This window comes from Helobdella robusta, assembly GCF_000326865.2.
Source record: "Helobdella robusta unplaced genomic scaffold HELROscaffold_149, whole genome shotgun sequence".
NCBI lineage: Eukaryota > Metazoa > Annelida > Clitellata > Rhynchobdellida > Glossiphoniidae > Helobdella > Helobdella robusta.
Genome location: NW_008703835.1, coordinates 14,831 through 67,214, shown reverse-complemented (window position 1 = coordinate 67,214; position 52,384 = coordinate 14,831). Strand labels below are relative to the sequence as shown.

The following is a 52,384-nucleotide window of genomic DNA, read 5'->3' as shown; positions in this document are numbered from 1 at the left end:
ACGAACATCGACCGTGACGTCAGCCTCTTCTGCATCCACACCAACAACAACAANCAATTTTCTCAACAACAATACCATCATCGTCAGAAACTACGTCTACAGCAACCACAGAAACATCGACCGTGACGTCAGCCTCTTCTGCATCCACACCAACAACAACAACAATTTTCTCAACAACAATACCATCATCGTCAGAAACTACGTCTACAGCAACCACAGAAACATCGACCGTGACGTCAGCCTCTTCTGCATCCACACCAACAACAACAACAATTTTCTCAACAACAATACCATCATCGTCAGAAACTACGTCTACAGCAACCACTGAAACCTCGACCGTGACGTCAGCCTCTTCTGCTTCAACACCAACAACAACAAAAATTTTCTCAACAACAATACCATCATCGTCAGAAACTACGTCTACAGCAACCACTGAAACCTCGACCGTGACGTCAGCCTCTTCTGCATCCACACCAACAACAACAACAATTTTCTCAACAACAATACCATCATCGTCAGAAACTACGTCTACAGCAACCACTGAAACCTCGACCGTGACTGCTTCCACACTAACAACAACAACAATTTTCTCAACAACAACACCATCATCGTCAGAAACTACGTCTACAGCAACCACTGAAACATCGACCGTGACGTCAGCCTCTTCTGCTTCCACAACAACAACAATTTTCTCATCAACAACAAAACCATTCTCGCCATAATCCTCTGTAACTACGTCAATAGCAACAACAACATCTGAAACATCGACCGTGTGTTCAGCATCTTCTACAACTTCCACATCCACTACCACCCCATATTAAAATTATCCACTACCGGTCACCCATTCACCTTTTTCTATGTTAACTGCTTTGATATTATTATTCAGACTAGATGTGTTGTTACTTGTTTTGCCATTTTATGTAGAGTGTTTTTTATTACGTTTGGACGCCAGTTCGCTATCGTGTTATTGCATTTGACACCGTCTCTACATAGATACAGGGAACGAGCCGATCACTTATTTGATGCTCTGATTAAACTCGATTATTGTTAGATCAGATGCAAAGTGGTGACGAATTAAATTTGTTTGTTTTTAGGTTAGTTACGATTATTAGAAATATTATGTTAAAATAAATTAAACACAAGTTCACCCATTTAGGTTTGATTGTTCTTTGTTCTTAGTTAAACAATAAAACGTGAAACGTTAGACTTCAGCTGCAAGATGAATGAATCGAGTGAATAGAACCAATAGACCCAATAGACTGGATAGACCCAATAGAACCCCTCCTATAGAACCAATAGACCTCTGTCTTATAGAACCAATAGACCTCACTTTCACTCTGTTGTTTGACGCTGCATCTCCTTATATAGGAGTGAGTGTTTAGGCATTGGCATCTTAATAGTTGTACATTGGTCTAATTGCCTGTACATTCGTGGAAAATTATTTGCATTCCATTAGTGATGGATTACTACTGTCAATTTCGTTTTTTTCTTGTTTGTTGGGTATTATTTTGTATGTGTCTTTGTCTGTGTATGTGTCTGTGTGCATTGGCGTCTTATTTGCACGCCAGTCGCGATGAATTACAGTTCATAATCAGATTGTGTGTGTCTGCGTGTTTCTATGTGTGTTAGTCTTGGTATGCGTGTGTGTGTGTGTGTGTGTGTGTGTGTGTGTTTATTGAATGACATGATAATATTTTTCCTTTTTGGTCTCTAGCTTTTTTAGACCATAAGAATTTTTAAATTGAAATAAATTTTAAAGTTATTGTATATTTCAAAGTAATTTCAATCAATGCAAATCGCATTAACATCCTCCCGGATAACATTAACAGCCTTCCTTACATCAACATTGCTGACTCTGTATTTACTGTCATTCCTTCATTCTTAAAATTGCATCAACAAATTTGTAGCTTTACTCCTCTGTTTGAAACCATTCATTATTTTCGTCTTATTTATTTTTGTTTTTAAGTTAACTCATTGCAACTTTTTTTTGTATATTATTTTTTTTCACTTAATCAATGTTTAGGTACTTGATTTTAGTTTAGGAACTTTCGAATCTTGAATCAGATAAGACTGATTAATTTAGACTAAACTTCCGACCAACTTATTTACTAATTGTTAATTTATTTATTCATAGAATAATTAATTTTTAGATTTATTTAAAAAATGCTTCATAACGAAAACTTCTAAATAAATAATATATGATGTTTTAGAATTTATTAATTCATTAAATAGTTTTATTAATATTTTTATTTTTAAAGTAGAATGGTCAGTTTTAATAAAAATTACAATGTAGTTTTATACCGATATAATTGGCTAGGATTGTTTGTGAATAAAATAAAACTAAAAAGTACTGAAATTTTTAAAAAAACCTATTTATTAAAAAATGTTTTCATTTAGAAAATAAAAACATGTATGAAAACCAAATATGTAACAATATCGCAAAGTTGAATAGATCTGCTTGCGATGTATGGAAGAAACAACTAAGATCCGGGCAAAAAATTCTGTGAAACTTTAGTATAAAATTTAAACACATTCTTCGTCTGACAATATGTTGAACTCTCTTGTTAAAATTCACACAAAACGAGTGCCATTTCACACTAAAAACAAATAAATAAAAACGATCCTTGTATAAAAATGTATTAGTTTGTCTCTATTTTGCTTCAGTAAACTTGACAAATAATATTCATATACTTATGGCATATAGTCATGTACGAATTACTAATACAGACAACTGAATCATAAAATTAAGGTAAAATTTATCAGTAAATGATATAAAAAGAGAGTTTAAATAAATATATAAACTAGAACAATGTACTAATTAATTTTAGTATGTGACTAATTTAATTTTGGAACAAAATTCTGAAGAATCTTAGAGTAGGATAATGATTATCAGTAGTAAATTAACTAAGACATAGTATTCTAATTTTGCTACTGACTAACTTAAATTTCAATATTAAAGATAAAAATGATTAAATTTATCAAATCATTATCAAATGATATCATTCAAGTAGCTATCATCAACATCATCATGCAAATGTCTCAGCGTCAAAAAATTGCAATTAGCTCTGTTATTACGGGACAGAGTGAACATATGATAACATTTACGTTAGCATGATCAATAAAAATATGAAGGTAAGTGTGTGAACGAGACCATTTTGAGTGGGTATGGCTGATGTGGACTTCGCGGGATCCAGCATTTTGTAGGTGTAGAGTTCATGCTCGTATAAGAGGGCTCCTAGTGTCCAGTCTGACGTAGTTCGTTAAACACGTGCATTTTTTAAAAACAACATTTGAAAAATTATGTGCATTTTTATTATTTAGAGAAATATTTTAATAATTAAGCAAAGTTAAATCTACCATATTAAACACACAACGTTTGATAGTGTTTGAAATTAAATAAAGATTAGATAAACGTGTCCCAGCCCGACTGTACCTAATAATTATAGTTACGTTATTAATAATTATAAGCGTTAACCTATCTCTTTCTCAATTTTGATCAGCTTTGTATCCATCGGGAATTTGAAAGCTTTGTTGAACAATTTAGTGAAGTACATTCCCAGAAGACAGGGCGAGGTTAGGTATTTATGATCGGGCGAGGGATACTTTAACTTTACTTCTTCGACATCCTTAACGATTTAATTTTTTAGTTCAATCTCTTCCTAAATAATATATAGACAAAAATATTTGTATTAATAAGTTAATAAATATTTGTATAAAAAAGGCGTTGAAAACTGTGTTAAACAATTTCAAAACTCACCATGGCACAAAATTGCCTGACAATTTTGTCAGCTTTATCGAGGTCGAAATGATTGCCGACAGACAACAAGTCAAACCTCTCGTACGTGTACCTGAAAGCTCCGACGCCATAGAAATCCATGCTGGCTGGTAGAGACGGCTGATACACGCTTCCTATAAAATTATTAAAACTGACAAATTTTTATTATTAATAATAACTGTTATTATATTAAATTATTGTACTATTGAATTTAGTAATTGAAATATAACAGTGTCAGGCACACCACTCGTTAAAACATTTTGAATTTTAAAACTAACAAATAATTTCATTTTGCTTTTTCGCAAAAGCGTTTGTTAAGACAGCTGCAACAACATTTTTGGCATGCAGCATGTTTCTTTACGACCGTATTGCGCGTCATCCAGTCAGAAGTACGTCTTTTATGAATGCAATTGAAACAGGTGCTAGATGTATTTGAACTAAATCAGTGTGCAGTTCTCTTCTAACCACTTTGTAAGAGGTGGCATTTTATCATTAGAAGTCTTGCAATTCAAACATATTTGATTCTTGGAAACACTTTCGTCAACAGAATCAGTGTAGGAAAAGTTTTTTCCAATTTTAACATTTTATGACTGACGCACTGAAGGTTTTGTCTTTGAAGTTGTCAGCTGTGAGTCAACTTGACTGACTAAATAATTATGATGCCAGCAAAAAAAAATATAACAATTTTAAAAATTAAATAAAATTAAAAGCGAGGTAAGAAAAAAAACCAGTTGAAGGCAAGCAATTGTACATTTATCGGCAAAACAGAATAAACAACAGAATTGCACTCATCATCAGATCTAAAACAAACCGATGCTACAGGGCTTAGGTGAGCACCTCCAGTCACGATCCTGATACGTATATACGAATAGGTCGAGTAATTTTTCACAAGAACCAGCATCACCCGAGCCAACGAAATGAACATCGTTAACATCAATTTTGATTGTCACATTGAAATCTAAGAAATGTGGCCAAATAAATTCTTAAGCAATTATATGTAGTGAAACGAATGAATGAGACATTTTTCAACGAACCTCTGATGTAACACGGGTTGGAACATTCGTTGGTTTTGTTTTGATCGCACGTCTCTTTTGACTCCTTGATGTGCTCGTTCACCCAGCGTTCTGCATACTCCTGTCCGTAATGTAAGAAGCTGTGAACGTACAATCGGTAAGTGATGCCTGCGTTGATGTCAGTGATAGCAATTAAATGAGCGATTCTCAGTATAAATACTAATATAAGTGTGTCCTTCCCAATAGTACAGATGAGGCTTTATGTCAATTATTAACCATAAAATAAATCCAGCAATTATAATAATAATTACCAATATAATTAATTATATTATTTAAAAAAATATCATGAATTGCAATTGTTCAGTAATAGAATCATTTCTCAGTTCACTCCAGAAAGTGATTATTATTCTACAAAGACTCCGACATTTTAGACTTCCAGTAAGTTATTTATTTGACAACCCTTCCTGCAAATACTATACATCAGTTCTTCCTATATCATCTTCCAGGTTTTCCTGCCGCCATTCAAGTTGGAAAGCTCTTTAACCCTGCCGTTGACATCTGAACTTTCTGTTAAGGAATTGGTTTCCATCCATCTTACGATCAGACCTGTCCATTGGATTCTTTTTTTGTTGGCGGTGCCATATATTGTCAGTTTGTATGCTTTTTGTTTGATCTCCTGGTTTTTCACATGGTTTGAGTATCTGATTTCAATTCCATTATTCTACCAGTCCACTTGCTTTACGCTGCGTTTAGTTCTTTCAAAACTGCTTTTGTAACTTCTCAACTCTCACATTCACAGGATAGCGTATGTATGACGAGAAGAGTTAAAATCTCCCAAATTCTATTATGTTTTTGTTATTTCTTTAAAATATTTCACCAATCAATTTTATTACATGTTAATTTTGCTTGTTCGATTATTCTATCGATTTTTTCCCGAACTGTTACGGAAATATTAAATTTTATTTCTCGTAAATATTCTGTTAAATTTCACTTCTTTTTAAAACTTGCAAAACATTTTGCCGATGTTACATCAGTTTTTGTTTTATGTAATAAAAATTGCAGTTATAATAATAATTAACCTATCATTTTGATGATTCTCAATTGAAACCCTGAAAACTATGTAAGTACAGCACTTCAATTTGAATAAATTAAAAAAAATTGAAAAGGCACTCAAGACTGGGTAAATAGCATGCTGTATGAAAATAAAATATTCCAAAACACGAAACAAGCGTTTAATCAAGTGTCTGCCAAAGCTGTGCTGTCGCCGGAACATCAACTTCAATCAATTTTGTGTTCTTAGTTAAAGAAGAAACGACGCCAACCGTCTTACCTCCGTCTCTTCAGGCTCACTTGAAAAGTCTCCTAACTTCAATTAATAATGAATCTAGATCAATCATCCAATGCATGCAGCCTTTATAAAATGATAATTTATTTGTTAGTTTTGTGATCACTGCTTGAAAACAATGTGCGCGCGGTTTCCTACCTTAGTCTTGGCACCAATCTGAGTATTGTTTACGTTAAGCTACGACTACACATGGCAAATGAGTTTAGTTGAATATTAACACGCATTATTATCAAATGTTTATAATACGAAAATGTAACCAGCAACCAGCAACATTGATTGGAAACATTCCTTCAAGGATGTCGCCATCAGGGATGAAAGCGATTTGCGCTGAGGCCCCTCCCATCTCTATGATGCCATGGGTCTTGAGGACTTTCACGTCTGACGTTTTTCATTTCAACAAATTACAACGTATGAGTGTATATGCATGCATACATTCATAAATAAAAGGATTATTGAATTGAATTGAATTGAATTCATTATTTATTGCTGGTTTAGACAGGCAAAAATATAAATGTTGTCCGTATGTTTTTAAGTTTCGATCATCTTACATGTTACAGAAAGTAATACATACCTTTTTCGAAAAAAATCTTTTTGTTGTAGTTGACCGATAGCCAAGCAAAGGCGCCTTCCTCTTCACCTTTAAATATAATTGCTTCACTATGACCAATGCAATTTGGAATAAGAAATATAAAATCTAATATAAAAATCAAATATTATACAAGAAATATGAAATCTAGCTTATTTTTATCGATGATTTTATTAATTGGATGGTGCAATGATAGAGTGCTTGGCATTGGTATTGAAGTGACCGGATTGAAGAGGCCCAACCACGTGCGATGCTTGTGTGGCGTTGTTCCACGTGTGTTTATAGGAACTGTGTGTTTGTTGCCGATGCAAGTGAGAATTTTTGATGAGAGATTCCTAATAATAATAGTAATGATAATAAAAATAATAATATATTGGTATAATTTACATTTTTTTATAATTTAATACAATTTAATGTTATTGTTCTACATATGCTACCATAAAAACACATAATTTTTTGAGAAACTATAATTTTTTGATGGTAAGAGACGAATTCATCGCATTTTTTATTCAAAGTAAATAATTATTTTATCCCCTTGTTTTACACTAACCTGATAATATCCTGACGTTTCTCTCCTTGTGCACAAATGGACTAAATGATTTGTTGGCCAGAATGTTGCTGATCATTTTTATGTGTCTGTTGGCCTTCTCTTCCAACAAGAATCTCATGCCTATTCGTTTCATAATTTAACTTTTTACAACCCAATATAAACCACACATTAACCAAACAGGTTGAATAACTCATCAAAATTATTTTTTTGGATTATTTTTATTAAAAAAACGAACGACAGATGAGAGGTAGAAAATCTAACCAACCGGCTGTTGACATGAAATAGAGATTTGTGACGTTGTGTTGTTTCTGTGGAATTGTACGCTTGCCTAGGTCAATGAACGGTCGCAAGTAGCCACTCAACTTCTCCACGTCGCTCTCCACAAGCGAGACACCACCTTCGATTTTTTTATTTTGGATTACTTGAAACGTTGGCAGGGGTTCCTTTTTTGATAAGTAATCAGTTCTCCACCTGTAGACGTAGAGTCTGCTGCCGCTACTGCCAGCGTCGACGACAGCGCCGTACATGTACTCGTGCTTCAAATAATCCCCGTCTACTGATCTCTTCTGCCTCTCCGATCTATGAATGTTCCCCGGGCTATTCGTTCCATCATTATCTTCCCGATCCCTTATATCCTGCTCCATCTGCATCGATCCGAATGGCTTTACACGGAATGTAAAAAGGAAGAAAATAACAGAAATAAGTTTTACCGCTGTTGGAGTCATGTCTGTGTGAGCTGCAGAGATGATAATGTTGCAAATAGTAATTCTTGATTGTTTTGCGAGAAAATTTAATTAAAGAAACGTTATAAAACTCTGTTAAAGTGCAAACATTTGAAATCTTCTGTCACCGTTATATAGGTACGCACGCACTTGTGGCGATGTTTGTGAATATTTATCAATCAATACGACAGTATAAACTTCAAGTACATTGAAGTACATTCTAAGATAAACATACCTATATATATATATATATATATATATATATATATATATATATATATATATATATATTATACATATTGTGTGTGGCGTGTGTGTGTGTGTGTGGTGTGTGTGTGTGGCGCGTGTATGTGTGAGTGTGCGTGTGTGTGTCTGTATGTGTTTCTGACATAGAAATAGAAATATACACATTGTGAAGGCTATTTGTTGTGGACTGTTTTTTTTTCATGGCCAGTTGTTTGTTTGTTGCGTTTCAATTGTGTTATAGTGTATTCATTTAGTTTTCATCTGATGATTTAATTTTTTTTCTCTTCACCAATTTGTTAGTTGTCTTTCATTTTATTTTCTTAATTTATTGGTATTGTTTGTTGCTTTCGTTGTTGTTCTGGAAATGTTTGTTTATATTTCTTAAAATTTTTAGACATGAAGTCGGCGTCAATAAGTGTAATTGGATATTTATTATTGACGGGTAACTCCAAATAAAGTAGCGCAACCTACCAGCCATCACCAGAACAATCCCCAACAATCCATTAATGTGGGGGGGGAGACAGTGTCACTGATGGCCCGCAGTTTTAAACATGCTTGTTATATTCAACCATCATCTAGAAACAAATTTTAAAATTATTGATTAAACCTTTGTCGTCGTTCGTTTCATCAGTGACAGAATTCCAACTGGTATATTTTATTCGCTTGGTGCTTTGCAGCGATATTATTTTTAATGTTTTCTTATTTTTTTTTCTTTACAACTGTACTAGATTTATGATTCATAAGAATGGTGTTCAAAGTGATTTTTGCAAAAATTGGCTTGTCAATATTTGAAACCAAATTAATAAGAAAAATAAACAATTTTCAAATTTTATGAATCTGGTTTAGATAGTTTTGTTGAAGATAATTTTAACATGTTCCATAGAATGACACAGTGAAACCAGCTGCGTCGGATATGATTGGACAACACCAGCGCTAAGACTTATCTCGAATTTGACTTACATACGTAAGTGTGGCAAACGTTTCAATCAGTCAGTCATAACGAATGGATGAGCTAAACGAGACAACAATGGAATTAGTTCAGTCGGCAGAAGTGTCATGTCTTAATCTGATGTTACGGGAGGGCACGGTTTAAATACTGTCTAATAATATTTTTAGGTATAAATATAATAGCATATATGCAGCTCCGCTTTTTACAGGGCTTTTTTAAGAGAATAAAAAAAACTTCATAGGCCAGGCCACATCACATAAGTTCTAAAACCAAGTTTCCTTTTTTATATAATAGTTTTGTGCTTAGCAGAGATGAGTCACAGATAATATATATCTAAATATCAGACAGTTGGTACGAGTTTGTATTTTTATTACGTTAATATTTATTATTTATCTATTTATTGACAAACTGACCAGAGAGCCATGAATATTATCTTAATATTATAATGAGGTCCAGTGCCCATTCAGTCAGCCACACCTTCAATTGGTGGGAGGAAATGCCAATCATTCATTCGTGCAATTTCATTGGTTCGCGGACAGGCTGGGCGCATGCCTTATCATGAATTTGTTCTTTCTGTTTGAAACAAAACCATTTGTTGTTGATGATAAGTGGTATAAATTTTTCGTCCGGTTGATTTGGTGAGAAAAATATTTATTGGACTGGATGAAAGTAAAGAAAAGTTGGTTGCAGGTAAGTCAGCAAACACGTTTAACGCGATTTCTCTAGTCTGTTTACATTTTATTGCTCTTTAATTGGATTGAAATGTCACTTGCTAGAGTATCCATTAAAAATAATCAATTCTTTTTTTTCTATTTTTAAATTTTTTATGTGTGCATTCTCATAAACTAATAAACGTTAATCGTTCATTTTGAACTGTTGAGTTTGTTAATAGAACTAAACTTATTCATCGTTGATAATAATACGCTCCTTCTCATTGCGTTTTTGCAATATGGATACAACAAGCTGAATTAAAATTATTAAATAAGAAAAAGAACTATAATAGTTTAGTTACAACTGATAACAAACAACCTCATACCCAGATATTCTACTGGAGCAAGGAGCATTCGTTTTTCTTTTTGAGATAAAATTTGCTGTTAACAATTAACGAAGCTAGGACACAATTAAAAGTTAACGTAGGTGCGCCGTGGGAATATCTATTTAAAAAAATCGCTAAGAAAACCTGGAAATAAAACTTTTCAAGGTTGTAACGTTTAAAAAGATTTAAATGATCTAATCTTTCAAGGTCTTTAATTTTCAAAAGAGGTCATCCCCTAACAAGAAATTTCAATTTGCTCACTTCCTTTCGTGGTGAAACTATACGTTTAAAGTTCTTCTCTCTGTTGAGATGTCTTTCAAAATTTTAAGTGTCGGTTGGGTTAAAAAGCTCGAGCGATGAAAAGTTGTTCATCCTTATAAATGTTATAACTTTGAAATATTTTAGTTCCATGTTTCGCTAGAGATATTTTCTAAATCGAAGTTATTTATATATTGATTAATTTATTAATTAATTACACGTTAATAATCGTATATATAATAAATTATATTGCTACTATATGCTCCTAATGTTTATACGCATTCATTTACCTGTACGTGTATAGGCTAAAAGAAGTTATCAGTAGTAAATTAAGTTAGTTTGTTAAGTTTATTGTTAGTTTTTTTTATCGTTTTTGTTATTATTATTACTATTATGACAGGTTCGTGCTAACGACATTGTTGACCGTTTTCCCATAAGTTCTACTCACACAACATCGTCAACAAAATCACATCAGCTAAATCACAACGACTAGATCCAAAAAACTAAATAACAGCAACAAAATCGCAGCAACAAAATCGCAACAATAAAAATCGCACAACTAAATCACAACAATTCAATCACAACAACCAAATCACAACAAATAAATTGCATAAAAATAACCATAGCAACAAAATTACAACAACACTAGAAATATGAGTGGCCTCAGATTTAGCATTGATGTCATCTTGAAGAAGCATGAGGAAAATGATGGTAACAATAATATTGTTAACAATTACAGTAAAGAAGTCAATGGTAGTGGTAACACAAACAACAACACAGACAACAACACAGACAACAACACAGACAACAACACAGACAACAACACAGACAACAACACGGACAACAACACAAACAACAACCTCAAAATCAACAACACAAACACTTACACATTCAAAGACAACTGCTCACATGAAACAAACAACAACAGCTTAACTACCAAGCAAATAAACCCAGACAAAAAATACAAACAGACGTTACGGCAACAACTACAGTGGCAACAAAAATATCAAAAACTTCTGACACATCAACAGCAGCAGCAGTGGCAGCTGCAACATCAGCCACTACATCTCCATCATCAACATGCAGTTTCCCACAAAAGAATTTCCGAACGCCAGTGGAAACTCCACTTGCAACAACAAACTCTTCCGACAACTTGCCCTCATTATCAACATTACCATCCAGCTCATCACCATCATCATCATCTTTTCTTCCATCGTCATCTTCATCATCGTCATCACCCTCCTAACCTCTATCGATGGTTCAACTTTCATAATTTTAGAAACAACACCGGCGGAAAAAATTCCAACAGGAGCGATAACGATGCTGGCAACGTTAATGCAGTTAACGTCTTCTCAGCCAAAGATACTGGTTCGAAATCTGCAGAAGATGCTTCGGAAAATATTTGGGGTAATTTCTTATTGATCTCTAGAATATAATAATTTGTGTGTGTGTGTAAGTATGTGGTTTTTATGTGTGTTTGTATGTTTGTGTCTGTATGTGTGCGTGTTATAAACTTGAGCACCTGAAAGTAGTTGCCGCCCAGTCAGCAAGAAATTCATTACGAGATCAAACAAGTTGTCCAAACGAGGCGAACATAACAAACGAACATAGCAAGCCAGACCGAACTTTTGAAACAGGTAACTTGTAGATACATTCCCGCACAATATTTGTACATAAGAGACTAGCCAGCAGTGGTCAGTCAGTGTGCTGCACTTCTTTTCCATTTGTCTACCATTTGTGAACAACTTCGCGAGAAACACATGCCACGTAGAATCAAAGAATTTAAAAAAGATGTGAGAAAAAGAAATGGTGAAGAACTTGTGGACAAGGGAACATTAATATACAAACAAAAACACAGACATATTAACACACACGCACATAACCACACACGCACGCACATAAACAAACGCACACTTGAAGACAAACCTATCAGACAATTGGATGAACACATGTGTTGCACCTCCCATCACGGTCAAATCACGCAACTACAAAAAATTCTAAATTGAATGTTCTTGTCTTAATAATAGGTGGTCTTTGATTTTGGTCTTTCTATCTTTCAAACATATTTAAGTGTGCGTGTGCGCGCGCGTGTGTGTATATGTGCATGTATTTGTGTGCGCGCGTGTGTGTGTATGTGTGCATGTATTTCTGTACGTAAGTTTGTGTATGTATTTTTTGTTATGATGTGATCGTCCTTTGTCACTATTCTTGTTTCTGTTGATATTTATTTACTCGAACTGATGACAAAAATTTTCCGAAATTTTCAACCGAACATCCAGTGACGAGAAGCTTCTCCATGAAAGTTCATGAAAATAATTTCAAATGTGCGTTTTCACCTCACGAAACTTTGCAGTCGCAACATCTTCCACAACTACCTCAACAAGAACCACAAAATGAGCAGGATGGCAAAACAAAACAAACTGAACAACACCATGACCCGGCTAAACAAACTTTTCAAAAATATTTTTTTCACCGAAATCAAGGCGACATCAAACTCGAACAAAATTCCTTTGAAAAAAATAAACAACACAAGTATCAACAACACAAGTATCAACAACAGCACAACCAGCTACGACTCCCAGACAGCAAACAACAACAAAGGGCATCGACATCGGAGTCATCGCCAACCAGAGACAGGAAACGCCTGCGTTCATCATTCACTCACCTCCAGGTGTTGAATTTGGAGGAAACCTTCAAGAGGAAGAAGTACTTGACAGCCGATGAGAGGGTCTTGGTTGCTACCTACCTCGGTCTGACAGGTTAGTTGGTGTCACGTGAGAAGAGGTGACGTCACTTAATGATATTTTGTTGACGTCATAAGAGCTTATGCTCGCCATTTCATATGTCGTGTCATCATTTACGTAGTTAGTAAATCAAGTTGAGAAGACATGAAGCGATATTCAGCTAATTGCTGAAAATAGCTATGTCACTTTATCATTCCACACTTCTCAATTTAATCATAGGCACTTAAGTTAAATCTAAATCGCTTGTGATATGGTAGTATCAATTAAACCATCGCTGAAATCTCTTATGAATAACAAATTGATTGCACTGAACATCTCCCAACCAGAAACGCAGATCAAGATATGGTTCCAGAACCGACGGTACAAAACGAAACGAAAACAAGTACTTGCGGACATCATGGCATCCATTCAATCCATCCCCGCCGTCCACCAGATGTGACTTCATCGGGAAAAGACTTCGTCCAGACGAGAACGCACTTAAAAATTCAAAAAACATTTTCTTAAAATGACCTAAACGTCACATGGAAGTTTAATCGGATAAACCTGTCAGCCTCATGACAGAATTAGTAACAAATCTATCTGAAAAAAACCACCTAGCGTTTTAAATGATCCCAAGCCGAGTCATTTAATCAAACGTAAGTAAGCCTATAAATTTAAATAACTCTCCAGTGGAGATAAGTCCCGGACAACCGCGTGACGACCGATGAAAGATATTTTCATTTTTTTTATTTCAACAACATTTTAATTTTTAAACAAATTAAATAGCTATACAATAAAATGTTTATAAATACTAATATATATTAATATATATATATATATATATATATATATATATATATATATATATAATATATATATATATATATATATACGTAACACACGCACACACACTTGTATGTATAAAACACGTAATAATAACTTTGGTAAAAATGTAACATTACGATGTTAATTATTGAAAGTACAAACAACGAACTAAGCTAATTATAAAAACCGTAGAAATATATCAACAGGCAACGAACGAAAATGTTGAGGTAGTCTGGTAACTTATTTAGCAAGATCAAAACAAATAAACAAACAAACAAACTGAAGGATGGTAATTAATAGTAATAGTAGCATTAAAGGTAGTAGTATTAGTAGTAATAGTTGTGGTAGTAGTAAAAGTAATAGTGGTGGTGGTAGTAGCAGTAGTAGTCGTAGTAGTAGCCGTAGTAGTAGTAGTAGTAGTAGTAGTACTAGTAGTAGTAGTAGTAGTAGTAGTAGTAGTAGTAGTAGTAGTAGTAGTAGTAGTAAGAGTCGCAACAGAAATAGTAAGAACAGTAGTAGGAGTAGCAGTAGTAGTAGTAGTAGTAGTAGTAGTAGTAGTAGTAGTAGTAGTAGTAGTAGTAGTAGTAGTAATAGTAGTAGTAGTAGTAGTAGTAGTAGTAGTAATAATAATTACAATGGAAGTGGCTTACATTAATCAGTTGTCGGTGATTTTAATTTAAAGTGGAGCATGTATAGATGAGTGTTGGCTGAACCTAATAGGAAGAAAAACTTTCGGGAAAGCATGTACGATGAAAAAAAAATCATAAAAATAATATTTTTATTTATTTCTATTAAAATGACGAATCATAACAACGGACCACAATACTGAGTTGTACTAATAAAACTGCTGACTGTTCGGATTCGTATTCTCTGAGCTACGGTGAAATTACAACAACAACAACATTAACAACAACAACATCAACAACAACAACATCAACAACAACATCATCAACAACAACATCAACAACAACATCACCAACAACATCATCAACAACAACATCATCAACAACAACATCACCAACAACAACATCATCAACAACAACATCAACAACAACATCAACAACAACAACATCACCAACAACATCATCAACAACAACATCAACAACAACATCACCAACAACAACATCATCAACAACAACATCAACAACAACATCATCATCAACAACAACAACAACAACATCATCAACAACAACAACAACATCATCAACAACAACATTAACAACAACAACATCATCAACAACAACAACATCAACAACAACATTAACAACAACAACATCATCAACAACAACAACATCACCAACAACATCAACATCAACAACAATAATTATTATTATATTATTGTTATTACTAATAAAAAATAATAAACAATCAATAATAAAAACGAACAATTGTGTAGGTGTGTGTTTGTAGTTATGTATGTGTGTGTATGTGTGTGTTTATGTGTTTGTATGTCCGTGAAAGTAACAAAAATGAAATTTTGAAATATGTTCAACGGTGATAACAAGAAACAAATAGGCAAACGTATTTCTAAAAAAAAACAACAAACAAACAAAAGAATTCGGTTTTTAAGAGCAACAATTAAACACATGAATATATGCAACAAAGTCACCATCATCATCGTCATCATCATATGTTAGTTTTTTCTTTCTTTATAAAATTCTATCCATTAAAAAGTTCGTCCGGAGTTTAAATGTTCATTTAGTAGTATTTGAATGTCACAGAAATATTAATTTAATATTATAAAATGAATGTCTTGGTTCGAAAAATTAACGCTGGGTAGGAAGGGTTTTAGCAATTCGTTATTCAACTTATTCAATATATACAACACACACACACACACACACACACACAAATATAAATATATATACACAAACACAAACGCGAGAACACACACACACACATACGCACACACATACATACACACACATATATAAACACACACTCACAGACATACATGCACATAATTTGTATGTATGCCTGTACGTATTTATTATATCATAACACGCCCCGTAATTAAAATTAATAAATTATAATTGTAATAAATACATTAATCATTTTGGACATGAGCGTATGGCAAATCTAAGCGAATGTAACTAACGGCCAACTGGTAACAAGGAAGCTGTAGTAACTAAAGCAACAACAATAACGATAATATATATACATAACTTCTAGAACTGAATAAAGCAGCTGCTACATAATGACAATAATAATAATAATAATAATAATAATAATAATAATATGAATAATAATATGAATAATAATAACATGAATAACAACATCATTGTTAACAGGAAATTAAAATTATTATTAATAATATTATTAAATAATAAATAGATAATTAAATAGAAATCAGGTCATGATAAAATAAAATGAAACGGTAAACAAAAGCTCCACTCGGAGGAAAAGATGAAATTTCATCATTCCCACCACAAAATTCCGCCATGTTAATTCGAGTCATCACCACTTACAACAACATCACCATGGCGAACAGCATCACCATGGCGAACAGCATCACCTTGGCGAACAACATCACCATGATGAAGAACATCAGGACGAACAACGACACGTTCGTCATCATCGTCCTCAGGAGTGTATAGTATTTGGCCAGCAGGTTTGTTGATGAGCCTGTTGTCGATGAGGACAGGGAAAACGTTCTGCCTCCTGCAGCCGGTGTACGCGTCGTCGACGTCTTCGGCCACTCTCCTGCCGCTCTTAATCGTGTTGCCAGCCATTTTGATGACGCCACCACCAGCGTCATCATCACTATCATCGTCAATACCGTCAAGATCATCATCATCTTCTTCTTCATCATCATCATCATCTTCTTCTTCTTCTTCATCATCATCTTCTTCTTCATCATCATCATTGGAGCCGCTATAGTTAAACGGCAGAGATGTTAAAACATTCGAAAATGCTGTTAATGATGATGATGTTTGAATTGGTATTGATGATGATGATGTGGATGATGATGATGATGATACTGCTGGAACCGCCACTGATGATGATGATAAGGATGCTGACAATGACGTTGGAACCGGTAATGATAATGATGTCGGTGCTGGTAAGGATGACAAGAATGGTAAGATGGATGACTTGAATGGAGATGATGAGGCTGCTGGCGGTGGTGTCTTTGGAAGTAGCTTCGGAGACAACGACGACGATAACGATGGAGTCGGCGGGGTAATTAATGATAGCAACAGTGGTCCTGCTGCTGCTGAAGTTGTGGCTGCTGTCGGTACTGCTATTGGAAGTGGCGATGATGAAGGTGTGAAAAAAGATGATGACGATGATGTAGTCATTGGTGGCGATGATGATGATGACTGACTTGGACTCTGAACCGGCAATGCTAAAAAACATAGTGATGGTGATGATGACGACGACGTTATCAGTGGCGACTTTTTGTTGATCACATTCACCTGAACGCTTCCATAACAGTCAAATTCATTCCTACTTTTTAGACCGTTGTCATCACTGCTGTTACATTTACTGTTGTCGTTAATGTCATCACCAATGTCGTCAGTGAGGTTGCAGCTGACATTAATGACGTTGTTTCTGCTGCTGTTGTGGTTGTCGACATCAACCTTACTGCCGGCAAGAGATGAGAACGCCAACGACGCGTCGGAGCTGTTCCCCGAGCGAGACAAACTAATGAAGGAGACACTCGAGCTGTTTGTCGCAGGTGTGATCACAGTGGCAGCTACAGTAGCGACAACGACGGGGGTACCAAAGACTCTGGATGGCATGACGGGAGTTTTCACGGAGGAGTAAATATCCAATAGTGGGAACATGGAAGATGAGTTGGTTTTGTGGAGAAGATCTTGCTGTCGTTTTGCTTGCTCTTCATCCCTTTCGTTCAGTTGTTTTCCAAGCTGTTGTTTAAGGATTTGTTGCTGCTGATGTTGTTGCCAACGTTTCGAGCCGGGCTGTTGCCCAGTTGAGGTCATGAGAGGCGGTAGGATGGTGGTGACCTGCAGTGGAACACCACATCCAACTTTTGAATCGTGCTGGAATGATGTTTCCTCGGTGTCCTTGCTTTTCTTTTCTATATTTTCGTACATGAGATTCAGAAAGGTTCGGCCATCTCTAGCCTTCCTAACAGCTGAACTGTGTCCGTTGTTGCCCGTGCTACTTTCACTCAAGTGGTAGCTGGTTAACTGGTTGTTGCTGATGACGTCACTCTTTAGGTTGTCATTGTTTCTGCCAATGTTACCTGGCAATAAGTTGTTGACGCTACTGGAGACCTCTGTTGCATCATCATCCCTCCTCTTCTTCGTCTTTTTATTTTTACTCTCTTTCTTCTTCCTGCTACTTTTGTTACTTTTCTTACTACTCAAACTTCCGAGGAATGCCGCATTAATGTTATCCTCATCGTCGTCATCACCATCATCATCATCATCATCATCGTCGGCAACACATTTCAATCTTCTACAAACACCACCAGCAAGGTCAGCATGGTTCTTAATGCTGTCATCATCATCATCTTCAGGTTTCTTATCAGTATTATAATTTTTGCTGGCAGTTTTGTTATAACCAGGAACTGGAATGATGACCTGATGCTTTCCACTTTCAATGTCACCCTGGGGCTGCTGTTGACGATGGGGGTGATGGTGACGATGGGGGTGGTGGTGAATCGAAGAGGCCTTCGTTCCATGCCGAACACTTCTCTTGACAGCCCCATCACAATTCTTTACGTCATCATTACCACCACCACCGTCAATAATGTTATTACCATTACGATGGCCACTTTCACCATCACTATCTTCTTCACTACTACTTCTTCCATCATCATCGTCGTCCTCATTGCTTGGGGGGCGTTGAAGGCTGAATTGATTGTTCATTGTCTTGAATTCTATGGAAGAAATTAAAAGGGTACATTGGCTAGCTAATTTGAATTGTCAACTGATATGATTGTCATCATGATTATAAATTATGATTATTATGATAATAAATTATGACTATTATGATAGTAAATTATGAATATTATGAATATAAAATTATGATTATTATTATGGCGAAACTCTCTCTTTAATATATTTCAGAGGTGCCAAACGACAAACACACAGTGCATATGAACACGGGTAAACCAATTATGTACATTGCATGTGATAGGTACTTTCACCATTATTACACCATTAAGTCAATTCACTCTCAAATAACAATAATAATAATAATAAAATGAATAGATTCAAACAAGGCCAACAAGCAAATATAGGAACGAATGAACATTGAACACATTGCGATCAGGCAAACCAAATCGATCGTTCACCAAACAACTACGTAGTCATAATGTAATCGTAATCATAATCAATAACATCATCTTCATCATTGCCACATCACCACCTCGTCTTTATAATTATCAAGCAAAAATTTAAAAAAAAAATAAATCATGGGAATAATAATAACAAACTAACTCCAATCAGTAGACATGTGATCATTGTTACTATTATTATTATTATTACCATTATTTATTTTATTATTATTATCATTGTTATTATTATTATTTTTATTATTTTTGCCGCTATCAATTTCGATCACCTTACCATTACTGCTATTGGTATTAATGTCATTACTATTGTTCATATCAATATTATTATTATTGTTGTTGTTGTTGTTGTAGTTGTTGTTGTTGTTGTAGTTGTTGTTGTTGTGGGAGATGACGTTGATGGTATCGCTGTTGTTGCTGGTAGTGTCCTCGTTTTTCAGCAGGGGTAGTATATTCTGCGGCATCTGAATAATGTAAAAATAACAACATTTATTATTATTATCATTATTATTGTTATTGTTGCTGTTGTTGCTGTTGTTATTGTCGATAATATTATTATCGATTTATAACAATAACAACACTAACCAACAACAAAACAGACCTTCAAAAAGTATTACATTCAACAACAGTGCACAAACAGTAGAACAACATCCTAACAATATCCCGACAACACTAGTTGCAATAAAAACAGCCACAAGAAGCAACAGCAGCTGCAACAACAACCTCGTCAGGCTCTTCGTAATTGTTGAACGCCAACTTGATGTTCATCGCTGGACTGTCTTGGCGGGCGGTGTGCGGTTTCTGATGGGAATTATAATTTACTGTGTAACTGAATTATATACTTAAATAATAAATATAAATTTACTACGAATAGATAAAGCTTTGTATGAGTAGAACTGTTACATAATCACGTAATCAAAACCTTTCATTAGAAATGATGATGGGAAATGGTGATGATAAGTAATGAGGATGGCGACGATGAGAAACTCACTTGATCAGGTGTGGTGATGTTCACATTCTTCCACCTTTGGAACTTGGTGATCCAGGAATGCCTGTAAACTCTGTTGTATGTGGTAACATCAGTATCGTCACAATTGTCATGTTTGTCATAACCCCCATCATCATCATCATCGTCATATTATCATCATCATCAAACTAACTCCTATCATCCTGGTGATCATCATATGCATCATAACTGCCGTAACAGCTATGGGTGAGTGGAGCGTCAATAACATCATTCATTCATCCTCACCAGCAGCCCACTTAGCACAAAAACGTGACAGCTCTCAACGTCGCTACTAATTATCATTAGCCTCGCACCGACTGCAACAACATTCGGTCGGCTGTTCTTTATTGCTATGAAACTCAGCCATCAGTCAATAAACAAACTGCAACTTTTACAGATTCAAATTCAAAATCCATTTATTTAATAAAGACAAAAACCAACCAGCAAACAAAGAGATAAATGAATAACAAACGACTGACAACACCAGCGAAGAGTAGCTCGAACACACACAACACCAACGAAACGACCACACCAGGCAATTCTAACTTGAACACGATGACGAATCCAATGATGATGGCAACCAGCAGGCAGGAGAGGATGATGATGGCGTACTTTTCTGGCTGTGACCTGCGATGTTGCACGCTGGCATCCTGCAGTGCCGTCCTGAAGTACAAACTTTTCTGAGATTTCACTCCCTTCCCTGACAGACCATCTTGCCACGCGGCACTCTTCAGACCATTGTATGGAAGTTGTCGTTTAACAAAGGACCTGTGCAATCTCCTTTGCTCGGACTCCTGCTTAAAACACAGTACAATAACATTGTTGAGGGCTTGCAGCTGTGCAGAGATGAATGAGAACTTGAACGGCTTCTGCTGATTGCGTGTTCTAGTGCTCAACTGCTCTTTATAATTCACAAATCGAGAACAATCTAAGGCAGTCATTTTCCTTTCTAGAAATTTCTTTTTGTTTCTATAGACCCCCACGATGAAGTTTATGTCGGCCGGTGAGAGAGGCTCCAGATCCATCATGTACACCTGGTTCTTCTGCAGGTTGTCCATCTCTACAAAGTACTCATCGTGTTTGAAGAGGATCGTCTCGTGCTGGCCTGTTTTGTAGTTGGCGGCGCAAATGATGACTATGTTCGTTATTGATATTTGTTTTAGTGTAAAGTTGAAATTATTAAATGTGATACCCAATGAATACCGTCATATCTTTTTCAATTCTATTTGCAACTCAATAGTATCTTCATTCCTCCAAAAAACATCTCATAAATTTTTTGTTGATCATCATCACCACCATCATCATCGCCATCATCATCAATAACAACACCTTCATCATCATTCATCATCATCAGTAACCACATAGCCATCCTCTTCATCCACATCCTCACCATCACAACTAACCAATACATTTCTTATCATTGAACTCAGCAACGGGACAGTAAGTGAACTTGTAGAGGAAGTTGAGCTCTCTGTTGAATCTGGCTGACCTCTCGAGACTGATCCCAGCCGATTGTGACGTGATGTTGTACAGCGTCATTTTCAGGTTTAATGGAGCTGCGAACGTTTTAATTCATTGACCATTAAACATAGGCTTCCGTAACATCGTATCTATCTAAGAAATAATTTTCCACGTGCACATCACGTGCAGACAGTTACTGAAATGAATCAAACTTTCCTACAATGTTAAAACAATTTCGTTTCACTTTACAAACTTTACAACCAAATTCTTTCATTACGTTGGAAAATTTAAAAAAGGACAATGATAATAAATGATTGTAATGATTGTAAATTGTAAAACAATGGTAATTGTAATTGTAAAACACAATCAAGTATGACCACCCAACCTATCGACCAATCATAAGTCTGTACCTGCCAGACAATGCCTCGACTCAAATTCTTATTGGTCGATGCTGATATGCCAAAAATGATCGAGGACATATTGAAATTATCAGGGTAGGTGACTGTCTGCTTGTGGTACTTGAACTTTGATAACAACGATGATGATGATGATGGTGATGGAGATGATGATGATGGTGACGACTGCGATTCTTTCTCAACAGTGAACCAGTCAATTTCATTCTAGAATCAAAAAATTATTATTATTTTATTATTATTACTATAATAGCAAAGAATGCTGGCGTTAGTTGGCAATGACGAAAGTATAAAGAGCAATAATAACAGTGGCACTGATTACAAGGATAAAAAAAAACATAAAACAACTGCAATCAAAACAACAACACTAGAATTAATTGCCAAATACAACAACAGCCATCAAATTTACGACAACAACGACGACCACAAGAGCTTCAAAAATCGCAATAAAACATAATGATCTATTTCCAGTACAGCAACACTTCAGCAACAACAACAGAAACGACAACAACAACAACAACAGAAACGACAACAACAACAACAAATGCATCCAAGAAACACTTGACATAACGTAAACGAAATAACAACGATTACATAATCATTAACAACGACGATATTGTCAATAATTAAAATAAGCCTAACAACTGCTGGCAGCAATAATGCTAACACAGCAATGCAAGTGCACACTTTTCAATTTCAAACTTCCTTGTGGCATGTGCACTCTTTGACAAATCAATGACAAAATGAAGAATATAAGCAGCGTGAGTCGGATAAGTTAGAAAGTTCCAACTCCCAGAAAAACATTCAACTTTTGCTTCGTAAATTTTACTTGAATATCACAACTAAATAAAAGATACTTTTAAAAACACTTAAAATCAGTCGTTATAATGGTTCTCCATAGTAAAGATGACCTCATATTTACATATCTTTAAAACATACTTAAAGATAATTATGGTATTGTTGTAGTTGTTGAGAAAATTGTAGTTGTTATTGGTGTTGAAGCAGAAGAGGCTGACGTCACGGTCGATTGTTCAGTGGTTGCGGTAGACGTAGTTTCTGACGATGATGGTATTGTTGTTGTTGAGAAAATTGTTGTTGTTGTTGGTGTTGAAGCAGAAGATAATTACGTGATTTTATTCACACTTTTACCAACTATTTTCAATACTAAAGATGACTGCATTTCGCGACACACACGTACATCCTCTAAAAAAACACGACATTAAAAAATTATCAATTGAAAAAAATTCCGGAGTCAAATGAAAAATATCAGACTTTAGTTAGCCAAAAAATTTCGACTTAGACAAAAATCTCCAACTCCGACACTGATTAAGACACTGATTAAGGCTGATTAAATATACGAAGGCACCCCAACTATTAGATAGAAAACATGAGCATGTCACTTGAGACAGCAAGCAGATCACAATATCTAATTATCACTATTATTATATATTATTATTATTATTATTATTATATATTATTATTATTATTATTATTACTATTATTATTATTATTGTGAAGTTGTGACGATTGTGATGATAATGATTGCGCGATTGAAATATGCCGCCTGTATATTTTGTGAAATTGTGACGATTGTGATGATAATGATTGCGTCTTTGAGGCGTGCCGCCTGTATATATCTTATACAGCCTATATATTTTAATAGACATTCTATGCATGTATATTTTGTTATTTGATATGCTATATATGCGACGCTGCTGTGCTGTTTTGTATATAGGGAGTATAGCAATATATGGGACGCGTGCTACGCGCTGTTCTGAGTATAGGAAAAGAGTATAGATGTGAGTATAGAATTTTCTATGATATAGAAAGCGTTATGTAGATAGGGCGGTAAAAACATATAAAAGGCCGCGAGTTGAGATATATGAGAGGTTGGTCGTTTGTTATTTTTATTTTAGGTTTTGTTTCTTGCTTGGTAGTTGTATTATTAATAGATTAATTTTGGATTTATCGTTTTTTTTAATAAAGACAGAGGTTTGACTTGTATTATTTTGTTTGTTATTTTGTTTCTTTTATTGAATAAAAGAAGTGTACACTTGAAGTTTGGCTCGGCTTAATTATTCTACCTAAAATAATGGATGTTGAAGAAGACTTGCTGATAGTTGACGAGGTCGGCGTCTCTAGTCAACAAGCAGGACGCGAACAAACTTCCGCCCGGCCCGTGTTTTCAGACCCTGAGAGTGTCTATTGTAGAGTGGCGGATCCCGGCCAGGAAAGACTCTGCCGAAGCGAAGGCTCGGGTGGATATTCGTATGCGGACGCGGTTCGGGACCGCGTGGTGCGGAATTCGAATGTCGCCCGGCAAAAATCTACATTATTATTAATCAAATTCACCAGAACAAAACAATAAGCACTGCATTCTAATAATTTAAAATGAATCTGATCGAATGATTAACAGTTCTTGTGCAAGCTAGAGGCAAGTCAGCCAGAGCTACGGCGCACCAGTATCTTCTTATCAAACTTCAGTATTGTACTGTATTTGGAAAGATGCCCTTCCTTTCAAATAGTCCACGAAGGCAGGAGTTAGAAACATTGATACGAAGTTAGAAACATTGATACGCATTAAGTTCTCAGACATTAAAACAAACAACATGAACGTTAAGTGGAAGATAGCCAATCTGATCTGATATCTCTTACTCACTCAATTGCATGCAAGTACCTTGTTAGTGGGGTATCATAAAAAAAAAGACTTCTAAGAAAGAAATGTGCTATTAGCTGTGTTGTAAGTATTGATAGGAGGTGATGGTCGTAAAAATGTTCAACCTGGTGCAATGCGATAGTGGGGAATATGCTATAAAATAGATTGATCGGCTAGTAAAGATGTTTGTTTGCTTGTTCGTTCGTTTGTTCATTTGCTTATTTGTTGTTTGTTTGTTTTTTTGTTTGATTGTTTGTTAGCAAACTAAGCGTAACAAACAATCTGACGACATCAATAGCGCAATGAAACAACATCAACCACAAAATAAATATCACGAAGAAAATAACAAAATTTAAACATTCATGCCAGCCAGCAACGTCAAGCCCTTCCTTAATGAAGCTGCACTGGTGAAAACAATGTCGACAATAATGTAAAAACACCATTTTGAACGGTGTTAACATATACAACGACAACGAAAACAGCAACAAAAACAACAACAACAACAAAAACAACATCGACAACAACAACGACGACGACAACAACAACGACAACAACATCATCAACATCAAACAAGACGGCAATTTAACCCACCGAGCACGTATAGAGTCGCCAGTCAAAGTACATTCTAGGGCAGGTGAATATCGTGAATGTTAAGCCATCATCGCCACCACCATCCTCATCACCATCATTATCATCATCATAGTGAACTTTACCATCACCATCGTCAGCGATACTATTACCAAAATCTTTACCATGGGTGCCGTGTCTATGAAGCTTCCATAGCAAGACAGACGAGTTAGGCAGATGGATTACCGTGAAATTTTTTATGGCGGGAAGTTCTGCGGAGAAAGAACAGTGCCGACGATGATAGCATGATACATGATTTGATTATATCACGATGATAATTATAATGATATCAATGACTGTATTCAAATGATGATGATAAAAATATCGACGATGATGATGATGATATATACCAATGATCATTGACGACGATGATAATAATAACGGTAAGAATGATAGGATACCAATGATAATGATGGTGATGATAACAATGGCGACTAAGATGATACTGGTGATGATGACGATGATGATAACAACATGATATAACTGATCATGATAACGTTATCTGACGTCAAAGATAACGATGATACAGATAATGTGATGATACATAAGATGTGATGATACAGATGATGTGCTGATACATATGATGTGATGATAACTACAAAGAAGATGAACAAACTTTAAAACTAAACTCAGAGGAAAAACATTTTATGTTAAATCAACTTTTATCTTTAATATATGGAGTATAAATTCTATTTATATTCTGACATGAATCCTATAACAAGGATGTAGATAGGTAATAAAAAGCACAAAAATCATCAACAAGGCACTCGCTTTAATCATCTTAAACATCGCCATCAAAGAGACATTATCATCATTCTCTAGGCACCTTTTAACCATCAAGATATCCAAGCATCATTTCTAATCTTCATCATTAACATCACCACAATAATCGCCATAGTTTGATGTAATAACCATCATTATAACCAGCAACATTCACATACATGTTAATATCGTTAAGTATAAATCAATTACTATCAATAAACCTACACTCACAATTGCACATGTTGAATAATAATTGCCATCTGCTGGACATAAGCACACACACACGCGCACACATATATATACACACGCACACATATATATACACGTAAACACACACTCAATCACACACACACACACACATATATATACACGTACACACACACTCAATCACACAAACACACACATACTAGCATATACACACGCACAAACACACACACAAACACACACACGCACGCAAACATATATACATACGTACACACACTCACAAGCACAAACACACACACAAACGCACACACACACACACACACATATATGGATATATACTCGTACACACACACTCACACACCAAACACATACACACACATACTCACAAACACACACATATACCCGTACACACACACACACGCACACAGATACCGCCGGTAAACATCAACAAACGAAAAAAAATAGCAACCACAATGTTATTTGTTTGATTTTTATATCAAGTTAGAGATGAAATAAATGTTGGTCAAATAATTAGGTCAAAATGAAGATTAACCAATTCATCTAACATTGAGGTGGTTCTTCTCACGTTAATATAATAATACAAACACACACGTTGTGAATTGCATGCACTTAAACATCCAACCTTTTCTAACATGAATCCTTAAACTAGATAAATAAATAAACATCAAACGAACAAAAATCCAAAAGCCAAACTTCAAAAAAAGTTCAAAATATGTATAACGGTGACTATTTATACCAATTAGAATTACTGAACAATGCTATGCACACACAAACCACACGCACACACACGCATACACACACAAACACACACACGCACACAAACATCTCCTCATCCTCACATAGCCATAATTGATAGCTAGGCAAGCAAACAGGCAAAACAAACAATAAGATACAACAGAGACAAACAAACCATCCAACAAAGAGACAAATAGACAAACAGACAGACAAACCTAAGTATTCTTTGTAGCTAGGTAAATTGATGAGATCCAGACGCTGCGATTCATTGTAGCCAACAGAACTGGCGACATCGATGGCTACCTTATGTGGGACGCCTGATTTCAAATCAAGCGAGAAGCAGCTGTTCATCCTGATGTCATGCCAGACGTTCATTGGCTTTGCTGAGTTGCTCTGAGAATCTGCTGCCGCTTGATTGCCGCTGGACGCGAGGGTGGTGGAAAGTGGTGGTGGAATCGAGGTTGTAACGATATTTCTACTGTTGTCGCCTTCACCGATCCCCTTATGTAGATGTGGTGTTCCGTTATGCTTTGGAGGTTTCGGAAGTTTTTGCTTGCTGTTTGAAGCATTGAAGCCAACTTGATGCAGGAGGTAGTGCGGGCTGAGGTCGGCGTCGGATACGTTAGCTAGATCTCCACCATCAGCGTCGCCATCATCCCCGTCATCATCGTCAATACCCTTGCTGTAGTCGGTCTTGTTGTCGCCATCCTTGATGGGGTTGACGGCTTCGATGACGGCATCGCCAGCGAGCTGAGACTTATCCTCCAGCTCCCTCTTCACAGCATCATCATCAACATCACTCTCGTAATCATTACCGCCCTCGACCCCGGCAGAATCATCACTCCTTTCAGCGTTGCCATCTTCAGCCACGTTACTTTCGATGTCGTCATTGGCGACACCTGTCTGATCGACAGCTGATTCGAAAACACTTTCACCCTCGTCTGTACTTTCCGGCGAATGTTTATTTTGAAACTTGTGCAAACTTCGATCCTCCTCTATAACAAAAGCTCTGTAAGATCTGAAGAAGCCATTCAGCTTGCTAGGTGGGACAGCCTTGAAAACGTTTGACGATCATCATCATCATAAATTATTTTCAATTTATTTTTAATTGGAATTTTGTTTTTTATATATTAGCAGTATGTTTATTTGGTTGATTTATTTTTGATTCGTTGAACGGGAACAATGTTTAATCGTTGGTCTTCGTTTTCAGTTATTGACTATTCTATGATATTTATTCAACAATATTTCTATTACAATCATCATTACCATCACTAACATCATCACCATCACCAACATCATCACCAACACCATCACCATAATTATCATCATCAATGACTTAGCTTAGTTACTGACTTACATAACTTACTAACATAAATTTATTACGTTGAACATTACATTTCATCAGAGCTAGCAAGAACATCAGCATCATCACCATCGTTTCAGCCCCTCCTTAACCAAAAACATCATCACCACCTTTCTAACTTGCAATTCATTCACCAAACAAACTTGGATTATAAATTCACCCAGACTGCAGAATGTTCACGTTTTAAAACGACTCAGCACATTTGTTTGACACTTAAGCCTATTGTAACAGCAAGGATTGACATCATGGAATTTGTGCTTGGGAATTGAACTATACCACCAGAAGATAATTAGGACTTTTATAATCTATATATAATCTATATGTCTTAGATAATCTAATTGAGTCACTATATAATCGCCTACAATCAACATCCGCATTCTATTTAGAGGGAGCAAGATGTATGCAAAATGTCAAGGTCATTTTGCTTCTAAAAAAGTGTAGCATGAGAAGAAAAAGATAGGGAAATACCAATCCATCCAAATCTATCCAACCAATCCATCCAAACCTATCCAATCATTACAATCCATCCAACCAATTTATTCAAACCAAAAAATGATTAGCCTACAAACCTTGAAATTGATGACGACCGTCATGTGAGTCGAATTGATCGACCTGATTGAGAATCCTCCAGTATGGCAGAGCGTGGGAGCAGAAGAGGGTACTGTTTGTTTAGGTGGGGTGGTGAGGGTGGGGACAAATAATTATATTAATTATTTCATAATTAATATAATTATTTTCAATTTTATTTATTTCTTTTCAATTGTAATAAATTCACCAAAGAACATAATATCAAAGAAGTGGTTTGCTGTAAAGTAAATAAAAGAAATGATAGAAAGACTAACAAAAATAATGAATATTAATTTATATATAATTTAATTTACGATAATTTATTAATTTATATAACATAAATAATGTATCAAACTACACTACTTAATGATCCTTGCCAACATTTTCAACAAAAGATACCATAGTTGTTATAAAAATATTTAAAGAGAAAATATAAAAAAATATTCATAAAAATTAAAGCTATAATTAATATTTTCAAAACTATACATAGAAAAGGAACCTGTGTGTTGAGTGACAAATACAACGTAGTATTCATACTTCAAGCCATCCACTCCAGTAACAGGAGATTTTAGGACAGAATCATTCCGACCAGCAGTATCAATTTTAACGTTAACAACACCAGTACCATTGCCAGCACTGGCATAACTTTTGCTAGCGATACTACCACTACCAACACCACCACCACCACTACTACCAATACTTCCAATACCACCATCGCTGTTGCTAGAGGTGTTGATTGTGATGGATATGTTCATGGAGCAGACAGAGTAATAGGGCATGTTGTGCATGGGGGCAAAATAACCGACACACTGACGAATCGTGAAGGATTTAGATTTCTGCATAGAATTTGTGTAGAAAAAAAATTGAATTTATGAATAATAAATTTATTACTGAGTAACTAATTTAAGTGCACTTTTCATTTAGTTACAGTGGTACATTAATACTGTATAAAATGCCTAAACTATTTGAAGCTCTATTTCTCTAAACATTTCATAAATCTAAGAGAAACAATTTCTATCACATAATTAAATTAATAAACCAACAACAAAAAACGAAACATGGCAAGACATAGAAGAAATCTACTAACATCAGTGAGGTTTTTGTCAGGGCATGTCACGGTGAAGTTCAAATGCATTCCTTGACTGACAACACTTTTGAATACGAGGGTTGGGTAGCGGTGATTTTTTATTATATCCGCATTTCGAACTATGGCATGTGGTGTGACCAAATAAATTATTCATTAAAAAATTAATATTATATTATAATTATATTATAATTGTATTATTAAATATAAATTACAATAAAATAAGAAAGTGAAATTTTACTAATTGAGTAAAATATGTAATACTTAATTATAATTAATTAATTATTTTGTTTTGGACATTCAACTGACCAGGTAGCAACAGTGAGTGGCCGTCATCGCACTTACTTCCTCCTCCGTACGCGCCTGTTCGTCTGTCAACTGCGCGATTAGGCAAGGATGACAGTGGTAACGGCGGAGTTTTAGAGGAGGAATGCCCAGACACAAAATAAGTTAGGAACAAGAATAGTAACAAAAAAATAATTCTTGAAATCATGTTAGTGTCATGAATAAATTGTAAAAAGAAACGTTGAAGTTGTTGGTTTCAAATTCTAATCTTCGTGAGACTCATACTTTCAGCACTTCAGTTCAACCGAAGACATTTACATTATGAATTAGACCAAGTGTTCTGTATAAAGGCACACTTCTATTCATAAGGTATAAAAATACATAAATTATGAGCGAAATAAAAGAAATTTTATTTTTTAAAATAAAACATACTATAAAATTTTTTAAGTAAAGTTACGTTTGTATTTTATATTATATTTTATTTCAAAAAGTAATTTTTAGACAGAAATTAACTTTTAAATTATTACAAAGAAAAGAAACAACCATTTCTCTTTCTCTTTTCCGCTTGATTGTAAACAGGTTGCAGCTCCGTCGTGAACGTTTTTTTCAATCCGTTTAATCTGCATTTTTCGTTTTTTATTTCAACGCTGTAAAATATATTTTGTTTTTTGTTTAATATAAAATAAAAAGCTGCAGATTATTTGACGTTATTTAAGGTGCTTTCATTCATTCAAATTTGTATAAAATTTTGTCAGGTTTGGCTGATAGCCGCCATGAAGTTCAACAAGAGTGTGTCTGGTTCACGTCGCAAGAATCGTCGGCGACATTTCAATGCTCCTTCGCATATTAGAAGGAAGATCATGAGCTCGCCATTGTGCAAAGAGCTTAGACAAAAATACAACGTACGCAGTATCCCCATCCGCAAAGATGACGAAGTTCAAGTGTGTCATTTGTTTTTTCACAATTCTTAGATATTAGTTGTATGCCATACGCAAGGGTGCAAAAATTGTACACACATCTATAGCAAGATCATAGGCCGGTACTGGGTAGTCCAAAAAATGGTAAACAAAGAGTTGAAAATTTAAAAATAGATTTTGGTAAATTTTACGTCATTTAGTGGTTTATCGCCTGCTCTTGTCTTGTTGAAAAAAATGATGTTTAAAAGCGCAATTTTTAATTTTCCTTGCCTTGTAAAATGTTAAATGATTGCCATACCTTCTTGAAATAATAAATAAATTTAACTTGTGTTAAAATATTTTTTTACAATAACTATTGCATTTAGTTCTGTAAATAGTGCATCTTAATTTTTATTTGTTATTGATATTGGTTGTTAAAAGTTACTATCCTATGAAATCATTGAAGGTTGTCAGGGGGCACCACAAAGGAGCTCAAGTTGGCAAGGTTGTCCAAGTATACAGAAAGAAGTACATCATACACATTGAAAGAATCCAAAGGGAAAAAGTCAACGGTGCGACTGTCCATGTCGGCATTCACCCATCAAAAGTTTGTTGTAATTTAGTTTTCTTTTTGTTTTATTTTAGTTCATAGAATAATTTTATATTTTATTGTTCAATTTTAATGTATCATAGTCCAGTTTTGCAATGTTAAGCTTTTTCTTAAACTTTATAAATATTAATAGGTTGTCATTGTCAAACTCAAAATGGACAAAGATCGTAAGTTAATTTTGGAACGCAAGGCCAGATCCAAACAATTAGACAAGGGCAAGCACTCCGAAGAGTCAGTCATGGAAACTGCCTAGTTGATTGATTGATTTAAAGTGATATGATTGATTAATTAATTTGGATGGTTTTTCCATAACTAGACTGTTGTTGAAATGTTTGGTTTGCAATGAAATGCATATAAAACATCATTTGAAATGTTTTCCCATATTTTAAACTGAGCATTCTAACAAGTAGAAGATAATGAAATTTTAAAAATTTTCAATTGAGAATGTATAAATCAGTATGGAACACGTGACTAAGAATTACATGCCAATATGGGAACTGAGCAGATTAAAAATAAAAATAACTGGCTTTGCTAAATAATGCAGATTTCCTCCGTTTAACACATTTCTGTAGTTAAAGTTAGGTATATTTTTTATTTCAAATGAAATTATTTCTGTGGAAATGCATTGAAAAAAGTAAGAAATGAATGAGATAATTAGCGTAAGATAGACATGGCTAATTCTCTGTGCAGATGTTAAGATATTTGTGTATTGGTTTAGTGGGCGATACCACTTTAGTATTGGTGTGTGGGTGGCGAGTTTGCGTGATAATTGAGAAGGATATAAGAATCGAGGTAATTAATTCGGTGACGTGACGACGATAGTACTACTACACCTGGAGCTGCGTATGATCCGGTGCGATGTGTGTGCAGTGGAATTCGGAGATAAATAGTTTGATAAATAAATCAGGTGAACTTGGGCAACTTTTAAAAAAATGTGTATAAAACGTTAAATCTAAAAAGGCGAGTGAATAAATAAATGATTTGTGATCACAAATTGTATGAAAAATAGTTGTAAAAATGTTACTAAATATAATAAGAACATAACTACGCGAAAAAAAGTTTGGAAGGCGGATGTGATAATCCGTGGCGGTTTTAAAAAATAAATATTTGATAGAAACGTTCGACTGATAGAGTAAAATAATAAAAAAATTAATATGTTTAATAATAATTAATAAGTTTAAAATTTAAGAACACTTGAATGCATAGCGTTAAGAATGAGGAGTCTTGGCATAGAGTCATTGTTTATGTATGACATTATTAACACGAGGTAAAGCGAGCTTACTTGAAATTATAGGTAATTGTAATAAACATTAGGCCACCCTGATAGTATCACTGTTCACAAAAAAAATGTATTAATGAGATCGGCGCTAGAAAAAAATACAGCTATGCAGACCAGTACAATTGTAATGTCCTCACCAAGTCGATAATTACGCTTTTTGATTGATTGTCATTACAACTGAGCTAAATACTGGCCTAACAGTTACCAAATAATAAAATTGTTGCTCACTGCACTAAAAATGCAACTACGTTTATTACAAGTGGGTATAGAGTTGAGTTGCTTCTATTTCAATTTGTCCTCGTTCTGTTACGATAGAGTTGATATAATGTAATTTAATATTACATTATTTAATATAATGGTCATAGTGGTTGCACAAGCTCTGACAGCTTACAATTATAAAATAAGAATGTACAAAAGATAAACACATTTGACAACCATCACTAAGGTCTTAATGTGACGATTGAGATGAGTGGAATAATATATGATATAGATCTTCCTGATGTAGTCATACATATAAATACACAAAAAATTAAATACATATATATCAGCAGCTACTCAGAGCTTGAAAGAAATTGTTCTTTATATTTAAGTTAAAAATGTATTTTCACTCATTTCGCTATCAATACGGCTGAAAAAACGTACTAGATGCAGTACGTGCTTGTAAAAGATGATTTGAAGATAAGGTTAATAAGAATAAATAAAGAATAAGCAACACTCGTAACTGGCTAGTTAGTTGTTGAGTTGTCGCTGTTGTCAACGCCGGTTGTTGCTGCTGTTGGCAATGATGTTGTTGTTGTTGTTGTTGTTGATGTTGTTCCTGACGTTGTTGTCGGCATTTCAGTTGACCCTTCAAGGCCAAACATGGACTTCCGACAGAGTGGACAATCTCTTTTGAACTACAGTTGAAAAATTATCAAGTCACAGCCAACATAATTTATAGTTAATTTATTAAATTAATTATTACTAATAGTTTCAACAGACTTTAATTCAGATTATTCAAAATATTAAAAAAAACGTCGTTAAAAATCAGAATTCAAAATATTTTCGAGGTCCAACAGAAACGCAAAAAAAATATGGAACCACCAGTACAATAAAAGTATTTACACAATTTAAAATATGTGGCCGCCCAAGTGATAATGGACATAATGATGAACTGTGTCTCTACTTTCATTTAGAAATTAAAAATTATTATTGCATGAAAATAAGATGCAACTAAAAACTGCTTAAAATCGGAAGTGGAGCAATCAATAAAACGCTTATAATCATATAAAAATTATTTTCTGGATAAAATTTCCACCTGCCTATTGTAAAAAAAATCAGAACTGCTAATGTGGAAGCGTCAAAACAGCAGGTTGAATAATCACAAGCAAAAAGCATGTTTCGAAAAAAGACCAAAAATATGACAAACCTTAAGCCACTCATCACAACATGTTTTATGGAATACATGGCCACAAGGTAATTGTCTGTAAACCTGAGAGGGTTTGAATTTTGATAAGCATATTGTGCATTTAATAAATGTATTAGTGCGTTGTTGTGCAGCTGCTGCTGTAGGCTTAATTGTGGTGGTGCTGGTTCTCGTCACTGAATTAATACTGGTCTGTACGGTTTGTATCACCTCAGACTTGTTGGAATGTTTATTACCATTAGCTGATAACTTGCACTTTTCATAAATGTTGCCTTCCTCAACGTCCCGAGAAGAATGCAGAATGTCGATGTTACAGCAAACAGTTTCCGTCTCCACGTCTGTGACAACGGCGTCATCGTCGCGATTGGTGTCCTTGCTAACTCGGAATATGGTGGCTTGGTCTGTGAAAACTTGTGCAGGGAGGTATCTGTCGATTTCATCTGGATTCATCTCAATCTCGCCCTCTTCTCCAAGTTCAGGTTCTTCCCGAAAGTTGCCCAAAGGGTCCACCGGGATGTATGTCATGTTCTGCAAAAAATGAAGTTGTTCATCAACCAAAAAAAAATTTTTAAATCACACGGATGCGTGTAGCCATTGAAAACATAGTATTGAAATAAGAGAATCGCAATCACAGTTAATAATTAAGAGGAAGTTATTGATTTATTGATTGGTACTTTAAATATTGAAAATATTAAACAGAAACTTCGTCTGCTAGGTAGCCATCTGCCATCAGTTCTAACAAATATTTGTGTACCTCACCTCTGTTTTATATTTGATATATGTATGTATGAGTATTAGTTTAACATACATTTTTCATAACTATAATATTCATCATATTAACAAGACATCAATCACATTTATTATATATATTGCATAAAACCATTTACAACATTCATGCAATATTAATAATGTTACTGTCACAGCTATTATTACCAAATAAATGTTTTCCAAAATAAACAAAAAAATTAGGTGAAATTGTAAAAGACAACGTGTCTTACAAACGTACAACATTGCAAAGTAGTGGGAGATGAAAAAAACAGGTGGTTCCAAAGGGATGTGCCTGGAACTGCTGCTCCCCTGGCTACTCTTTGTGTCATTAATGTTTTTGTTGTTGATGTCACCGTAATTGTGTTCTGTGCTTGCGTTTTTGTTAGATTGTTGTAGAGCTGTCAGTTCATTCAAGTTAACTGTAAAATAAGGATGTGGTCTCTTTTTTTCCTTAGATTTTAACAGCTTGCTATGATTGAACAGTTGGGACAATTTAAGAGAGTAATGTTGTTTGGCATGTTTCAAATCTGGCAAAGAGCAGCTTCTTTGGAGTTTTACAATCGATTTATTTCTCAGATATTTGTTACAAACTTCTGAGATGAATTTAAAAAATTCTTTTTGAAAACTTTCTGGCTTAAAATCACGTTCCACACTTTCAAAATTAATTTGAAATAATTCAAAATCCTTCAGAGATTCACTGAATTTGCATTTAGTTAAAGACAGCCAGCGTAAATTCCACACCGCATCAAATAGAACATTTTCGTGCTTGTTCTTTGAAATTAAAAAAGTTTGAATGCTTTATTAAAAAAAACGATAAATTGAATATTTTAACAAATGAAAGAAAGAATATCATTTTTACAACATTATATCACTTCTACTAATTTCAATAAACACAAAAATTACTCCCATGTAAAACAGACTTTTAATTGTTGGTAAAATTCCAAAAGGAAATTTTCAAGTATATTCTCTACAGATAGAGTTTCAGTTAAAAGGAGATTGATCTCACGGTGCAAAATGCCAAACTTGTATCTTGTAACATCGTGATCTGGATCGTTCAGAATAAGGCTGGTCAGCCACTCCAAAACTCTAGCACTGTATGTATGTAAAAGTTGGTAAAAGATTTCAGGACGATGAGCTTTTGCAATCCACTCTGGGTTGAGTCGTAATGGTTCAGTACCGTTGTTAGGGTTCACTGATTGTTGTTGATCATTGTTGCTTGTTTGTTGATGCTGGCTGCTGTTTAATTGTTGACTTGAGTCGTTGTTGTTTTGTTGACTCTCTGGATGGTTAGTGTAAAGGAAAGGTACATTTTCATTTTCAGATTGAGGATTATCAGTGTCAAATTTTATGACATCAAAAAGATCAGTTATTGATTGACAAGCTATTGTTATTGCATCTGGCATCTGCATGGAAATTATTTTTGGTTACAAAAATAAAAGTAAAACAATAAAAATTAAATAGCTAGATTTTTAAACAATTTTAAATTTAAAATGTTACAGACCATGACTGTGCTTTGCATTTCAGATAACCAAATTACCAGTATTGACTATTCACTATTATAAGTAAATTTGAAGATCAGTTTGTTTATCCTTATTTTAATTTTTATTTCAGTATTATATTATTTTAATTATACAGATAGAATATACAGATACAATTATTTAATTAATTTTCCTTTTATTTAATTTTTTGGAGATCATTAAAAATAAAATAAAATTGTTTTGTTGGATACTGTTTTTGAGTAATTCAGTAAATGTAAGTAAATGGGTCTCTAAATCTCTCTTCTAAAAGCATTCCAAAAGGCTTCAATTACTATTACGTATTATTCTTTCATTTCATAGGCACTATTATAGATGTTATTTTAAATTTTAAAGTACTAAAACTAAAATAAATAAAAATTATTAGTATAAAACTATAAAGTACACTAACTGAAAACTACTAAAATATACATTAATTTATTTAATTAATTGAATTAAAACTTTTTAAACTAACCATTACAAGTGACACATTAATATCGCTCTACTCTATATCACGAATTATTGAAATCATATATTTTTATATATATATAAATTATATATAATGAATAATTTTCAATCTCGTGTAGTTAAACATTAAATTTAAAATAGAACGAACAAAAATGAAATTCAAATCTTACGCTAGAATCATTGCTACATGTATTATATATGAATATAATATAACATATTAAACCATAAAAAGTGTACATATAATTTATAATAGTATATATATATTACAAACGAATTTACAGTTATAAATGTGCAACCCGAATGAATGGTTTAATAATATTGCTAGGTATGACTAACAAATTCGTCTTAATAAAACAATCAGTCGGTTATACAATAATATATATGTTATATAATATATAATAACAATTGAATTTATATAACATATAATTTATATACTAATATATGTGTATGAATATATATATGTGTGTGTACAATGTTGAAAGTCAGCTGACACATGCCAATCAGCTGACACAAGCCCACCTAATATCCATGCCCACCAAATATGAATTGGCAAAAGAAATTATTAGGGAGTGGTCAAACGAGTATCTTCTATTTTTTAACCTGACGGTTGGAGTTTTTCAAGCTTTTCAACGAATTCGTCATATTATTTGAGTTGAGTGATAAATTTTATGCTCAATGCTAATTAAATTTATAATCCGAAATTTGATTTTTAACATCCGAAATTTGATTTTTAATTTCAATACGGTTTTTTTTAATGTAATAACGGGCACACATTTAGCAGTTTTTTTAATAAGTGTAAAGTAAATCAAAGCATACTGTGTAGAATAAAAAAAAGTTGTTGATTGCCCAGTCAATTTTTCATAATAAAGTAGTATGAGGTTATAGCAGCTGTATAATAAATATTGTATGAGGTTATAGCAGCTGTTCTTACTTTCCTCTTTATATATAAAGAAACGACCGTGGCTGATTGCCAATAATTTGGGATAAATCAAGTATCCAATAAATAGTTCAAAGTTCTTTAAAATAAAGATAATATATTATTCCACGCACTCAAAAACACACGCACACAAACAAACACACACGCACACACAAACTATTGCGCAATGTAGCGATATTAAAGTTTTATTTTCCATTTACTAATTGCTAATTTACTTACGGTACAAGACAGTGTTGGCATTTTTTTATGATCATTAATTGCCTAAATGTCAGAATTATATAAAAAAATATTTGTAATAATAAAAGAACAAAAAATCTATTTATTATTTTAAAATCAAATTTACAATTTTACTTAATCTACTTTTCCTTGTTTTAGGTTTTTGTAGTAGAGTTTTTAATTTTTAATAATTTTAATTCTTATTTATTTTTATTGATTTTCAATTTATCATTAAATTAATATTTAGTTATTTATTAATTAATGTAAATATTATAGTTAATGATGACAATGGTGGTTGATGAGGTGATCATAAATGCTGCTGATGAGTATCTCAATGAATTAAAAGTTAAAAATAAAACCTTCCATCTGAAAAGCGAAGCTATCAAACAAGCTGATGAGTATGTTCGAGTTGAATAAACATTTTTTCAACTGTTTTTTTTTATGAAAATGATGTAAACAATATAGATAAAAATAAATGATAAAGATGAAAAATGATGAAATGATTGAATTGTGAATTGTGAATGATGAAATAACAAAGTAAAAGTTGAGAGTAAACTTTTTGCCACAAAGAAAAGCTAGTAGATTAAGGTACATCCATACCATATCGGCAAAATATATCATATAAAATTTCACTAGGCATGTCAGTGCTTGGGTGATAGTATTGTGATAGTAAGTTCTGGATAGATAGTATTTTAACTAATCAGGTCATAACTCTCTCTTGTTAAAACAGAACCGGGAAATTTCAATCGACTTGTAATGCCATTTGTATTGCATATAACTCTGTTACCATATGGTTTTTTTCTAATGTTTGACAAAACTTTTCAAAATTCTTAAATCAAATTATGAAAATGTGTTATTCAGGTGGTTAACGTGGTGCATAACCAACCAACATGTTTCCATAAGTTCAAACGACGTTCCTGAAAACATCCTGCCGGAAGATTGGTTCGGTGTGCTGCTCGATTGTAAAGTTTTCTGCAAAGAAGGACCCGATGATGTCTTGTTCAACGAGAATGCTGATATCAGGAGGATGGTAGGTGTTGTTTGTGTTTTTGTTTGTGTGTGTTGCATGTATGTGTTGGATGTTTGTGTGCATGTGATGCATGTTTTTGTATATGTTGGATGTTTTTGTGTATGTTGGATGTTTGTGTGTGTGATGATGTTTGCTTGTGCGTGCTGCATGTTTGTGTGCGTGCTGCATGTTTGTGTGTGTGTCAGATGTGTGGTTGTATACAGTGGGTTTGAGTTCCTCGTGCACGTTGTTCTTGTGTTTATATGGGTTCTGTCTGGTTGTTTGTGTTAGTTTCGTTAACTTGATGTTAGTTGTTTCTAGATAATTTCTTTGTTGGTCTATTCTACTTTATAGGTGGCCAGAGGTAATTGTTTCTTGAAGTTGAGATCGCCAGAATGGGTGGTGGAAACTTCCCACGTCCTTCGAGGTCTGCCAAAGTTCTGTGAAGGCCTTGGAGAGGCTGAAGGGGAGAGTAAGAAGGATGAGGATGATAAGTGGAAGGATTATTTCACGAAAGTTTGTTTCTATTTCTGTCTATAAAGATGTGATGCTAAATAAACTGCAGAAACAAAAAAAAAATCATAACTACAAAAATTATCTGCAAATGTAAAAATTTTAACTGATCCTTCCACTGAATGGATAATCATAGTTATTTCATCAATTTGTGAATTAATTTCTAATGATAGATCAACTAGAGCAAAACAAATTTGTAGCATTCCAGAAATCATCATCATCTGTATCACCATCATCATCATCATCTGTATCGTTATCTATATCATAATCTGTATTATTATCCGTATCGTCATCTGCGCCATTGTCATCATCATCTCTATCATCAGCTATTTAAACTGAGCAACAAATAAAATAAAAAACCATTCAATGGCTTTTAACATGAAGGACATAGCAGAGACAAGTTACATTCTGAGCAGCAACAAACTGAACGGCGAGTCAGGGCACATGGCAGCCCTACTCATCCACGGTACCCCCTACTGGTTGGGAGGGTCCAAGAATGTCAGCATGCTGTTTAGGAATCGAGGTAGTTAGTCAGTTAGGTAATTATGTTGATGTGATTGGCTTATTAGTTGATTTATTAGTTGTTAATGTGTGAATCAATTATACTCTGTTGACTGCTCCAGCCATTCGTTCTTGGTTGATTTCTCCAATAGTTGATTGATTGGTTTGTTGGTTGAATTATTGATCAATCGATTGACTATCCGACCGACTAGTTAGTTGATTGATTGATTGATTGACTGATTGAGTTTGTTGGTTGATAGATTGACGAGCTAATCAACCAGTTGATTAGTTTTATATAAATTTTTAAAATGGGAAAATCAACGTAGAATAAAAATTCCAACATTTCCACACACAGCGCGACAGTTAATATTGTAATGTAAAAAGCCAATAAAGATAATTAATTAAATATTCTTTTACTATTAATTTTACAATTTAAGAATTAAATGAAAATAATTAATAAATATTGTAACCTCATCACGTAAGATGACATTAAGAAGTATGCCAGCGCGCAACGATACTCCATCGCAATGGAGATCTGCGAAGAGTGGATGGGTTATGTTGACGATCACCATCATGAGGCTGGAAGGTTTTAAAAGAATGGTGGTCACTGGAATGATGATGGTTACTGGAATGATGATGATGATGGTGGGGGTTACTGGAATGATGATAATGATGATGGTGGGGTTACTGGAATGATGATGATGATGGTGGGGTTACTGGAATGATGATGATGATGGTGGGGGTTACTGGAATGATGATAATGATGATGGTGGGGTTACTGGAATGATGATGATGATGGTGGGGTTACTGGAATGATGATGATGATGGTGGGGTTACTGGAATGATGATAATGATGATGGTGGGGTTACTGGAATGATGATGATGATGGTGGGGTTACTGGAATGATGATGATGATGGTGGGGTTACTGGAATGATGATGATATTGATGGTGGTTACTGAAAAGATGATGATGGTGGTGGTTACTGGAGTGATGATAGTGATGGTGGTTACTGGAATGATGATGATGATGGTGGGGGTTACTGGAATGATGATAATGATGATGGTGGTGGTTACTGGAATGATGATGATAGTGATGGTGACTAAGATGTTGATAACTGAGATGTTGTTGACTGGAGTGAAGATAATGATAATGATGATGATAGTTGTTTATGACCAACTTTGTAGGATAATATATCTGAATCAATCACTTTATTATGTACAATCACTTTATTATGGCATCACCACCATTATCATCATTATCAGCATCACCATCATCGCCATCATCATCATCACCATCACCATTATCTTCGCCATCATTATCATCACCACCACCACCACAGATTACACTCATTCATGTGCGAGTATAAACTAACGGGCAACTTTGAATTCCTCAGCCCTCACCACCAGCACATCGAAGACTTCAGTCACATGGCCAAGTAGGGATGTGTATGCTTGTTTGAATTAATTATAAGTAGGGATGGGTAGGCTTTTTTGAATTAATTATAAGTAGGAATGTGTAGGCTTTTTTGAATTAATTATAAGTAGGGATGGGTAGGTTTCTTCCACTTGATCGTGCTTATTTTTGAATTCAATGATCATTAACTTAACAAAAATTGACTTGGGAGTATAATTTTCATTGAAAATGTCTTCAAATTTGTTATTTGGTATAGGCCGTATTTAGTCGAATAAATGATTTGTTGTTTAGTTGCATCGCTAAATTCGACTTGGCTTGGTAGATTCAATGAAGTTACTTTTGAAAAATTAATCATTTTACCGTCATCTTTAATCCACAAATCAGCATCATCTTTAATCCACAAATCAGCATCATCTTCACCATCATCATCGTAATCGTCTGTAACATTATTATCTTAATCATCTCTATCTTCATCATAATCATCTTCATCATCATCATAATCATCCCACATCGTCTCCACAGGCCTCAGTTAATCTTCATCACCTGGACATTTCTCAATTTAGAGTCCGTCCTTGAAAAGCCGATAACTGACCAGCCAACATCATCATCATCGTCATCACAACCTGCAACATTACCATCATCATCACCTACGTCATCATCATCATCTTCTTCTTATTCTTCATCATCATCATCATCTTCGTTATCGTTGTTGCTGTGTGTCCCGCCTGACATTTCAATATGCGTTAGTAACTCCATCCTAACCTTCATTCCTTGTTCATGGTAATGATTGCGATGATTATGATGAAGATCGCGATGATTGTGATGATGATTGTGATGACGATTGTGATGATGATTGTGATGATGATTAGAACTTTATTCTTTCATATATTCCATTAGTTACAAAATTATTTTTATACATTTGTATGCTGTTAATAATGGTAATAATAATAATAGTAATAATAATAATAATTATTATTGTTATTATTATTATAATGAAAACATATTTTTTTACACGTCAAAAGTAAGAAAAATCAAATGATGAAAAGAAAAGTCTAACAAAATGAATTGTAGTAAAACGTATTTTAAATGATAATAATTTATAATGATAATAACAATAATTGTAATAATTTTTTAAAAATTATTATTCTTATTTTTTAATTTTTTTTTTAAGTTTTATTTGTATGTATGTATGCATGCATGCATGCATGTATGTATGTATGTGTGTATGTATGTATGTATGTATGTATGTGTGTGTGTATGTATGTATGTTTGTTTGTTTGTTTGTATGTATGCAAGTATGTACATTGAATATCATGGCCGTTGGTTTAAAGGTTAATTTTTTATTTTTATTCAGCTGGCCCGACGCTTCAGGTTGCAAACGATTGAAATTGAGATGGTGAAGCTGGAGGACCTGTATGGGCACGTCAGAAAGGTTGGTTGGGTGTGTGGTAGAGTTGTTAGTTGGTTGATACCTAACTGACTGAACAGCCAACTGGTAGACTGATTAACAGACTGATTGAACTGTCGGTTGTTATCCAGTCATTTTATTTTATTTTACCAGTTATTTTATCCCTCGTTTAAATCATTAATCAAGTTGGTTAACTAATTGATCAGTCGAATTAATTAATCAATCAACCAATCAGGTGAGACATCGATCGAAGGTAGAGGGCTGTGTTATGTACTTTGTGGACGAACATCGCAATGTCATTGGCATCATTAAGAAGAAAACTGTTTGGTGGGTTCGCGTGAGAGGATAGTGATAATATGCTGCGGTGATTAGTGTTGCTAACGGTTTGGCTAGGTTTGAGGAACAAGCTGGACCGATCAAACTCCAAGTCGGGCCGAGCCGAGCCGGATCGGCTTGAAAGTCCAAACGAGTCTCTGCCTTCGAATCTAGTAGCTGCAACATTGCCAGCACAGCACCTAACCAATGTGATGTAATGTGATATAATGTGATGTAATGCGGTGTAATGTGATGTAATGCGATTTAATGTTTCTTTTATTGTTTCACCCAGCGGCCTCACTAACAGGCACGCAGCGTGTGGACGACTCGTGAACGAAGCTTCAGACACCCATCACAGATCCTTCCGCATTCGAATCCGGTCTCTACAACGCCTGACCAGGCGCTCTCAACCAGTACACTACCGTCCAATAAATAGAAACGATTCATAGGCAGCTCTGCGTTTGCAGCATTATGAAAGGTAGAAAATTGTTCGTCCAGGTACATCCTGATCAGGGCTTTGAGGGAGAAATTGAGAAACGTGCTGTCACGCCTTGCAAAGCACCACAATCGAAAGTTGAACGGCGGGAGTGTCAAATGTCAACACAACAGCAGCAGTAGCAACAGCAGTGATTGCGACGATCCTTTTGTCAATAAGGAAATTAATTCTGGCATATACATGGTTGGTTGATTAGTTGGTCGGTTGATTTGGTTTGGTTGGTTGATTGGTTGGTTGGTTGGTTGGTTTGGTTTGGTTGGTTGGTTGATTGATTGGTTGATTGATTGGTTAATTGGTTGTTTAGTTGGTTTGGTTGATTGGTTGGTTGATTGATTGGTTTGGTTGGTTGGTTGATTGTTTCTTGTTTGGATATCTGATAGTACTGTAAAAATGGTTTATTTTTCTGTTTATTTAACTAATGTATTAATGGGTAAATGAATAATTTTGTAACTGTTTGGTTGATTTGCGGATTTTGTTCCCGCCATCCAGTGGCACAAAAGATTGGAAGAGTTGAAAAAGTGGTTGGATTTAAGTGGTGCCATAGAGGAACAGTGGAAGGTCGGTTGGTTGGTTGGTTGGTTGGTTAGTTGGCATGTTGATTGGTTGGTTAGTTGGTTGGTAGGTTGGCTAGTTGGTTGGTTGGTTACTAGATGATTGATTGACTGTTAGTCGATGTAGTTGGATGTCTGGTTAGCTGTTTGTTTCAATGTTGGGAGAAATAATTTTTTCATGATCATGTTTGTTGGTGAGATGGGTTGGTCACTGGATGTGGAAATTTTAGTTAGCAGTTGCATGATTGGTTGCATTTATTTGGTGGTTAATTAATTGAATGGTTGGTTGATTGGTGAATAACGTGTTGGTTGAATGATTTGTAGGTCAGATAATAAGGTGATTGTATCAGTTAGATGATTAGTTGGTCAGATAATAAAGGGATTGTATCAGTTTGCTGATTGGTTGGAAGGTTGGTTTGTAATAATAGTTTCATGCAATCGTTCAATATCGTGTCTTATGAAGGACTTGGGAGAAAAATTCTTCAAATGGGTTATAACATTGGTTGTCAGGGAAGCCACCAGTAACGATGACGTCATGAAGCTCTACCCCGTTCATTGGTTGGGACCGTAATTCGTTTTTTAAAATATTTTTTACTGTTGCATTACTATACAAGAAAAAGTTTATATATAAATTTTTTTTTCATTTTGTTTCATTGAAGTTAAATGACTTAGCAAACTCCCACCTTGCAGGGTATCTTTCTTGAGAGAGCACGCACTGACAGACGAAATTGATTTCAATGCCACATCTTGATCATCAATTTGTCATCAGACTTTTCATTTTTAAGTTTGTTTCAATCTCGTTCCTACGAATTGATGAACACTTCTATTATGTTTTTATAACCGAGTGAGTGCGTCATTTTGCATGTGAATAAGTTTTTACTATGCAAATCCAGTGACTTATAAATGTTTAACGCCATCGGGTATCATCTTTCATGTGTACAGATTATAAATACACTTCTGCTGGTCACAAGCGTAATGTTTAGTCGACAAACTCGTACGCACAAATAACTACATAATAACTAACTACAAATAATTTTATTTTTGGTAGGTATACAATGTTTAAAACCATGAACGCGTCTTACTTATAAAATTGAAGTTGCCACGGAGACGACCTTGTAAACAAAAGAGCAAATGATTGCAATGTTGATTGCACTAATCTTCGGACTAACATTTAACGAGTCGTACATGTTCTTACTAAATTATTTAACTCGTACGAAACGCTAAAATACAAAAAAGTTGCACAAGCCAAATACCACACTGCTGATTAAATTCTCGAAATGAGTGAATACGAGAAAACAAACACCGACCTGTTGAGGACCAGTTCGGGAGTGGGTCACAAGTGGCGGCCCCCGCAGAACTTTCCCAACATGGAACTCATGGTGCGATGACTTTATTTCAATTCATGTGAATTTGATTATATTTCATGAAATGTACCCGAATTACAATGCATCATAAGACATAAACTCCAGTTAATTATATGTTGTTATTTATATTTAAATGTAAGCCTTTAGTATTAGTTTAGCCGTAAGTAAATTAGTAAATAAACGGCATAAATTACTTCTTTTGAATAATTTTTTTTTAATTAAAAATTTTTAACTGAAATATCGAACAAATATTTGAAACTATTTTTCTGAAAATGTAATCTCATTGTTTGTAAGACGAACATGACGAAACCACTGCCAGAAAAGCTGACCAAACTGCCTGAACTACAAACTTCTGACCATTACTTGACCACCACCGGCTCCACACACGACCACAAAATCATTCAGGATAATTACGGAAATTTCGGACCGTTTTTCAAGAAACCAGCAGCTCATTACAAAGTTCACTACCTGCAAGATTTGCACGAAAAGGTTGGTTTGATCCATTTTCTATTCAACGCTTGAAATATTGACGGTACCATGACGTGTTTCGTGAAGCAGCTGAACTGGAAAAAGATCTTATTGTTTATTAAGGGCAGTGGTTTACAAGGCTTATTTTAAAAAAATGTACAAATTAAATATTTAATAATTTTCTAACTAAAAATAAAAGAACCATGTATTCTGTAGATAATTGTAGATTCTGATAATTTTTCTTAAAGAATTAGCCTATTACGACAAAATTTTATTTCAAGCAAAAAATGATGTTTAGTAGAAACAATAAAGATAAAAAAAATTAGAAAACGAAAGAGAAACAAAATAATAAATAGAATTTTTCGTGAATCAAAACATGGCACACAATAGCACCATCGAGGAAATGAAGTGCCGTTAAACTGAAAAACAACAACGTTAAACGTTACAAAATTTGACACCAATTAAAAAAAAACAGTAGTTCACTTTTGATAAAAATTGAAATAATATAAATTTAATTGGCTAACATTCAACAGTCAACCACTACATCCTTTCATCTACAACTACATCCTTTCAAACCACAGTTGATGTCTGAAAATTTGAGACGTCCACTGACCATGGGCAACCAAACTTCGGAAATGAAGGATAAGTTTTCAGGGCAAGATCCTTTGAAGGAGCCTAAAACGTTTGAGGATTTCAAAGGATTCACACTGAGGGACCATCTCAAGGTTTGAGATCATTCACGCCGATTCATTTCTGTCATCTTATAGTTAATATGTACACATTTGGTCTCTTTATAATGCTAAATAGCTAAATAGCGGTCTTTTGCATACAAATTTAACCGAACTTGAGCATCTCTTTTTTGAAATCATTCTACCATAAACGCCCAGTCCGTACCAACTCAACCGACGTACATGGGCATCGCGGCAGACGTCATGCTGCCCGGGGGACGGACGAAATCCTGCCACAACAGATCCGTGTACCTCCTCAACGATCCCTACTTGACCACCACGCAGAAAATGCACAGACCCTTCAAGGAGGAGGAGTTGTGTCTCGAACCTAGGAGGAAACTCAACGTTCTTGAGTGGGTTTATTATTGTTATTATTTATTTATTTATTATCGTTGTTCTTTTTTATTATCGTTATCGTTATGTTGATAATGCGCTCCGACAATTTTCATTAGCTCTGTTCACCCAAAATGTTCAGTTGATTTGAGGCCAGTTGATGATGTTTTGTTAATGTAATTGTAGATAGATCCATTTTTATATAATGGTTCTTGGATAAGATTCAAGAATAACAAAAAAGAAATAAATAAGAAAAGATGCAATCTAAATCAGTGAATTGTGGTTAGTAGCTAATTGCCTTTCCAGTTTTGTAGTATTGCAAGTTAAAGCAGCTCAAAAGCGTAAACATGCAATCACGCTTGGATGCTCTCAACGAAAGATGTAAGTGACAATGCTTTCTTACAAATGTAGCATGGGATGGCGCTAATATATGATTGACACGAAGCACACCCGGTATACATTTCTCTAAGGAAACATAATTCATACAACTATCTACACTACAACAACAAAGACCTTCACACCAACAACCACCACCAACACACAGCCAGGGACCTCGTGTCGTTGTACCCCAGCAGACCCCCATGACAGACAAGTTGTTCTCGAGGCAGGAGACGAAGATCAATCAGATACCTCCGTTGGTCGCCCATGTGCCTCACTCGTTAGTCTCAAATATGCTGCTGGCTGTTCATCTAGCTATGTGACTTGTTCGTTTGTGGCCGATTGTCGAGTCGTTGTCACACCTGTTTAGTTGCAATCCTTTGGATTCATTTCTTATTCATTGGCTTGATCGTTATCATGAGATAATTCTCATTATCGTTATCAACTTTATTAGTACCACTAACGAGATCGTCATCACCACCACCGTCGTCATCATCGTCATCATCATCATCATCACAAACACCGACCACGTGACTAACAGGGGCTTCAGAACAGAGTACCGTGAACATTTCCAGCAGCCTGTGGATTTGAACCCGCAGGAAACTTCCACCTGCCCTCCAGACATCATGAACGTCAGGGAGGGCAACAGCAGGCAGGTACAGACCATCCCACTCTTTTACGATACCGAGTACAAGAGGATTGGTAGCAAGTGTAGAGTTACTGTCTAAATACTCGTCATTGTGTGCGTCTGTGTGTCTCTGTGTGTGTTTGTTTAAGCGTCTGTGTGTGTTTGTGTGTGTGTTTAAGCGTCAGTGTGTTTGAGCGCACTTTGGTGTGTACGTCATTGTTGTATATGTAGGTGAGTACGAGTTTAGGATTTTGTATTTGGGAGAATTCAGTGTGTATGAAATTGTGCATTTGTGCATGTTGGTGTGCAGTGTTTTTGTATGCATCTATATGTAATGTGTAATGTGTATGTGTGTACGTGCTATGCAATGAATTTAACATAGGAATGAAGACGAAGTGGCTCTGGACAGCGCTGATAGTGATTTATTTGTATTGCCGTCTTCTTGATCTATGTTGGCTCTCACGATAGGAGTAATGGTGATGATGGTGATGATGATGGTGGTGATATGAAAATGATGCTATTGCGATGATGATATCAGTGGGATGAGATGATGATGATGTTGTTGTTGATAATAACATTGCTGATGATAACGATGATCACAATGATAACAATGGCGGCAATATGATGATGAAACATAATATCATTATTATTTTTCATAACAATTACGATGCTTTTGGTGTGATGATGAGGAAACTTGTGGTATTAATTGTAATAAGGATATACTGGTGATGTTTCATTTGTGTTCGGGACAGGATGGTTAAAAACATGTTACCCGCATGTACTGTACATATGCATATGTTATAAGTTTGTCTTACATAGGATCCAATTGCATATGTTTATGTGCCTCCTTTATTTTTTTTAATTTTTTGCTTACATTTTTATGGGTTCAATTTTAAGTTAGATGTCGAATGGCTTGGCTTTCAATCAATCAGTTGTTTGGAGCAAAATGGATTAATTTATTTAGGATCGGCATTCGTTATATTTTCGCCCAAGGCAAAATCGATGACAATTTTTTTCAATTTAAAGAATGAAGGTATCTGAAAAGATTATTTGGGTTGTAGCTATTCATAATTTTATGCCATTTCAACTTTTTAATTTGAAATAAATATGAAAATATATGCATGGAAATCATTGAGGGGTAGATGAAATGAAGAATGATTAAAAGATCCGAAATAATAAATGAAAAAATTTTGTTTTCAAGTTAACAATTCTATTTGGTGTTCTGCCTGCACCGTGAGAAAATTTTATAAAAATCGAGTCGGTACTTTAGAGTTGAGTTAATAATAAATTCTTAATTTAAACTGGTTGGATGAAGTTTCAATGTATGGCTAGTTATTTATTATGAGTGTAATTATTGTATTATTATTTTTTTTTGCCATGCATTGTGCTGTGCTTCTTGTGATACATATGCTAGTATTATTTTCCTCTTATTTTTCCACATGGTGTAGTGTTTATCAGTTTGTTGGCTCGTGTTTGGTCGGCTGGTGGATCGAGTCACCAATCCTCTGTAGTTCTTTTTGTACGTTCGTTTGTACTGAAAAAAATTTGTTGCTAATTCATATTTTTTAACCGGTGGTTTCATGTTTTTGAAAATTTAAATGAATTAAACGCTGAATATGTCATATGGGAATCAAATGGAAAGACTCGGACATTTAGTTTTTCAGGGATAAAGTAGAAACCAGAAAAAAATTATTTTACTAAGTCATCGTCGATGTGTTTTGTATGTAAATGTAAAACAGTATGTGCAAATGTATTAGCTAAATTTAACAAGTTGAATGAAACAATAACTTGAACAGAATCTTGAAAACAAGCAAGAATAAAGACAAGAATACGTACCAGCAATCATACGTACATACATGCATACATACATACATGCATACATACATACATACATACATACATACATACATACATACATACATACATACATACATACATACATACATACATACATACATACATACATACATACATGCATACATACATGCATACATACATACATACATACATACATACATGTATATATACATACATACGTACATACATACTAGTAGATATCTGACTGTGCGAGACCAGGGACATAGATAAAAGTTGAACTCGGAACTTGAACTCGGAAACGATTGCATGCCTAACCATGGCTTGTTCATCAAAACGGGTTCATACATACATGTATACATACATATATACATACATACATACATACATACATACATACATACATACATACATACATACATACATACATACATACACACACACACCACATGCATACATATGTTTGTATTTGTGTACGTGCGTGTGCCTGTGCATGTTTGTAATTGTGTGAAATTAGAATGAATGTATTTGCGACCATCACCATCACTACCATCACCATCCTCCTCATCATCATCACCACCACCAACATCATCACCATCATCATCATCATATCTTCAGGGGTATAATTTCTTTTATGATTAGCTGCTTCGAATGTACTTTCAACTTTCTCCTAACTTCATTTCATCAGCTCGCTTTTATGTTACGTTCAAATGGGTTAGCTTCTCCTCAAACACTTTTTCCTTATCCATATCTTCTTCGCATCTTTTTCATATCCTCTTTTCCTTCTTAAACTTCTTTAATCTACTTTTTTTAATTGTTCATTTTTATTTTTTTATCTTTCTCCTTCTTTCTCTCTCTCCTATCTCTTCCTCTCTCTCTTCCTCTCTCTCTCTCTCTCTCTCTCTCTCCTCTCTTGGTTTTCTCTTTCTTTGTTTTATTCGTCACATCACTTTTGTTTTACTATCTCTATTCCTCTCTCTTTATTTCCATCATTATTCTTCCCTTCCACTTAATCATGGCAGTCATGTGTGCGAGTACGAAGGCAGTCTTGAGTTTCATTTTTCCTTTTAAATTAGATCTCCATTTTCAAACTGGTTAATCTTTTTTTGTTTGCGCGTGTTTCTGCTTCACTGTTCATCTACTGTTTGCATCTCTTAGTTTTTGTTGCATAATCTTCCTATTAGTTGGTTGCAGCGTATTTATTTACACTAAAATAAAAAAAGACATAATTTTTTGGCCGACACAACTCCACTGAAACGATTTTTTGAAAAACTATCAACCACATTAAGATATTTGAAATGAATTTACTTAGGTAGGTAGGTAGGTAGGAAGGAGAAATCACCTCGCATCATTTGCTAGAGTAATCCGCATTCTTCATATAGACAGAGCCAGTCTATAATTGAATAAGTTGGTCTCATATGATGGTTGGTATTAATTATAAGCATTTGTTAAATATCTTTTTGAACATTTTAGAAATAAAGGAATAACAATTGGAAAACAGCATGACTCATTTTTTTTAAGATAATCAGTTTGCAGTACATAAGACATTTCTTGGTAATTTTTCAACCAGATGATTTGATTCAATTAACTGCTGAATATTTCGCCTGCTTTCTTACTGTTAATCAATCATTTACTTAAACTTTTAACTATCACTTCGCGTTTTTTGTCGCAAACACATTAATTCTAATTTGTTGAAATAGTGTTGAAATACATACATACATGTATGTATGTATGTATGTATGTATGTATGTATGTATGTGTGTGTGTATGTATGTATGTATGTATGTGTGTGTATGTATGTGTGTGTGTATGTATGTGTGTGTATGTATGTGTGTGTGTATGTATGTGTGTGTGTATGTATGTGTGTGTGTATGTATGTTTGTATGTGTGTGTAT

At 34.6% G+C, this 52,384-nt stretch overlaps 10 protein-coding genes across 10 annotated transcripts; 5 read left to right on the top strand and 5 right to left on the bottom strand.

Moving 5' to 3' along the window:
* Positions 1-3,101: 3,101 nt before the first annotated feature.
* HELRODRAFT_184057 (hypothetical protein) lies at positions 3,102-7,994 on the bottom strand (the record flags this gene model as incomplete). Its single annotated transcript, XM_009014985.1, has 9 exons — positions 3,102-3,247; positions 3,476-3,626; positions 3,758-3,909; positions 4,587-4,733; positions 4,810-4,956; positions 6,398-6,511; positions 6,705-6,827; positions 7,270-7,389; positions 7,535-7,994. The coding sequence occupies 9 exons, from the start codon at positions 7,992-7,994 to the stop codon at positions 3,102-3,104; spliced, it is 1,560 nt and encodes a 519-aa protein (XP_009013233.1).
* A 5,121-nt stretch (positions 7,995-13,115) lies between these two features.
* On the top strand, positions 13,116-13,606 carry HELRODRAFT_138724 (hypothetical protein; the record flags this gene model as incomplete). The annotated part of the gene is made up of 2 exons (XM_009014984.1): positions 13,116-13,239; positions 13,551-13,606. Coding segments are annotated over 2 exons (180 nt in total), but the record flags the coding sequence as incomplete, so codon positions are not given.
* A 2,866-nt stretch (positions 13,607-16,472) lies between these two features.
* Positions 16,473-21,836, bottom strand: HELRODRAFT_184055 (hypothetical protein; the record flags this gene model as incomplete). The annotated part of the gene is made up of 5 exons (XM_009014983.1): positions 16,473-18,614; positions 19,564-19,755; positions 20,015-20,092; positions 20,777-21,402; positions 21,701-21,836. The coding sequence occupies 5 exons, from the start codon at positions 21,834-21,836 to the stop codon at positions 16,473-16,475; spliced, it is 3,174 nt and encodes a 1,057-aa protein (XP_009013231.1).
* A 2,427-nt stretch (positions 21,837-24,263) lies between these two features.
* On the top strand, positions 24,264-24,736 carry HELRODRAFT_184054 (hypothetical protein; the record flags this gene model as incomplete). The annotated part of the gene is made up of 2 exons (XM_009014982.1): positions 24,264-24,429; positions 24,588-24,736. 2 exons carry the CDS (start codon positions 24,264-24,266, stop codon positions 24,734-24,736), a joined length of 315 nt encoding a protein of 104 aa, XP_009013230.1.
* A 673-nt stretch (positions 24,737-25,409) lies between these two features.
* HELRODRAFT_184053 (hypothetical protein) lies at positions 25,410-30,683 on the bottom strand (the record flags this gene model as incomplete). The annotated part of the gene is made up of 6 exons (XM_009014981.1): positions 25,410-25,666; positions 27,392-28,229; positions 29,109-29,200; positions 29,606-29,942; positions 30,194-30,312; positions 30,536-30,683. The coding sequence occupies 6 exons, from the start codon at positions 30,681-30,683 to the stop codon at positions 25,410-25,412; spliced, it is 1,791 nt and encodes a 596-aa protein (XP_009013229.1).
* Positions 30,684-31,248: 565 nt separating this feature from the next.
* HELRODRAFT_92327 (hypothetical protein) lies at positions 31,249-32,234 on the top strand (the record flags this gene model as incomplete). The annotated part of the gene is made up of 3 exons (XM_009014980.1): positions 31,249-31,416; positions 31,838-31,978; positions 32,115-32,234. The coding sequence occupies 3 exons, from the start codon at positions 31,249-31,251 to the stop codon at positions 32,232-32,234; spliced, it is 429 nt and encodes a 142-aa protein (XP_009013228.1).
* A 1,308-nt stretch (positions 32,235-33,542) lies between these two features.
* On the bottom strand, positions 33,543-37,425 carry HELRODRAFT_184051 (hypothetical protein; the record flags this gene model as incomplete). Its single annotated transcript, XM_009014979.1, has 7 exons — positions 33,543-33,563; positions 34,669-34,731; positions 34,876-35,193; positions 35,369-35,426; positions 35,672-36,204; positions 36,354-36,836; positions 37,423-37,425. 7 exons carry the CDS (start codon positions 37,423-37,425, stop codon positions 33,543-33,545), a joined length of 1,479 nt encoding a protein of 492 aa, XP_009013227.1.
* Positions 37,426-37,874: 449 nt separating this feature from the next.
* On the top strand, positions 37,875-42,676 carry HELRODRAFT_195070 (hypothetical protein; the record flags this gene model as incomplete). The annotated part of the gene is made up of 8 exons (XM_009014978.1): positions 37,875-37,996; positions 39,430-39,598; positions 39,932-40,093; positions 40,475-40,613; positions 41,075-41,177; positions 41,932-42,022; positions 42,529-42,617; positions 42,648-42,676. Coding segments are annotated over 8 exons (903 nt in total), but the record flags the coding sequence as incomplete, so codon positions are not given.
* Positions 42,677-43,636: 960 nt separating this feature from the next.
* Positions 43,637-44,232, bottom strand: HELRODRAFT_184049 (hypothetical protein; the record flags this gene model as incomplete). The annotated part of the gene is made up of 3 exons (XM_009014977.1): positions 43,637-43,733; positions 43,796-43,928; positions 44,034-44,232. The coding sequence occupies 3 exons, from the start codon at positions 44,230-44,232 to the stop codon at positions 43,637-43,639; spliced, it is 429 nt and encodes a 142-aa protein (XP_009013225.1).
* Positions 44,233-46,052: 1,820 nt separating this feature from the next.
* Positions 46,053-48,774, top strand: HELRODRAFT_184048 (hypothetical protein; the record flags this gene model as incomplete). The annotated part of the gene is made up of 7 exons (XM_009014976.1): positions 46,053-46,154; positions 46,545-46,628; positions 47,141-47,332; positions 47,495-47,692; positions 48,048-48,049; positions 48,213-48,326; positions 48,588-48,774. The coding sequence occupies 7 exons, from the start codon at positions 46,053-46,055 to the stop codon at positions 48,772-48,774; spliced, it is 879 nt and encodes a 292-aa protein (XP_009013224.1).
* Between the last annotated feature and the right edge of the window lie 3,610 nt (positions 48,775-52,384).